The following is a 72089-nucleotide window of genomic DNA, read 5'->3' as shown; positions in this document are numbered from 1 at the left end:
GATCAATACTTTTAGTTATATGCTTTTCTTTTTAAAACTAAATATGTTTTTATGTGTTTGTTTTTTTCAGGTGTTATTATGTCAGCAACCCCTCATCTCTGAATGTCTACCTTGGCCCTTGATCAACTGTTCTCTGCACCATAGGAAACTCAGAGCCCTACACAGAACATGTGTCCTACATTGCATCTCTTGCATGTGGTTCATTTCAGAGAGTATAGTCCACCAAATAAATACTAAGCAGTGTTTCAATAGCATTGGACAGTAAAAGAGGGACATGCAGGGTTGGGTGTGGGCCTCCATTCAGTGCCTCAGTGCAAAGAAGAGACAGGTAAATGCATCACTCCAGGACTGGGAGAAAAACAGAGGTTATAAACACTAGGCCCCTCTGCAGACCTTTGGGCAGCAGCCTAGAATAAAGTTCCTGACAGTCTGGGTCATTATTGGCTTTAAAGGAAACTCATGTGTTAGATAATGAGTGCATTCTGAATGTCAGTCTACACTTTAACACACTCAGATAGATCTTAAAGTATCCCTGTGTGGTTGGTGTTAACCTCAGTGCACTGTACAGGGGAAGAAACCAAGTACAGCAGTTAAGAACCTTGCCCAAGGTCACAAAGCTGAAGTGTGGCAGAGCCCAAGCTCCCTGCTTTTATGTTAACTCTTCACTATGAGCCCTGATTAGGCTTCTACCCAGCACCTTTCTCTCAATAAGCCAATGGGGGGTGGGAAATATCAAATTCATAACACCCATGGGGTGAAAATGGGGTGAGGGAGACATTTCTGAATTGTAATAATGCCCTTCTATTTACTCTTCACTTATGGATCACATGTCAATATTCCTAATCAATCCATTGAGAAGAAGCTGGAAATTTATTATGCCAAAATGAAAAAAGAAGCAAGTAATAAAACAACTAAATTCCATAAAAACATTTTTACAAAAATAGGATTCTTAATTCAATACAGTAAATATAAAGTGCTCTCCTAGTTTCAGGCTCCATATAAACCTGACATTAATCTCATGTTACCTTCAAAATACTTCAAAAACAATACAAAATACTTTAGGATGACACAAGGACAAAGAGAAAAAACAGCCAAAAAGAAATATTTTTTAGAAAAATATTACATCTGAACACTGAATAATTTTTTAATTACCTAAAAGTTTGATTTATTAAAACGTGTATCTCTATTTTGCGTCTGTCAGTTATCTCTGAAGGCAAAGGAAAAAATGAAGAAAATTTCAAAGAAAGCAGTAAGGGAAGAGACAGGGGAAAGAGGTATGGTGACTGCCACCCTTGAAGCCAGTAGGCAGAAATTTCTTACGAGCTCTCAGCCCATGCAAAGTGTGCAGCTTCCCCCTGGGTGGTGGCCACATCTGGACCCCAAAGCAGTGGTTCTTGGATTTTATATACACTGTAGTAACTGGACAACCCAGTGTCCTGTTCCCCAGAACTCAGCAGCCTTGAAGATGGGGCATAAGAATTTTCAATTTAACAAACTTCACAGTGATTTAGCCTGAGTTATATGCAGATTATAATCTAAGAAATACTTGGAAGAGAAACCCAGGCGGTGCTGCATAGGTATTCGATGTTACTTTCAGAACATTCACTCTTCCCAGGGGCCTACCTGTATCCATATCCTTGGGCCTGTGTTCTTCATCAGGTGGTGGCCAAGCAGGTGGGACTCTCCTGGGAAATTTCCCTTCTGTATAATCCAATGAGTGTGTGGGTTGACTAACTGCAGCCCAGGTGTAAAGTTGATCTTGCTATATTTCCAAAAAAAAAAAATAATAAGTTATTTTAATTCAATCATGAAAAACCTGGAGTCTTCTTGATTGATAGTTGCAACATCATTTCTATCATAAAGATACGTGTGGTGTGCATATATATATATACAAGCAAATCTGCATAAAACATTAAACAGCATTTTATACTAGTCAATGTAGATTCATCACATAAACATTCCTTCACACGGTCTTCTCATTTTCATAACCATATGTGTTTCAACTTCTATTCTATGGTAAGATGTAAGTCTCTTTCTTTGGGGGTAGGTGGCCATGTGGGCCTGCAGGGAACTACAAGTTCAGAAAATCCACTCAGTCACAGAGCCCCCTGATGAGGCATCTTCAATGCACTGGAATATGCTGTCCCTTTGAAATCTGTTTAAACTCTTGTGGCAAAGTTAGAGGACAGGCAGCGCTTGGCACCCAGGACAAAAACAGCTTCCTCGCCTTCAACAGCAGAAAGCCCAGGAAACTGATTATCATGTGTCCAGGTTGAGGACTGTTTGGGAGTCAAACTATGAAAAAAAAAGTAAATGAACCTGCCAAGAAAAAAACATCTGTGCAAGGATCTGGCAAAGAAAGCTCTTCCCAGCTGCAAACCAACAGAATCCAGACAGAATGAGAAGCAGGTTTGTAACTACACCTCATGCCAGGAAGCCAAGAGGGAACTTCACAAAGGAGGCCACACTGAGGCCTGTGAACAACTTGGGAAGCTGCCCACTAGGACTGCAGGGTAACAGCTGCTTCAGGACGCAGGTGCTCAATGTACACAAGCCCTGGGTTCTCTTCATGACGTCTTCCCTCCTTACAGGTATATGTCCCTAAAACTTTTGATCAACATAAAAAGTAAAGAAGAGAGAATAACAAAAACACATGCTGTAACCACCATGCTGAGATTGTGAACTTGAATGAACCAATGGAGAGGCACTGATAGTTCTGTAATTTGTTTAGCAAGTTAATTTAAGAACTCCATAAAATATTCTTCAATATCAACAGTAAAATACAAAGTAGAGATCAGTTAGTTTAAGCTTCACCTTTAGGGACAGTCACTGGCCCTAAATGAGAACTCAGATTCCCAGGTCAGTGGTATTGAATTGGAAGGGTCCCAATGCAGACCTGGCCAGCATTTCAGTCAGTCACATCTTTCAAGTATTCATACCTTGATTGACACCAGAGGCTTTGCTATTTGGCCTACTGAATATTAAAAGTAGCTTTTCCAGCACTGTTGACAATAGCCAAAACATGGAAACAACCTAAATATCCATCAACAGATAAATGGATAAAGAAGATGTGGTACATATATACAATGGAATATTACTCAACCATAAAAAGGAATGAAATAATGCTATTTGCAGCAACATGGACGGACCTAGAGATTATCATACTAAGTGAAGTAAGTCAGAAAGAGAAAGACAAATATCATATGATATCATTTATATGTAAAATCTAAAATATGGCACAAATGAACTTATCTATGAAACAGAAACAGACTCATAGACATAGAACAGACTTGTGGTTGCCAAGGGGGAGGGGAGTGGGGGAGGGATGCATTGGGAGTTCGGGGTTGGTAGATGCGAACTATTACATTTAGAATGGATAAACAACAAGGTCTTACTGTATAGCACAGGGAACTGTATTGAATATTCTGTGATAAACTATAATGGAAAATAATATAAAAAACAATGCCTTTATGTGTATAACTGACACACTTTGCTGTACAGCAGAGTGGCACAACATTGTAAATCAACTCTACTTCACTAAAAAGAAAAAGTAGCTTTTCATTGGCAAAATGAGTGGCTTAATTAGCATGACATTAGAAATGAGCTCTCGTTGGTAAAAGTAAAGGAATTTAATGAATGTGGATCAGCAAAATCATCAGAGAATATCCTCATTCTTAAAAGAACAAGGTAAGACGTGAGCAAGGGGCAAGGTCAAGGCTCGATGCCCTGACGGTGCTGCATCCAGCGCTGGTCTAGGAAGCAACTCCCAGACTGTCGGCAACCACTCGGCACAGAATCCTGCCATCCTCATGTCCACATCACCTGAACCTTCCACGTAAGAAGCAGTCAAGCACTCGCTGCCAGGGGAGCGAGATGTTTGTTTCCTAAAAGGAGAACTCTGACTTAGCGTCATCATCCTAATAGTAAACCCACTCAGCCTCGGACTTCATCTGCTCCATATAGAAGAGACAGCACCAGCAGGTAGGGGGACAAATGGTTGCACTCAGGATTTCATTGCTCACTGAAAAACGAAGCTTGCTACAAGCACTCTGCAAAAGCCAGAACAGCCCAGCCAGTCCTGCAGTCTTTCAGCCCCACCCCAGGACTGGAATACATTACAGCTCTGTGATGACAAAACCTCTCCTTCACCACGTGGCTCCACAAGCAGAGAAGAAGCAACCACAAAGCTCTTGCATGGCTCTTTAACATCTACAGAATCAGATGTCAACTCTTTGACCTGTCGTTTAAGTTTTTCTATATTCCTCAAATTCATCCTCCCAGATTCATCTCCCCGCATTTCCTAAATCAAGCTCCACTCCACTAGAAGGTCCCACTTAGCCTCCCCACCCATGGAATCTAATAGATGATTAAGTCTAGCTGGGGTGTCCATTCCCCACTCCAAAGTCACAATGCTGACAGGATGCTGGCCACCCCTCATGTTGACAGCTACCAGCACTTGATCCAAATCAGTGGCCGAACATGGTGCTGAGTGTAACTTGTCACCCCTCAACTGCCTGAACTCCTTCAGGACATGAGGTGTGTACACAAGTCCTGTAAATCTCCCTGAGCACTTGACAATGTTCAGAAGACTCCATAAAGCAACCTAATATCTACTGAATTGACGCATTTGTCACATAAAAAGAAAAACAAAAGAGATGGTTTGTCAATATGAACAGCAGCTGGAGCTGGGGAATGTCATTTTCTACATTAGCTTTTTTTTTTAACATCTTTATTGGAGTATAATTGCTTTACAGTGGTGCATTAGTTTTTGCTTTATAACAAAGTGAATCAGCTATACATATACATATACATATACATATGTCCCCATATCTCTTCCCTCTTGTGTCTCCCTCCCACCACCCCTATTCCACCCCTCTAGGGGCTCACAAAGCACGGAGCTGATCTTCCTGTGCTATGCAGCTGCTTCCCACAACCTATATATTTTAATTTGGTAGTATATATAAGTCCATGCCACTCTCTCACTTCGTCCCAGCTTACCCTTCCTCCTCCCCATGACCTCAAGTCCATTCTTTTGTAGGTCGGAATCTTTATTCCCATCCTGCCCCAAGGTTCTTCATAACCACTTTTTAAAAACTTTTTAGATCCCATATATATGTGTTAGCATATATATTGGAATTTGTTTTTCTCCTCTTGACTTACTTCACTTGGTATGACAGACTCTAGGTCCATCCACCTCACTACAAATAACTCAATTTCATTTCTTTTTATGGCTAAGTAATATTCCATTGTATATATGTGCCACATCTTCTTTACCCATTTGTCTGCTGATGGACACTTAGGTTGCTTCCATGTCCTGGCTATTGTAAATAACGCTGCAATGAACATTGTGGTACATGACTCTTTGAATTATGGTTTTCTTGGGGTAAACGCCCAGTAGTGGGATTGCTGGGTCGGATGATATTTCTTCTTAGATTTTTAAGGAACCTCCATACCGTTCTCCATAGTGGCTGTATCAATTTACATTCCCACCAACAGTGCAAGAGGGTCCCCTTTTCTCCACACCCTCTCCAGCATTTATTGTTTGTAGACTTTTTGATGATGGCCATTCCGACTGGTGTGAGATGATACCCCATTGTAGTTCTGATTAGCATTTCTCTAATGATTAGTGATGTAGAGCATCCTTTCACGTGTTTGTTGGCGATCTGTATATCTTCTTTGGAGAAATGTCTATTTAGGTCTTCTGCCCATTTTTGGATGGGGTTGCTTGTTTTTTAATATTGAGCTGATGTGCTGCTTGTAAATTTTGGAGATTAAACGTTGGTCAGTTGCTTAATTTGCAAATATTTTCTCCCATTCCGAGGGCTGTCTTTTTGTCTTGTTTATGGTTTCTTTGCTCTGCAAAACTTTTAAGCTTCATTAGGTCTCATTTGTTATTTTTGTTTTTATTTCCATTTCTCTAGGAGGTGGGTCAAAAAGAATCTTGCTGTGATTTATGTCATAGAGTGGTCTGCCTATGGTTTTCTCTAGAGTTATATCCTGTCTGGCCTTATATTTAGGTCTTTAATCCATTTTAAGTGTATTTTTGTTTATGGTGTTAGGGAGTGCTCTAATTTCATACTTTCACGTGTAGCTGTCCAGTTTTCCCAGCACCACTTATTGCAGAGTCTGTCTTTTCTCCACTGTATATTCTTGCCTCCTTTATCAAAAGTAAGGCGACCAGATGTGTGTGGGTTTATCTCTGGGCTTTCTATCGTGTTCCATTTATCTATATTTCTGTTTCTGTGCCAGGACCATACTGTCTTGATTAGCTTTGTAGTATAGTCAGAAGTCAGGGAGCCTGATTCCTCCAGCTCCGTTTTTCTTTCTCAAGATTGCTTTGGCTATTCAGAGTCTTTTGTGTTTCCATACAAATGGTGAAGTTTTTTGTTCTAGTTCTGTGAAAAATGCCATTGGTAGTTTGATAGGGATTGAATTGAATCTGTAGATTACTTTGGGTAGTATAATCAGTTTCACAATGTTGATTCTTCCAATCCAAGAACATCTCTCCATCTGTTGGTATCATCTTTAATTTCTTTCATCAGTTTCTTATAGGTTTCTTCATACAGGTCTTTTGTCTCCCTTAGCTAGGTTTATTCCTAGGTATTTTATTCTTTTGGTTTCAATGGTAAATGGGAGTGTTTCCTTAATTTTCTCTCAGAATTTTCACTATTTGTGTATGGGAATGCAAGAGATTTCCTTGCATTAATTTTGTATCCTGCTGCTTTAACAAATTCATTGATTAGCTCTAGTAGTTTTCTGGTAGCATCTTTAGAACTCTCTGTGTATAATATGTCATCTGCAAAGAGTGGCAGCTTTACTTATTCTTTTCCAATTTTGTTTCCTTTTATTTCTTTTTCTTCTATGATTGCTGTGACTAAAACTTCAAAAACTATGTTGAATAATAGTGGTGAGAATAGGCAACCTTGTCTTGTTCCTGATCTTAGTGGAAATGCTTTCAGTTTTTCACCATTGAGAACAATGTTGGCTGTGGGTTTGTCATATATGGACTTTATTATGTTGAGATAAGTTCCTTCTATGCCTACTTTCTGGAGGGTTTTATCATAAATAGGTGTTGAATTTTGTCAAAAGCTTTTCCTGCATCTATTGAGATGATCATATGATTTTTCTTCTTCAGTTTGTTAATATGTATCACATTGATTGATTTGTGTATTTTGAAAAATCCTTGCTTTCCTGGGATAAACCCCACTTGAACATGGTTTCTGATACTTTTAACATGCCATTGGATTCTGTTTGCTAGTATTTTGTAGAGGAATTTTGCATCTATGTTCATCAGTGTTGTTGGCCTGTTGTTTTCTTTCTTTGTGACATCTTTGTCGGCTCTTGGTATCAGGGTGATGGTGACCTCATAGAATCAGTTTGGGAGTGTTTCTCCCTCTGCTATATTTTGGAAAAGTTTGAGAAGGATAGGCATTAGCTCTTTTCTAAATGTTTGATAGAATTCACCTGTGAAGCCCTCTGGTCCTGGGCTTTTTGTTGGAAGATTTTTAATCACAGTTTCAATCTCAGTGCTTGTGATTTGTCTGTTCATATTTTCTATTTCTTCCTGATTAAGTCTTGGCAGGTTGTGCATTTCTAAGAATTTGTCCATATCTTCCAGGTTGTCCATTTTATTGGCATATCGTTGCTTGTAGTAATCCCTCATGATCCTTTGTATTTCTGCAGTGTCAGTTGTTACTTCTCCTTTTTCATTTCTAATTCTATTGATTTGAGCCTTCTCCCTTTTATTCCTGATGAGTCTGGCTAATGGTTTATTGATTTTGTTTATCTTGTCAAAGAACCAGCTTTTAGTTTTATTGATCTTTGCTATTGTTTCCTTCATTTCTTTTTCATTTATTTCTGATCTCATCTTTATGATCTTTCCTTTGGCTAACTTTGGATTTTTTCTTCTTTCTCTAATTACTTTAGGTGTAAGATTAGGGTGTTTATTTGAGATGTTTCTTATTTCTTGAGGTAGGATTGTATTGCTATAAACTTCCCTCTTAGAACTGCTTTTGCTGCATCCCATAGGTTTTGGGTCATCATGTTTTCATTGTCATTTGTTTCTAGATATTTTTTGATTTCCTCTTTGATTTCTTCAGTGATCTCATGGTTATTAAGTAGTGTATTGTTTAGCCTCCAAGTATTTGTGCTTTTACTGATTTTTTCCTGTAATTGATATCTAGTCTCATAGCATTGTGTTAAGAAAAGATACTTGATACTATTTCAATTTTCTTAAATTTTTCAAAGCTTGATTTGTGACCCAGGATATGATATATACTGGAGAATGTTCCATGAGCACTTGAGAAGAAAGTGTATTCTGTTGTTTTTGGATGGAATGTCCTATAAATATCAATTAAGTCCATCTTGTTTAATGTATCATTTAAAGCTTGTGTTTCCTTATTTATTTTCATTTTGGATGATCTGTCCATTGTTGAAAGTGTGCTGTTAACCTCCCCCACTATTAATGTGCTCTTCATTTGCTTATTAACAAGGTACCAGATGGGTACTTTTTGTGCATCAAATGGAAAACAAATGTATCAAGTGATCCATGATATCTAAATCTTTTCACAACTATACCATATAAAGAAAACTATGGAGCAGACAAAACTCCTAGGATATAATCAGTGCTCTACCCCAGACAAATGTCATAACTTTATGAGGCCTCAGTGTTCTCACCAGTAATTCAGGAAAACTGGCTTCTCTTGTGTTTTTCACAGGACTGGAGTGAGGCAGGAGCAAAAACTATGTGGAAAGAGCTATGAAAACCACATACTGTGATTCAAGTATAACCACCATGACTACTACTTGTTCTGATTTATTTAATCTATGTTTGATTAGAATAATCACACATTTCCTTTATTTTGAAAAATCCTTTTTAGAGGAATTAAATATCGTCATCGTATGTACAGAACACCTCCACATAACCAACACTAAATATTTGCTTTTTTTTGAGAAGCTAGGTGAGCGAACTGTAGCCGGCATAGTTCCCTTGACATTTGTGCTGATTGTCACTAAGTTTTGAAGTCAATTAACAACTGCCCTGTCGCATTTCCTCAACTACCCATGTATGTCTTTTTCCCTGTTGTATTTCTATTTAACATTTCTGAAAAATATTTATTTTCCCAAGTAGGATATGCAAGCTTCCTGCCACCAGTCACCAACCACATCCTATACCACTTGTTTCCCCCCAGTTTTATTCTGTATACATAACAGACACACAATGAATATTAAGGAACTACAAGGGTCAAGACCAATAAAAGTTGTCTTTTAACAAATTACACCATAGCTTTATATGAGTTAAAACAGGAATACTTCTCCCTGGCACTACTCCATTGCCTTAAATTCTTAAAGTCTATTTTGATTTTTGTTGAAATGGATCATTTCTTCCTATTAAAGAAAACAGATACAAGCTTGCAACCTTAGGCATATCAGAAGATTTAAAATCACAATCTGAAAGTGGCATAAACAGGCCACAAGCTAGCAATCTCAAAAAAGAAAACAGTTTCTTTTAGCAGATATTTCCCCATCTTTTAACTGGACTATAAATAATGACCTCTCAAATAACTCAGAGCTGTAATTCACAAATAGTTTATTTTAGAGGGCCCACTAGAAAATTGTAACAACTGAAGTGAGGCATTCTAAGAGTGCTTTGTTGAAACCACTGTAGTCAAGATGACAGTTTGGTTGTCACCTTAAGATAATGCTTGGTAACTTTTCTGTAGACGGTGCTGTATACAGGAGATTTCATCCCCTTTGGTCTGTGCATGCAGGAGGATCTAGATTACTCCCTGAGAGGCATGGATGCCCTTCCCATCAACACTCTTAGGACGTGTCAGCGCATAGCCATGGACTGCCCTGCATGTGGGAACAATCCTAGCCTAGGCTACTCACTTCCTCAGCTCTCAGCACTGCCCCAGCTCCACTATCTGTCTTTCAAGGCCAAAGGGTCTCTATTTAAGTGGTAAATATAGTCTGTGCATCCCAGACATCCCAGTAAGTGCATTCTCCTAACAAACATCAACTGTTTGACTGAGGGTAAAAAAATTACCACAAAGTACAGCATGCAACCATTTCTTTACATGCACGCTATCCATCCCTGGAGTACAGAGAAAAATCTGAGTCAGGCCAGCAGATGGCTGTCACCCCACACCTGGCCACACTGACCTCAAGAACTGCTCTAGCCAAGCTGAGCCAGGGTGTGGCCACTAAGAACAAGACAGCCAGGCCCTTAGAGAGTACATGGAGGGTGTGTCCATCCCCTTCCACAGCACTCTCTGGAGAAGGGTTCTGAGGATCAAAGGTCTCATCTTGGAACTTTACATCTTCATTTGAAGAATTAAATACCTGGATGGTATTGAGTTTATTTGTGCTGTTAATCCCGTGGATGTGATGTGCTTTTTGTTCTGGCTATTGGAAAATCTGAAATAGGTATATATCCCTCATACCACATGTTTTCCAGTTCCAAAATGTATGCTTCTGATTAGCCTCATTCTTACCTCCATTTATGTTCCCCCTGCAGTTTAGTTTTGTCTTTTTTTTTTTTTTTTTTTGGTGCACTCATGGCTGAATTTTATTATTTTACAGTATTTTACTTTTCTTACTAATCATTGTAAGTACTATTTGGAATTAGGTGGTGATGAACACATTATTAATATTAGGGAAATGGTGGAAAATCAATTCATTTATCTACTTTCACTCCCTTGAACTTTTTATGACTGGAAGGATAAACAGTAGATGCACTGAGAGTAGACTGAATTGGACTCATGATATTTTGGTTTGCATTGATCATTTAATCATTAAAAACCAACAGCACAACTATATAGAGTTGCTTTGAAATAGGGAAAATAAAAAACAATAACTAATCACTACTATACACAACAGCATCCACTGGGTATAATATTTTCTAGTCCTTCCTTTAATATATTATACAGCTGTAATCATACTGCACATGATTTCATAAGAACATACTGTAGACTTTTTTAAACTATTGCATCATTTTCACACTGATAATTTATATTTTTGTCACAATCATGTCACAGTTAATATTATACTGTACCCATTTAGTCAGCTCTTGACAGAATACGTGAATGTAATTGCCCAAAGCACCCCTGGTTCATAATTAAATAAGAAATTACAACCCTGGAAGAGGACACTGACCCTTGAACAATGTGGGTTTGAGTTGAGAGGGTCCACTTACACGGGGTTATGAATACCGCCATGCTCCATGGTCTGTGGCTGATTGAATCTGCGGATGCACAGGAACCACAGATATGGGGCCGACTATAAAGTACTGCGAGATTATTTCCTACATTATTCGAGGGTCAACTGAGTACATAAAAATGAAAAACAAAAAGGAATAATTAGACTAACACCAAGAAGACTAAATCTAAAGACAATCTGAGGTCTCTGAAAATGTTTCAGGATAATATAAATGGGTGTTTTCTTAACTATGTTGAAAACAAGCACTGACATACTACCTTTGAGACTGCAAATTTGTGCAAATTTTCTGAAAGGGAATTGAGTAGCAAAAGAATTTAAATATTAATACAATCCAACTTGCATTCATGATAAAATTTCTTACAAAAGTGGTTATAGAGGGAACATACCTCAACATAATAAAAGCCATTTATGACAAACCCACAGCCAACATAATACTCAACAGTGAAAAAGCTGTAAGTCTTCCTGCTAAAATCTGGAACAAGGCAAGGATGCCCACTCTCACCACTTCTATTCAACATCGTAGTGGAAGTCTTAGCCACAGCAGTCATACAAGATAAAGAAATAAAACATATCCAAATTGGAAAGGAAGAGGTAAGCTGTCATTATATGCAGATGACATGATACTACATATAGAAAATTTTAAAGACTCCATACAAAAAAATACTAGAACTGATAAATGAATTCAGCAAGGTGACAGGATATACGATCAATATACAGAAAGCTGTAGCATTTCTTTACACAAACAGTGAAATATCAGAAAGAGAAAGTTAAAAAAAAATCCCTTTAAAAATCACATCAAAAAAACAAAACAGGGCTTCCCTGGTGGAGCAGTGGTTGAGAGTCTGCCTGCCAATGCAGGGGACATGGGTTTGTGCCCCAGTCTGGGAAGATCCCACATGCCGTGGAGTGGCTAGGCCCGTGAGCTATGGCCACTGAGCCTGCACGTCCAGAGCCTGTGCTCTGCAATGGGAGAGGCCACAACAGTGAGAGGCCCACGTACCGCAACAAAACAAAACAAAACAAAACCGGAGGAATAAACTTAACCAAGGAGGTGAAAGACATACGCTGAGAAATGTAAAATGTAGATAAAGGAAACTGAAGAATGGAAAGTTATCCTGTGCTCTTGGATTGGAAAACTAATATTGTTAAAATGGCCATACTACCCAAAGCAATCTGCAGATTTAATGCAATCCTTATCAAATTACCATGACATTTCCCAAAGAACTAGAACAAATAATCCTTAACTATATATGGAACCACAAAAAACCAAAATTGCCAAAGCAATCCTGAAAAATAAGAACAAAGCTAGAGACAGAACCCTCCCAGACTTCGGACAACATTATAAATCTACAGCAATCAAAACAGCATGGTGGGGCTTCCCTGGTGGTGCAGTGGTTAAGAGTCCGCCTGCCAATGCAGGGGATACGGGTTCGTGCCCCAGTCCAGGAAGATCCCACATGCCACGCAGCAGCTGGGCCCATGAGCCATGGCTGCTGAGCCTGTGCATCTGGAGCCTGTGCTCCGCAATGGGAGAGACCACAACAGTGAGAGACCAGTGTACCAAAAAAAAAAAAAAAAAAAAAAGCATGGTATCGGCCCCAAAACAGGCATATAGATCAATGGAACAGAAAAGGGAGATCAGAAATAAACCCACACCCCTATAATCAACTAATCCTCAACAAAGCTTTGCACCTTCCTCTTCAGTAACAAATGGCTCTCAAAACCAATTATTTAATAAATTGAATAGAAATGCTATTTGGTATCTAACATCAATAGCAATTGAAAATCTAACCAGCTAAATTAGTGGAGTAAGAAGACCCTGAATTCACCTTCTCCCATGGGTACACCAAAATTTAAACTATTTATGGAGCAACTATTTACAGCAAAGATAAAGAAAGAATATTAAAAGCAGCAAAGGAAAAGCAACAATTACATACAAGGGAACTCCCATTAGACCATGAGATGACTTTTCAGCAGAACCTTTGCAGAGAATAGGGAGTGGCATGATATATTTAAAATTATGAAAGGGAAAAACCTATAACCAGGAGTATTCTACCTGGCAAAATGACCAATCAGATTTGAAGAAGAGATCAAAAGTTTTACAGACAAGCAAAAAGTTAGAGTTCAGCATGACTAAACTGGCTTTACAAGAAATATTAAAGGGATTTCTCTGAGCAGAAAATAAATTACCACAACTAGAAATGTGAAAATTCCAAAAGGAAAAATCTCATCACTGAAGGAAAGTATATAGTAAACATAGTCATCAAATTACAAAGGAAGAGAACAAAAGAGGAGGAATGAAAGAAAGAAACAAACAAAAACTACAAAATCCCCCAAAACTTTAAAAAACTGGCAACAAGTACACATCAATAATTACTTTATTAATGAACTAAGTGCTCTGATCATAACACATAGAGTGGCTAAATTGATGCAAAAACAAGACCCATATATATGTTGCCTATAAAAGACTCACTTCAGTACTAAAGACACACACAGACTGAAAGTGGTGAGATTGAAAATGGTATTCAAAGAAATGGAAAGGAAAAGAAAGTTGAGGTAGAAATACTTAGACAAAATAGACTTCAAAACAAAGACTGTAAGAAGGACTAAAAGGGTATATAATGATAAAGGGATCAATTTAACAAGATATACAGTTCTAAATATATATGCACCCAATATAGGAACACCTAACTACATAAAGCAAATATTAACAGATATTAAGGGAGAAATTCACAGTAACACAATGATAGTAGGGGCTTTAACACCCTACTTACATCAGTAAATTGGTAACCCAGACAGAAAATCAATATAGAAGCACTGTCCTTAAATGACACATTAGATCAGACGAACATAATATGTATGTATAGCACATTCCATCCAAAAGCAGCAGAATACACATTCCTTTCAAATCGACCTGGAACATTCTACAGGATAGATCACATGCTGGGTCACAAAAAATCTCAGTAAATTTAAGAAAATTGAAATCATATCAAGTATCTATTCCAATCACAGCACTATGAGACTAGAAATCAATTACAAGAAAAAAACTGCAAAAAAACACAAATACATAGAGGTTAAATAATATGCCACTAAACAACCAATGGGTCACTGAAGATATTGAAAAGAAAATTTAAAATGCTTGGTGACAAATGAAAACAGAAACACAACGACCCAAAATCTATAAGATGCAGCAAAAGCAGTTCTAAGAGGGAAGTTTGTAACACTACAATCCTACCTCAGGGAACAAGAAAATGACAAATAAACAACCTAACCTTACACCTAAAGGAACTAGAAAAAGAAGAGCAAACAACACCCAAATGTAGCAGAAGGAAATAAATAATAAAGAGCAGAGCAGAAATAGAAACTTAAAAAAGCAATAGAAAAGATCAGTGAAACTAAGAAGTGTTTCTTTGAAAAGATAAGCAATATTGGTAACACTTTATGCAGACTCCCGAAGCAAAAGAAAAAGAAGGCCCAAATTTAAAATCAGAGATGAAACAGAAGTTACAAACAACACTATAGGAATACAAAGTATTATAATAGATTACTACAATTATATGCCCAAAGAAAAGTGCAGCCTAGAATAAATGGATAAATTCCCAGACACAAACAATTTCCCAAGACTGAATCAGGAAGAAATAGAAAATAGGAATAGACCAATTACTAGTAATGAACTTGAATCAGTAATCAAAAACCTCCCAAAAAACAAAAGAACAGATGGCTTCAAAGGAGGATTCTACAAAACATTTAAAAAAGAGTTAACACCTATCTTTTCAAACTACTCCAAAAAATTAAAGAGGAAGGAATGCTTCCAAACTCAGTCCTCAAGGCCAGCATCACCCTGATGCCAAAACAGGACAAAAATATCACACACATACACACACACACATACACACACACATGACAGTCCAATTTCAAACATAGATTTTAAAATTCTCAAGAAAGTATTAGCAGACCAAATTCAACAATTCATTAAAAGGATAATATACCATGATCAAGCAGGATTATTTCCAAAGAATGAAGTATGTTTCAGCGCTCACAAATCAATCAATGTGGTACACCTCATTAACAAATTGGATAATAAAAATCATATGATCATCTCAATAGATGTAGAAACAACTTTTGACAAAATTAAATATCCATTTATGCTAACAGCTCTCAACAAAGTGAGCAGAGAGGGAACATACCTCAACATAATAAACCTCAAAATAATAAAGGCCATATATGACCATCATACTCATCAAGCAGAAAATACTTTTCTCTAAGATCAGGAACAAGACAAGGATGACCACTCTCGCCACTTTTATTATGTAGTATTGGAAACCCTAGCAATCAGACAAAAAAAAGAAGTTTAAAAATTCAAATTGGAAAGGAAGTAGTAAAACTGTCACTTTTTACAGATGACATGATAATAAACCTAGAAAATACTAAAGATGTCACCAAAAAAACATTAGAACTAACAAGGGAATTCAGTAAAGTTGAAGGACACAAAATTAATATACATAAATCTGTCACATTTCTATATACAAATAATGAACTATCAGAAAAAGAAATTAAGAAAACTATCCCATTTACAGTCACATCAAAAAGAATAAAATACCTAAGAATAAATCTAACCAAGGAGTGAAAAGACGTATACTTGGAAAATTATAAGGCATTGGTGAAAGAAATTGAAGATGACGTGAACAAATGGAAAGATATGTTGTCCCATGGATTGGAAGAATTAACATTATTAGAATGAACAAACTCCCCAAGGCAATCTACAGATTCACTGCAATCCCTATCAAAATACCAATGGTATTCACAGAATTAGAAAAAATAATTCTAAAATTTGAATGGAAACACAAAGAGCCCAAATAACCAAAGCAATCTTGATAAGAAAAAGATCAAAGTTGCAGGTATCATGCTCCCTGATTTCAAACAATACTACAAAGCTACAATAACCAAAGCAGTATGGTACTGGCAAAAAAATAGACACAAAGATCAATGGAGCAGAACAGAGAACCCAGAAATAAACCCACACTTATATGTTAAACTAATTTATGGCAAAGGAGGCAAGACTATATGATGGGTTGGAAAAACTGGACAGCTACATGCAAAAGAATTAAACTGGACTACTTTCTCACATCATATACAAAAGTAAACTCAAAATAGATTAAAAACTTAAATGTAATACCTGACACCATAAATCTCCTAGAAGAAAACACATATTGCTAAGTCTTAGCAATATGTTTTTGGATATGTCTCCTTAGGCAAGGGCAACAAAAACAAACATAAACAAGTGGGACTATATCAAACTAAAATCCTTTTGTACATATCAATAAAATGAAAAGACAGTCTACTGATAAATGGGGAAAGACACTTGCAAGTGATACAGTGGTTAATGATAAGGGGTTAAAATTCAATATATACAAAGAACTCAACATCATACAAAAAACACCAAATAACTCTATTAAAAAATTAACTGAGGACCTGCATGCACATTTTTCCAAAGAAGACATACAGATGGCCAGCAGATACAAGAAAAGATACTCAACATCACTAATCACCAGGGAAATGCATATCAAAACACAACAAGGGGCTTCCCTGGTGGCTCAGTGGTTGAGAATCTGCCTGCCAATGCAGGGGACATGGGTTTGAGCCCTGGTCCAGGAAGATCCCGCATGCCGAGGAGCAACTAAGCCCATGTGGCACAACTACTGAGCCTACGCTCTAGAGCCTGTGGCCCACAACTACTGAAACCCGGGTGCCTAGATCCCGTGCTCCGCAACAAGGGAAGCCACCATAATGAGAAGCCCATGCACCACAACGAAGAGTAGCTCCTGCTCACCACAACTAGAGAAAGTCCGTGCACAGCAATGACCCAACACAGCCAAAAATAAATAAATAAAATAAATAAATTTTTAAAAAACACACAAAAATATATCACCTCACACCTGTCAAAATGGCTGCTATCCAAAAGACAACAAATAACAAACGTTGGTGAGAAGGTGGAGAAAGTGGAGCCCTCATACACTGTTGGTGGGAATGTAAATTGGTGCAGCCACTGTGAAAAACATTATGGAGTTTCCTCAAAAAAATTAAAAATAGGATTACCATGTGATCCAGCAATTCCACTTCTGGGTATTTTTCTAAAGAAAACAAAAACAATAATTTGAAAAGACATATACACCCCATTGTTCATTGCAGAATTATTTACAATAGTCAAGATATGGAAGCCACCTAAGCATATATCAATAAATGAAGGGATAAAGAAGATGTGGCATATATGTACACAATGGGATATTACTCAGCCATTTAAAAAGGATGAATTCTTTCCATTTGCAACAATATGGATGGACATAGAGGGTATTATGTTAACTGAAATGTCAAGCAGAGAAAGAAAAATTTCAGAATCATAGATAAAGAGAATAAACACGTGGTTGTCTCAGTGGGAGGGTTGGGGATGAGTAAACTGGGCGAGAAAGATTAAGAGGTACAAACGTTCAACTTCAAAATAAGTCACAGGAATGAAATATACAGCATGAGGAATAGAGTCAATAATATTATAACTTTTCATGATGACAACTGGTTACTAGACACATATGGTGATAATTTTGTGATGTATAGATATATCAAAGCACTGTGTTGTGAACCTGGAATAAACATAGTGCTGTAGGTCAATTTTACTTCCATTTTAAGAAAAGGATACTATGGAAAAACTAAGCAAATTTGTATAGAGTATGGGCTTTGCTTAATAATAATGTATCTATAGTGGTTCATTAATTATAACAAATAGACATACTAAGATATTAAGAATAAGTGATACTGGGTGTGAGATTTATGGTACTCTGTGTAGTATCTCTGCAATTTTTCTGTAAATATAAAGCTGTTCTAAAATAAAAGGTTCATTTAAAAAAAAAAAACAAATACAAATAAAAAGCATTTGTAAACTTTAAAATATCTAAACATCCTTTTTCACTGTGAACACTAAAGAATAATAATTTCTGATTACTTCATAAAAACTGATTTGGTGTATGTTTCCTAGTGATCTCAGAAATAAATCACAGCAAGATCCTTTTTGACCCACCTCCTACAGAAATGGAAATAAAAACAAAAATAAACAAATGGGACCTAATGAAACTTCAAAGCTTTTGCACAGCAAAGGAAACCATAAACAAGACTAAAAGACAACCCTCAGAATGGGAGAAAATATTTGCAAATGAAGCAACTGACAAAGGATTAATCTCCAAAATTTACAAGCAGCCCATGCAGCTCAATATCAAAAAAACAAATAACCCAATCCACAAAAGGGCAGAAGACCTAAATAGACATTTCTCCAAAGAAGATATACAGATTGCCAACAAACACATGAAAGAATGCTCAACATCATTAATCATTAGAGAAAAGCAAATCAAAACTACAATGAGATATCATCTCACACCAGTCAGAATGGCCATCATCAAAAAATCTAGAAACAATAAATGCTGGAGAAGGTGTGGAGAAAAGGGAACCCTCTTGCACTGTTGGTGGGAATGTAAATTGATACAGCCACTATGGAGAACAGTATGGAGGTTCCTTAAAAAACCAAAAATAGAACTAGCATACGACCCAGCAGTCCCACTACTGGGCATATACCCTGAGAAAACCATAATTCAAAAAGAGTCATGTACCAAAATGTTCATTGCAGCTCTATTTACAATAGCCAGGACATGGAAGCAACCTAAGTGTTCATTGACAAATGAATGGATAAAGAAGATGTGGCACATATATACAATGGAATATTACTCAGCCATAAAAGGAAACGAAATTGAGTTATTTGTAGTGAGGTGGATGGACCTAGAGTGTGTCATACAGAGTGAAGTAAGTCAGAAAGAGAAAAACAAATACCATATGCTAACACATATATATGGAATCTAAACAAAAAAAGAGAAAAAGGTCATGAAGAACCTAGGGGCAAGATGGGAATAAAGATGCAGACCTACTAGAGAATGGACTTGAGGATACAGGGAGGGGGAAGGGTAAGCTGGGACAAAGTGAGAGTGGCATGGACATATATACACTACCAAACGTAAAATAGATAGCTAGTGAGAAGCAACCACATAGCACAGGGAGATCAGCTCGGTGCTTTGTGACCACCTAGAGGGGTGGGATAGGGAGGGTGGGATAGGGAGGGAGACACAAGAGGGAAGAGATATGGGGACATATATATATGTATAACTGATTCACTTTGTTATAAAGCAGAAACTAACACACAATTGTAAAGCAATTATACTCCAATAAAGATGTTAAGAAAAAAAGAAAGGAATTTAGCACTTTGTAAAATTTATTTAATTTGTAGATGTTTTAGAGGTTTTTATAATCTGATTCATTTACATCAACCTCCAAATAAGTAACAAATTATAGCTAGATTTTTTTATCCTTTCATGGTTTGCTAAATAGTAAATATTTCTTTCTTAGTCCTTTTCAGACTATTTATTCCAAATGCATTGCAGAGTAATCCAGAATTTTTAAATCCTGGATTAATTTCAGGCATCCCATAATGCATGCAGTGTTTCCATAGTTTCATATTTCTAATGGCTCTTGAATATACCCATAGATGTCAGTAATATTAAATATTTTCAATGTTCCTCTCTCCTCTCCCCACTGATATTGAGCCTGTACTTAGTATCTGTTGACTTAAATACATTCACATGTAAGCCCTGTGATTGTAAATGCATATGTTATTAGTATTTTAATACATTGTTTATTTTTCAAGTATAATTGACCTATAGCATGACATTAGTTCCTGGTACACAACATAGTGATCTGATATTTCTGTACATTTCAAAATGATCATCATGATAACCCTAGTTATGATATGTCACCATACTAAGGTATTACATAGCTATTGACTATATCTCCTACACTGTATACTTCATACTCATGAATTATTTATTTTGCAACTGGAAATTTGTGCCTCTTAATCTCCCTCACCTATTTCTCTCAAGCCCCCACTTCTCCCTTTTGGCAACCATCTATTTGTTCACTGTATCTATACCTCTGATTCTGTTTAGTTTTGTTTGTTCATTTGTTTTGCATTTTTAAATTTCACATATAAGTTAAATCATACAGGATTTGTCTTTGTCCGATTTTTTTCACTTAGAATTATACCCTCTAGGTCCATCTATGTTGTCACAAATGGCAAGATTTCATTCTTCGTTATGGCTGAGTAACATCCCATTGTATATATATATACCACATCTTCTACATCTATTCATCTATTCATGAGCACTTAGGTTGCTTCCTTATCTTGGCTATTTACAAATAGCCAAGCTATTTACAAATAATGCTGCAATGAACATAGGGGTGCATATATCTTTCCAAATTCATGTTTTCATTTTCTTTGGAAAACTATCCAAGAGTGGAATTGCGGGATCATAAGGTAGTTCTATTCTTAATTTATTGAGGAATCTCCATATTGTTTTCCACAGTAGCTGCACCGATTTACATTCCCGCCAACAATGCATGAGGGTTTCCTTTTCTCCGTACACTTGCCAACATTTGTTGCCTTTTTGATAATAGCCATTCTGACAGGTGTGAAGTGATCCTGATGATTGGTGATGAATCAACTGATCATATTGACCTTAAAAGGAAAAACTCTAAAAAGGAAAGAAAAGAAAAAAACTCTCATTGTGTGCTAGGTTCTAGTCAATTCACTTTAATTTGTAACTTTTCCCTTCAGATAAGCTGCCTGTTTTTTAAAAAAACATCAATGTATGTTCTTATGTGTTATTCCTTAAGCAGACATAGAGAAGTATCAAATATTTTATGCTCTCAGTGAAGGCAGATTTCTTGTCAAGGAAGATTTCTGAAGGTGGAACAAAATAATTTCAGTTTAAATCCCAGGGACTTAGGGATTTCAACCAGGTATTTTTATATTCAAAAAATGATAAAAAATTTTATGGCTTAAATTACTATTCTTCTCTGAGAAAAGTTCTGAATGTAATATAAATGCTGTTATAGCATGATCTTCCTTTTTGATGAGATTTTCTGGCCTGTGTGGAGTAGCTGGCAGATAGCTATTACCTGAACAATCCCACACCTGGTTTGCTGAGATTTGTTTGTAGTCAAACACATTGAATAAAACTTAGTGAAACTACTTTAAATTGAAGTACATATTAACAAAGAAGAAAAGGTCCAATTATTTAGTTATCTAGCTAAAGAACCTACCTGTTGGTGCCCAGAAGCCTTAAAATTGAAACATAACGTTCTTTTTAGTGACTCTGCTGGAACTCTACAGTGAATGGTGTTTTGGTGTGTAGCACGGAGACCATGAGACTCAAAGTGTGGGGCCTGGATTCACCTGCCAATTGTCTCCACAATTAACTTCTCTGAGTCTTACATCTCTTCCTATTAAAATAATGAGCATACTATTCTCATGAAATTGTAGGGAGCATCAAATAAGGCAGCGAATGAGAAAGCACCAGTGTGATGTAGCTTAATAAACTGGTACAAATCTACATCTAATATAAACATTAACTTGTTCCTACTTTTCTGATTAAAGAGCACTCCCTGCTTTCCCCCTTCCCCCTTATCAAAGTGTCTTGCTCTTTCTGTGTCCTTTTATAGACTGTTTTCAGTCAGGATACTTTTTGCAAATTCTAGCTAGCTTAAGCAGACCAGGAATGTATTAAAAGATATTAGATAATTCACAGAATCTGGGAAGGTCAGAAAATCAGGTTTGGAAGATAAGTCTGACTGCTCTGAGAGGCCCTAAGCGACTACCACTGGCAGAGTAATCCAGCTCGGTGCTTTGTGACCACCTAGAGGGGTGGGATAGGGAGGGTGGGAGGGAGATGGAGATGCAAGAGGGAGGAGATATGGGGATATATGTATATGTATAGCTGATGCACTTTGTTATAAAGCAGAAACTAACACATGATTGTAAAGGAATTATACTCCAATAAAGATGTTAGAAAAACCCGGATTAATTTCACACATCACATAATGCAGTTAATGTTTCTGTAACATTATGGAAACATTATCCCTGGGTAAGCCTGAGGGAGGCCAGAGTGACAAGAGTCCAAGGATGCTGCCCCTGGGACTGTTGTCACTGTGGCCTCCCTCAGGCTTACCCAGAATGGAGTCCACAAAGGTTGAATGATTACATCTGATTGACAGTCTTTGTACCATAGCTGTGACAGAAACTGGAAAGGTGAGGTTCTGACTTCTACCTTGCAAGACAGGAGACAAAAGGAGGGAAATTCCACAAACATAAAAAGAAATGAAATTGAGTTATTTGTAGGGAGGTGGATGGACCTAGAGTCTGTCATACAGAGTGAAGTAAGTCAGAAAGAGAAAAACAAATACCATATGCTAACACATATATATGGAATCTAAACAAAAAAAGGTCATGAAGAACCTAGGGGTAAGACAGGAATAAAGACACAGACCTACTAGAGAATGGACTTGAGAATATGGGGAGGGGGAAGGGTAAACTGTGACAAAGTGAGAGAATGGCATAGACATATATACACTACCAAACGTAAAATAGATAGCTAGTGGGAAGCAGCCAGGTGGGATAGGGAGGGTGGGAGGGAGGGAGACTCAAGAGGGAAGAGATATAGGAACATATATATATGTATAGCTGATTCACTTTGTTATACATCCAAAACTAACACACCATTGTAAAGCAATTATACTCCAAGAAAGATGTTAAAAAAGAAAAAAAAAAGAAAGCCATTGAAGGGTTCTGCTCGGCAAATAAGCATGACTATTCCACCCTGATCTCTGTTTTTTATGATCCCCATCAAGCTGATCAAATAGTGTTTACACATGAGTTTCTGAAAACAGAGGAATCTAAAGAAGTTCACCTAATTGCAGAAATTTTAGGGCCAATAACAAGCCACAAATCACTGATTCTTTCAGTTTTCCCCATCTTTATTTCTCACTCTCTCTGGGTATGTGCATGTGTGTGAGAGTATTATACTATACTATAGAACTGTATTATGCCTATAGCATATAAGCTGTTTGATCAATCAATTGACTGGTTAAACAGTTATTGAATTTCAGAATATCTGCAAGGAATAAAAAATATAAATATGAACAAGATCTGGGCCATTCCTTCTTGGAACTCATATTCTAATTAGAAAATCTGTCATGTAAACTACTAAATTATAGGCAATATGAGAAGAGCTTTAACAGGGAAGATACAAGGCACAGTGCACATATGTAACGTTTAGAGATACAAGTTTTAACACCTGTAATAGGAAACCCAAGATTAAAGGTATTGCCCCATAATATCCATATTACAAATATATTGGTAACCTATTTTTTCAAACAGTTGACTGAAGATATGTCAGTAAACTGTTATGTGTCACTGATAAGTTCAGACTTTACTATGTGCTTTCAATTTTTATTCATATTAAAGTCTTTAAATCTCTCATTGCCTTCAACTAAGTATTTCAAGCTTCGTTGTTATTCAGACAATCACTGTAAAATGAAATTTTAGATCATAAAATGTCCTTGAAAACAGAAGCTTCCTACTATGATACTGATATTTCTTTCCTTGCCTTATTATAGTCTTTAGTTTATACTTCTTATGTGTACTCACTTAACAACCAGCCTTAAATTCAGTAATCACATTTCCCCTAATCTTTGATTAGAACAGTTATAATAGTTGAAAATAAAGGAGTAATTTCGTGAAGAGATTCATAAAGTATCCTTTTCCAGCTAAAGTGCAGGCTTCTAACTAGTTTTTTCAGTATTAGGGCTACCAAAAATTCTTGCTGTTCTGTTTAAAATACACAGATCCCAAACCCTTTCATTGTCTGCTCAAATTTGTCTTGGTCTCCCCTAGAACTGTGAGTCCCAGCAAAAGGCTTAGCACACAACAGATGTCCAATAAATGCTGTTGAATGACTGCTTGGCCCTCTTAACCTAGACTAAGACAGTAGAAGCATCAGAGAAAGTCCCTTCAAAAATAAAAAGCCTGTGAATGGATAAATAGGAAACATACAACAGAATTTGTATGTCTACTCCAATTTTTCTTTAGCTCTGAACTCTCTTAGCCGATGTTTATTTTTGGTTTGCCTTAAAAAGCAAGAATATATACATCAGAACACCCTAAAGGAAATCTCTGTGAAGATTGCCACACCAGTTTATATTATAAACTGATTGGTAACACATGGCTGAATATTTTCTGTCAACTCACTACTGTATACTGAACACTGATTGATAGCGTTCCCAGTTACATAATTCCCTCACATTGCCATCCTGGATATTGTGGGTTTTAAAAGTTATTTTGCTAATATCATATTCCAGGAGAAAAAAAAGGCTACAAACACCTTGATTAACAGAGTTTTTATGCCATCTTTTACACATTGTGGTAAAACTAAGCCAAAGCACTAGACATGTTTCATGAAGGCACATGAGCTGCATAAGGGGTCTGAAAGAAAAAGGCACAATGTAAGATCTGTGAGTTTAAGTTTTATTCAGGGTCTTACTATGGACTGTAGCCTGGGAGACAACCTCTCAGACAGCTCTGAGGAACTGCTCCAAAGAAGTAGGGAAGGAGCCAGGATATACATGACTTTGGGCTAAGGAATAAGGGCAGTCAACCAAGCATACATCTCAGTAAAAGATTATCTCTAGTCACAATGAACAGGTAGTTCAGTTAATGATTTTAGTGCTTTTCTATGCATGGGAAGATACAAGAATCTGGGTTCATTAAAATTCTTCCTCAGATATTCATCTCACTGTCTAAAGGCCTGTTTTTCCAAAGCACATTTCATCCTGTTTTTCATCCTGAATTCCTTCTGGGGTACACTGTTGGTCAGTGACTGCAGTGGCTAAAGACTCGATCGTTGTAAAACTGAAGGGTGGGAAACACTCTTTGCTGTACAGGTCTATACAGCTCTGTTAGGGTGGGTGACAATGTAACTTTTTTGCATGTGTGAATCCCTCTAATTCAGATTCTCCTAGAATAGAAAGGTTGAGGAACTGATCTTTCACTGGTTCCTTTACCTTTATTCTTTCATCCCCAAATCCCTCACATTTTCCCCACACATACTCAGATAGACACACACACACACACACACACACACATACAATCACACTCACACACAAGCAAGAAAGGTGATTTTAGTCCAAGTAACAAAGACCCAAACTCATGGTGCCTTAAAGGAGACAGAAGTAAAAATCTGAATGCGGGCAAAGCGTGCTCTGCCCACAGGACAAAGCTTCCACCCCGTTACTATCCTGTGCAGCTCCATTCCTCAGTGCCTCACTCTAGCCACATCACCTGCAGGTTAGTCGGCAGGAAGGTGAGGGCAGAAGGATGGGGAAAGGACAGGGAATGGAGAATCCGTCCTTGAAGGAAGTTTCCTAGAGTTTCCATGCTCAAAGGAAAGAGGGTGAGCAATTAGAAGAAGACAGTCTGACTTTCAGTATTAAAGCTACTGAGAACCATGGATTTGAATTAGGAGGATCTGAACCATATTCTAATCCTGTGCCTGCATGTTTGCTCTCTCAGCTGAGACCACAGTTGTTTTTAATTGAACATAAAATCTCCTATTTGATTCTAAGCAGTGGAATAGGGTTTTTATTTGCTAGTAAGTGGATTTTGAATATCCTCCCAAAAGAAGCTAAACTTTGGTGATAGTTACAATAGTATCTCATTCACACAAAGGTCTAGAACATTTAAGCTTCTCTGGGGAGATACCAACTTCTGTGGGCAGGAGACTCGGTAATTTAAAGACAATTTTAGCTGAAAGCATTGCCCTGGTTATCAAGGCAGTTGTTTTCATGCTCCACAAAACACCAGAGGTATCTTTGAAATCTCCAGTTTCAAAGAGTAGTACAAACCGGGCAGAGCCCACCCACCACAGCCCATCCCCATTCCATCTGTATTTTATGAATACGGCTTTTATATGAGATACTATTTAAAGCAACATTTTCACTACTTTTAAATATTTGACCTCATTGTTCCCAGCTCAAAATCTATTTCTTGTGGATTTGTTTCTTGTGGACATTACAGCCTTGAAGTTCCTTGGCCTTTCAGGAGCTGGTGACAAAGGGTAGGAAGAGAAGGGACATATGTGAAAACTTCCGCTAACTTGTCATCATGACATATTTTTGTAAAACTTAATTAAATCATTTAGAGGCATCACAATGATGCTTGAAAAATAGACCTTCAGAATACCTTGATGAGTGAGATTATATTAGCAAATATCATTGTTTTCCTGGCAGTCACAACCTATGTGTATATTTGAAATTATTTCATTTTTTAGAGTTATTTAAATTTTGCATTCTAATTCTTAAGTCTTTTTAATTGCGTGAATATATTTGTTGCTCCCACAAAACTGAATATTCGTATCTAGGTCAACATATGCAGAGGCAATGACCACCGAGTGACAAGGTTTGCTGGGTTTTCACATCACAGCTGCACCACAACTTTATTGTTTGTTTCTGAATCAGAATCCTCTCAGCAACCCCACTTCATCTGTCAAATACTCCATGGGGACAAAAAAGAGAGAAAGCATTTGTAGTCTTCTTGTTGTTGCAAAAATCCAATCTTTTCTTTCTGGCAGATCAATTACTTAAGTAAAGCTCACATCACTACAGGAACAGTCAAGGGTTTCCCACTAAATAAAATACTCTAAGAATTTATTTCTCTCAGCATCTGTTTCTTCACTTTCCAACTCATATTTCTTCATGGCAACAAAATATCGAATAAAAGTTTCCCCTAGAGCCTGTCTCAGACATTGATCTTCCTCCAGTGCCATGAGGGCATCTTCTAGTTTCAAAGGGATCTCAGAAAATTTGGGCTGATGAAGGTCTGTGCCATCCTCTGGAGCAGCCAAAACACCATCGTTTCTTTGAAGTCCATCCAAGCCTGCAGCCACGGTGGCAGCCAGCACCAGGTAAGGGTTTGCCGTGGCTGAGCCCAGTTTATTTTCTATTCTGGTGCCTTTCTCACCATGGCACTTGATATTAAAAGCACAGCTGTTATCGTTGTATGCCCACGTTGTCGGCACACTCTCCTTCAGGTCTTTACTCTCCTTGAAATAGCGCTTCCGGCAGCTAGCGGCAGGAGCCATCAAGCAGCTGAGGGCAGCAGAGTGCTTCAAGAGACCTGCCAACCATTTTTTCCCAGTGGTCGTGAGCTGCTCCGTTCCAGAACTGCTACAGAACATGTTTTTCTTGCCATCGACATCCCAGAGACTATGAGACAAAATTCCTGAATTGCAGAATCCAGTCTCAATGAAAAAGCTGGTGATGTAATTATATTTCCTTGCCACTTCTTTGACAGCTGTTCTAAAGGTAAATGCATTATCAGCTGAACTGAGGCCAAATTCAGGCAGAAAGCAGATTTCCATCTGGCCAGGCCTGGTAGAGGAGGAAAAGCTCTCAACATTGGCCCCAGTGTGATACAACCCATCCACGAGTTCCTGGATGAAAGGCTGGTCGTGATCATTTAGCAATGCTGAAGCAGGAAGAGATATGGTCTTTGAATTGATAATTTCAGGTACACCAAAAGTGCAAAAATCATAGATGAAGGCAGAGAATAGGGAGAAGCCAGAGTCCTGCAGCCGGCTCAGCTGCCTCTTTGCGATGTGCCTTGGGGAAGTCAACAGAGGCTCGCCAGTCACAGTGAACGTGTCACAGATCACCCTTGCTGTCCTCTCGGCCCACGGCAAAACTCTGAAGGTCGATAGCTCTGGCATCAGGACTATGTCACTATTAAAACATGTTGCTCTTATGTGATCCACTTCATTGTCCTTAGGATTTGGTATCAATTCAAGATAACCTCGGGGCATGTAAACGCCATGGATCACTTTTTCCTAAAGAAGTTAAAGGATAGAGCAATCAAGTTTTGAAACTTGAAAACAAACAAAAACGTGGGGGCTGGGAGGACGAGAAAAAAATGTTTAACATCTGTTGGTTAAAGCTAGCTTAGTATCAGATAAATTTTAAATAGTTTAAAATAGAACCCCCGAAGGTAATTTATAAACAAGTCTTAATAGCTTTAGCCTTGGAGACTTTATATGCTCATGTTCATGAAAACAGCACTCATAAAGAAAAGCTATAATGATAAAGAAAATGTCTATAGCAAATGACAAAGGTAAAACCTAACAGAATTATTTGAACTGCTCATAACCAAAAATATTTTTAAAGCACTTTTTATCGTGTGGTGTAGTGGCTAATACTTCAGATAAGGCTTATTCTATTGTAATCCCCACAGGTAATTGACTCTCCAAAGTCTACAGTAAAGAATCCTCAGTCTTTCTCAGAGAGCTGACTGTTGTCACACCCGGGACACACAGGACAGAAGAGCCGGGACTGCTGACAGCTGCACTCCTCTCTTCACTCACCTTTACAACACACTAACGAACAAACTACCTCACAGGCGCAGAGTTCCAGAAACCTTGCCCATGAATGTGGACCTATGTTATAGTTTCCAAAATGTTGCAGCCTTCAAGTCAGCAGTCCTAACTCTGTCATTAATTCCTTGTGTGAAGTTAAGCAGGTCACAGAACTATGTTATGTGCCTCAGCCTCCATATCTGTGAAACAGAAGTGTTAGAGTAGATGATTGCTAAGGCACTTTCTAGTCAAATACCTCTTGGGTTCAATGGATTTAACTTTTATTTAACTTTTCTATGTGCCATACAACATGGAAATAATGAAGTTATAAAGTTGAACAGACACATAAAAATGTAGAAATTGTGTAGTAGGAATATCAATAAGGTTTCATGTGTTGAAGTTTCCATTAATGGGTGGAGAAAAAGCTGACTGTAAAGTTTGGTTCCTATGATGTCAGTGAACATCGTGAGGTTAACAAAACCTACTCACATTCTGCAAGCCAAACTGGTTGTTATATTACTTCCAAATCTCAAACAGGGTGGCTAATGAGGAAGGGCTGATGCTCGCAGAAGCGACTCTTCTGCAGGTGTCGGTGAGCCACTTCCTCCTTCACTTTCCACCATCTCTGCACATTTCCAAGTGCCATTTGACCTGGATGATCCAAATCTGCTTTTGCCAGTAGTAAAGTTGAGTAAGTCAAGCACTGTTTACTCAGCGCCTGCTTAATTTTCAACCTACTCAGGGACCTATATACATAAACTTCGTGTGTGTGTGTGTGTGTGTGTGTGTGGTGTGTGCAGGCAGATCTAAAGAATTTTTGAAGAAACAGATTTGAATCTTTTGGAATTCTTTAAAAAATGTTTTGAAGATGCCCAATTTTTCCCAATATAAAGCAAATGAGAAAAATTACAATTTGATATTGAAGTAATAAGATATATTTAAACAATAATCTTAGAGGATGCTTAATTTTTCATACTTTTGTATATAATACTGATGTCCCTTCCTAAGAAATGATGTTTCAGTAACACAGTAAGTCAGTTATTAAAGTAAATACATGACATAAACTGAAAAATACTCAGAAAATCTCAAAACATATCTAAAAATATCATATTTCTTGATATCACTATTTTTCAGAACTTAATAATATTTATTGTTATCCAACAAAAATAGGATATATTCTTATCAGAATTAGAAGCTAAAAGGGATATACTTTTTATCTAGAAAATTCTATTTAATCTTATTTTTCTCTTTGTTTTTACTCCTAGGTCTTCTGTTGTAATTTTCTCATATCAAACAAATTATAATCTTCATAATTGCAATAAGAGAAAAAAGCAGTGAAATTATTCAAGGCAGAAGGATGAAAATTACCAGTCTTAATTAGTTTTATATTTATATTGGGTAAATGAATTGCTGTTTGGGAGCTGAAAGTATACATTCAGCTCTTAGGGGAACAATAATGTGTCTGGGGAGTGGCAAGGGAAGAAACAAAATGAATGATTGGTTTTCAAATAGAATTGCTGTATAGGTTACAATAAAATAAGAAAGAGCAATAAGGACCATTTGCTTGCAAATGAATTGAATGAAATTATATTCAATCATAACTCTACTTGCAAAACTCACTTGGAAAAAGTGTGCAGGGATACTCTTAGACCGGGACACACCATGGAGGTCTGTTGCTTCAAATCGCACAAACTGAAGGTGATTTTTGGCCATCTCTTGTTTAATGTGTTTCATTCTAGAGGAGAGTTGAGGTGCAGTAGGAATTTGAGTGCTGTTCCCGGTGTTATCTGTAAAATAAAAAATGGTCTAAATCATTAGATCACGATGAACTGCGAAGTAAAATGAGGCTAGAGAATAGTGAATTAGTCATTATGATCATTAACAAAAGCATCATATGTTTCCATGTCTTTGGCTTATTCCTGAGAACACTGTCTCTAAACAGTCTAAGAGATTATCACCTGGGGCAAGGTGAAGGTTAACTCTATTTGCTTAAGTAAACAGTAATATTATATGTAAGCACTTACTGAAAATGTCTTTGCTTATGGAAATTAGAATATATTTACATCACTGTTTTGGCACCATATAAGGCTGTATATAGATGAGTATCATCGAAAAGACTTTAAGCTTCTTGAACTAACTGGTTTTACCCAAATAAAAAGTTCCTGTATGATTAAAGGTAAAATTATTTGTTTGTTTTATTTTCTGTGGGTTTGCCTTTTTGTTTCATTTTCTTTGCCAAAGAGCTTTATATCTTTATAACAGCATCTGAATCTAAGACATCTACATCTCTGTCAAATTTAAAACTTGTATAAATGAGCATATAAAAGTGTTTTCCAAGAATGAGAGTGTAGGAGATGAAAAATCTAGACTGAGTACTCCATTTTGAAAAACTAGAAAACTTAAAAAGAAGTTTTTTTCAAGACTTTTAAGATAGTCTACAAATTCTAAAACTCTAGAGTTAGAAGAGACTGGAGATAACATTTAATTCAACCAACTCAGTAGCTTAAGTCCCAGAGAAGTACAACCAGGTTCCCTGAATCACGCTCTCAGTCCATCACCAAAATTGAAACTGGAACCCAGACCTTTTGATTCTCGGTGGGTGGCTCAATACCGTAAAGTGACTGAATGAATCTAAAGCATATAGAAGGATCAGGCACACAGTACACATCATAGATGTTGGCTGCTGTCTAACTTTTAGGAGACGCAGCAGATTGTAGTCATTCAGCACAAACACTGAAGCTCATCTGCCTCCCTGCAAATTCTGCCTTTGCCCTGGCAACTTTCCTTATCTCAGCTTTCTTATGTGCCTCAGCTTTCTCACTGACACAATATTACCTATTTCATAGGCTTGTTATGATGATTAAACAAGTTATTTAACAGTTCTTGGCAGACAGTAAGCACCATATCAATGTTTCTTAAATGCATCAAGTGAGCACAATTACTCTAACCCTGGTAAATGGTACCATGATCATGTCTGAATCTGAATACCCATCAATCTGTTGCATCACTGATGTTGAACAGCTGTAATTTTAAAGTGATGCTTGAGTATCATTTTTTGAGATATAATTAGGCTTTTAAAACATAAAGATTGACAGTTTAAAAACACAGATTAAGTAGATTTTAAGTACATGAAGCACATGTAGCCATTTGATTGGTTCTACCTATGCAATGACTGGTTCTACCTATGCAAATATATTAGGAATGCTGTCCCGTCACTGTTAAATTTGGCTGCTCTGATGCTCCATAGGCTTTATAACTACCTTCCATTTAACAGAAACAATTAAGCTGTAGCAGTTACAGTGCTTTATGCCAAATTATCAGTTGCTGTGTTCCCAAACTTATTCTGAAGTATTGGGTGTTCTGCCCAAGATGAATAAGTCTCCTTAAAGAAAATAAAATTTATAGGCATTTTAAAATATGGAAAATTTCAGATAATCAGTATTCTAAACCTAATAAGCAATTACATGTAAACCATAAATATATTAATAACATAAAAAAATCAGAAGACGTCTCCTATTAAAGGAATAGTCATTTTACTGGTTCACCAATAATACAATCACAGGAAATCATTAGTTCTTTGCCTTATCTGTATCTTCTACAGTTACTACAATAAATGAGTGTTATTTTAAAATAAGAAAAAGGTTTATCCACTCAATATAGATTTTTTTTTGTTACCACATACTATTTATACTGCACATATATTATAGGGGCAGCCAGAAAAAGGTTGGGCACCCTTAGAGAGCTTTATGTTATTGAGTGAGGAAGCTATAGACAATAAACATGCCACCAAATGCAAAGGTGGGATAATTTATCATGGTGAAAGTGCTGGGGAAAAATAACATAACCATCTGAAGTATTAATTCTGTGAGATTTGATCACAATGTGAACAGGTCCAACCACTGATTCTCTCTAACATCACCAAGTTGCACTATGGCTGGACAGTGAGTGCATATATTAGTTTGCTAGGGCTGCCATAACAAATACCATAGACCAGGAGGCTTAAACAGAAATTTATTTCCTTACAGTTCTGGAGAGTAGAAGTCCAAGACCAAGGTGTCAGCAATATTGGTTGTTTTCTTCTGAAGACATCTCTCCTTGGCTTGTAGATGGCCATGGTCTTCCCTCTGTGTGTGTGTTTCCTAATCTCTTCTTATAGGGACACCAGTCATATTGGATTAGGGCCCATTCTACAGAACTAATTCAACATTAATTACCTCTTCTAAAACTCTGTCTTCAAATACAGTCACATTGTGAGGTACTAGGGGTTAGAACTTCAACATATGAATTCTGGGGAGACACAATTCAACCCATAATAATATACTGACCAGTCTCCATTTTCTTCAGGGTCCTAATCACCACCTGCCATGTTGTTGTGTAATACATGTTTACTGTCTTCACCACTTGCATGTTAGCTCCAGGAGAGCTTACTTATTATGTATTTACTTACTTGCTATTGTATCCCCAGTATCTCCAAGCAGTACAGGCATATCATAGGCACTCACTGGCTATTCCTTTAATAATTTAATAATTAATGTGATTTAATTATTTAGTTAAGTAATTAATACATCGTGTGATTTGACCTTGTCTAATTAAAAAGTAAAAATTGGCATCACATATTTTGATATGTACCCTAAGTATCAAATTTTCATTTAAAAGTTTAATTCTTTCACCAAATATGAGAGCCCTATTCAATCAAATTTCATTTTCATGGCATCAACTAATCTGAATTGTCTGACTTTCTTTTCTTCAAATAAATCGCACTTCTTAGTTACAATTAAACCTTTTGGTCAGCGCTTCCTAGATGTGTATGATAGAGCATACATGTGTATGATAGAAGAGAAAACAGATATTTGCCAGTTCAGGGGCTCATTTGTTTTACTTATACTGTGGCTCCTGAGAGGTGCTCTCCTTTCCCATCTCCTCAGAGAGTTAATAAATTAAATCAATGTGCTTTTATAGAGGAAGTTTCATGGCTGTGAATTTTTAAGGGGAAAAATAAGAAAACATGAAAAACCAAGCAAACCTCAAAGCTCTATAGCAGCTAGAAAGCCTTGGAGAAATGTCCATGTTCTGTGACAATGAGGACATGTTTCAGTTATAGAGAACAAGCCATGGTCACTTATAAAAGACAAACTAAATAGGTGTTTGGGCTTTCAAAAAACTCATTTCAAAAGAGGAAAAGTGCATTTGAGAGTACACTCTGTAATACATTCAGCTTAGGGACGGCTGCCATATTCCTTTCCTTCATCAACCTGGCTGCTCTGAGAGCCACACTGTTAATGCAGATGTGACCCCACTTTTGGCCACATCACATTAGCCCAGCAGTATTCAAAAACAAGGATGGCAGAATAACCTAGTATAAAAGCTGGGACAAAAACAAAAACAATAAAAAGTGAGGGTAGGGAGAGCTATTCTTTGAAAAAATATATTTTTAATAAATTCAAAGTAGTTATTACAGAGAAGAAAATACCACATTGAAAATCCTTACACTTATTTTGGAGATTTATTTTTATATTTATTTTGAAGTTATTTATTGGTGGTTTTTTTTGGAGTTGTAAACTTCCTGGTACTTGGGGCCTGTAAAAAATCTAGCCCTGGGCCAAAGAAGAAGACTGTGAATTAATCAAGTTGAATCAATCAATAATTATACCCACACCCCTAGTCATAGTTGATTGGTGAGAAGAGAGCTCATGACACAGTTCTTTTCTCAGATATTTTGACTTGAGACTAAATAATGGTAAATTCCATTTTTTATGCCTGAACTATATAAAACAAAGGTCACAAACTGTGAAAGAGCCAGTGTAATCAGCAGATATTTTCTCATTAGCTTTCCCAGTGTTTGGAAATGTTTTAAAATTAGTTGACAGTTAAATATCAGAAAATTTCATACAAAAATCTTGAGTTCAACCTTCTCTTGAGAAAAGAGAAAGATTGGGCAACACTGGGTGAACATTTCTCTGCAGCAACCATTGGCTGGAACTCTGAGGTGGCCTTCAAATGGGGTATGTATGCATCCTCTAATTCATGGGTAGGCAAATGTTTTCTGTAAATGGCCAGATAGTAAATATTCACAACTTTGCAAGCCATGTGGTCTCTGAGTGAATAACACTCACTACTTTCTCATCAGCATGCCTCACTCATTATCTGCCTGGCCCCTGTGGCATTTGCATTGATAGTCCCTGATGCTTGGAGGCTGTCAGTGCTCATGTTCTTCACTTCATGGAGAAATTCATGAAGCCAAGCACAGAAAGAGACATTCATGAAGCCACAGAGAAATGCAGGCATGAGAGATGGTATGAATTGCCCCCGAGGATGTTGACACCCTAAACCCTGGAACATGTAGAATATGTTAAACTGCAGGGCAAACAGGACTTTGCAGATGTAATTAAGGTTATGGACCTTAAAACGGACATTGTCTTGTATTATTCAGGTGAGCCCTTAAAAGCAGAGAACTTTCTCCAGCTGTAGGCATAAAAGAGATGTGGAAGATGAGGAATTCAGAGAAATTCCAAACATGAGAAATATCTGAGGCACTACTGGCTCAGAGATATAGAACCAAAGGCTTCCAGGAGCTAAGGGGCACTCCAGCTGGCAGCCAGCAAGGAAACAGGAACCTCAGTCCTATGACTGCAAGGAACTGGATTCTCCCAACAATGTGAATGATCTTGGAAGTGTATTGTTTCCTAGAATCTCTGGCTAAGAACTAAGAGGGCCAACACCTTGATTTTGGCCTTGACATACTTGAAGCACAGAAATCAGCTGTGCAAACCTAGACTTCTGATGTACAGAACTGTGAGATAATGAATTGTGTTCTTTTAAAATGCTAAATTTGTTATGGTGGCAACAGAAAATTAATATATATGGAGTCCTGACAGTGTTCACTCCCAGACTCTATGTCCTTCTTAGGCCCTGTGTGTGGTAAAGAATTTAACCTTGCCCAAAGAGAGCTCTGGCCTTTACCCTTGGCCCTGACTGGTAATCTCTAAGCCCTTAGAATGTCCTGCCTGACAAGAGTGCCTTTGTTTTCCTTGTGTCTCTGGCCACACTAGAAAGTCCAGCAATGTCATTTATTATTGAGTCATGTGGCATCAGCTTGACCCCAGTGGAGCTGGAGACTGAGGTCAGCCGTGTGACCAGTTGACTGTGGAGCTCCAATAAAGACCTGCACACCAAGACTAAGGTGAGCTTCCCTACTTGGCAATACTCCATTTACATTGTCACACACCATTGCCAAGAAAATAGTGTTGTTCATGACTTCAGTGGCAGAGGACAAGTGGGAGTTCCATGCTTAGAACCTCCTTGGACTCTTCATCATGAATCCTTTCCTTAATTGAATTTAATCTGTATTTTTTTCATTGTAATAAACCATAACCTTGAGGATAATAGCCTTCAGTGAGTTCTGTGAGTTCTTATAGCTAATTATCAAAACTAAGGTTAGTCTTAGGGAACTCCCAATCTTGAAATTGGTTTCAGAAGTGAGAGTAGCCTGGTAGACACTGTATCTCTAACCTTACACCCTGCTATATTTCTACCTTTCCAAACCTTGTTTGTTCAATCTTTTCATCATGGATTTCTATGTGGAATAAATAAGTTTAAAATTATTTTCTATCACTTGGATCCCACAGATTTTTGACCAATACACTCATAGGTCAAAATAGCTATATCACTATTGATAACCCATAAATTTAGAATAACAGAAGTTTTAGTATCTGGTCTTACATTTAGGTCTTTAATTCATTTTGAATTTATTTTTGTGTATGGTGTTGGAGAATGTGCTAATTTCAGTCTTTTCCATGTAGCTATCCAGTTTTCCCAGCAACACGTATTGAAGAGACTGTCTTTTCTCCATTGTATATTCTTACCTCCTTTGTCATAGATTAGGTGACCATAGGTGTGTGGCTTTATCTCTGGGGTTTCTATCCTCTTCCATTGATCTATACTTCTGTTTTTGTGCAAGTATCATACTGTTTGATTACTGTAGCTTTGTAGTGTAGTCTGAAGTCAGGGAGCCTGATTCTTCCAGCTCCATTTTTCTTTCTCATAATAGCCTTGGTTATTCAGAGTCTTTTGTGTCTCTGTACAATTTTAAAATATTTTGTCTAATTCTGTGAGAAATGTTACTGGTAATCTGATAGGGATTACTTTGAATATATAGATTACTTTGGGTACTATAATCATTTTGCCAATATTCGTTCTTCCAATACAAGAAAATGGTATATCTCTTCATCTGTTTGTGTCATCTTCAATTTCTTTCATCAGTATCTTATAGTTTTCTGACTACAGACCTTTTTTCTCCTTAGGTAGGTTTACTCCTAAGTATTTTATTATTTTTGATGTAAGTGGGATTGTTTCCTTAATTTCTCCTGATCTTTCATTGTTAGTGTATAGGAATGAAAGAGATTTGGGGATGTTAATTTTGTATCCTGCAACTTTACTGAATTAATTGATGAGCGTTAGTGGTTTTCTGGTAGCATCTTTAGGATTTTCTATATATAGTATCATGTCAACTGCAAACAGTGAAAATTTTACTTCTTCATTTCCAGTTTGGATTTCTTTTACTTCTTTTTCTTCTCTGATTGCCATGGCTACGACTTCCAAAACTATGTTGAAAAACTCTTAGAGGAAAACATAGGCAGAACACTCTCTGACATAAATTGCAGCAAGATCTTTTTTGATCCACCTCTGAGAGTGAAGAAAATAAAAACAGAAATAAACAAATAGGACCTAATTAAACTTAAAATCTTTTGCATAACAAAGGAAACCATAAGCAAAATGAAAAGACAAAACACAGATTGGGAGAAAGTATTTGCAAACGAAGCAACCAGCAAGGGACTAATCTCCAAAATATACAAACAGTTCATGCAGTTCAATATCAAAAAACCAAATATTCCAATTAAAAATAAGTGGACAATCTAAATAGACATTTCTCCAAAGAAGAAATACAGATGGCCAAGAGGCAAATGAAAGATGCTTAACATCACTAATTATTAGAGAAATACAACTCAAAACTACAATGAGGTATCACCTCACACCAGTTAAAATGACTATCATCAAAAAAGTCTACAACAATAAATGCTGGAGAGGGTGTGGAGAAAAGGGAACCCTCCTGCACTGTTGGTGGGAATGTAAATTGATACAGCCACTATTGAGAACAGTATGGAGATTCCTTTAAATACTAAAAGTAAAACCACCATAAGACCCAGCAATCCCACTACTGGGCATATACTCTGAGAAAACCATAATTCAAAAAGAGATATGTGCCAGAATGTTCATTGCAGCACTATTTACAATTGCTAGGACATGGAAACAACCTAAATGTCCATCAACGGATGAATGGATAAAGAAAATGTGGCACATATATACAATGGAATACTACTCAGCCATAAAAAGGAAAGAAATTGAGTTATTTCTAATGAGGTGGATGGACCTAGTCTGTCATACAGAGTGAAGTAAGTCTGAAAGAGAAAGACAAATACCATATGCTAATGCACATATATGGAATATAAAAAAAAACTGGTACTGGTGTACCTAGTGGCAGGGCAGAAATAAAGACACAGACATAAAGAATGGACTTGAGAACATGGGGGGTGGGAAGGGGGAAGCTGGGATGAAGTGAAAGAGTAGCACTGACATATATACACTACCAAATGTAAAATCGATGGCTAGTGGGAAACTGCTGCATAGACTAGGGAAATCAGCTTGATGCTTTGTGATGACCTAGAGGGGTGGGCTAGGGAGGGTGGGATGGAGGCTCAAGATAGAGGGGATATGGGGATATATGTATACTTGTAGCTGATTCACTTTGTTGTACAACAGAAACCAACACAACATTGTAAAGCAACTATACTTCAATAAAGATATAAAAAATAAAATAAAAATAGAGCTACCATATGATCCAGAAATCCCACTCCTGAGCGTATATCCAGAGAAGATCATAATTCAAAAGGATACATGCACCCCAACGTTCATTGCAGCACTATTTACAATAGCCAGGACAAGGAAGCAACCTAAATGTCCATCAACAGAGGAATGGTTAAAGAAGATGTGGTACATATGTGCAATGGAATGTTACTCAGCCAGTAAAAAGAACAAAATAATGCCATTTGCAGCAACATGGATGGACCTAGAGATTGTCATACTGAGGGAAGTACAAAGGGCAGAGAAAGACAAATATCATCCTATATGTGGAATCTTAAAAAAAAAGGTACAAGTGAACCAATTAACAAAACAGAAATTGAGTTATAGATGAAGAAAACAAACTTACATTTACCAAGGGGGAAAGGGGAGAGAGATAAATTAGTATTAACATATACACACTATATATATAAAATAGGTAACTAATATGAATCTTCCGTATAACACAGTGAATAGTCAACACTCTGTAATGACCTATATGGGAATAGAATCTAAAAAAAAATAATAATAATAACAATTTTACTTTTAGAAAAGACTTGAGAGACCATGCATGGCAACCCCTCCATTTTCCATATGAGCATCCTAGTGGGGAAAGAAAACTGTAAAGCATTTTATAAATGATAGGTGTATAAATTATTTTAAGTGTTCTGACTTTCAGGCTAGCATCTTCAACCAACAACACAATATCACTAATTCAAATACAAATTTGGGATTAGCAACTATACCCATATGCCAGTTTGTCCCAGAGTCCTTACCAGTATAGTTGGAGTTTGGGTGAAATTCATCACCAGGAGCGTTAACTGATGTTTTGATGGGCAATGGCTTTATCACTATTGTCTGATCTTTGGAATCCTTGTCATCTTCTGGCAAATGAGATTCAGCAGGGCCAGGTCCCATGACTGGTTTATTGGTATCCCCCAATTTGTGACACACCATTTGGTTTCTAATCCTTTCTGTAGAAATAAAGAAAAATGTTAAGGTTTTCTGCCCATTTTTGATCAGGTTGTTTGTTTTCTTGATATGGAGTTTTATGAACTGTTTGTGTATTTTTTATATTAACCTCTTGTTGGTCTCACTGTTTGCAAATATTTTCTCCCATTCCATATGTTGTCTTTTCGTTTTGTTGATGGTTTCCTTTGTTGTGCAAAAGCTTTTAAATTTGATTAGGTATCATTTATTTATTTTTGCTTTTATTTCTTTTGCCTTGGCCTAAAGAAAATATTGACTGATGTTAGAAAATATGGCTACAATTCATGTCTTCTAGGAGTTTCATGGTGTCATGTCTTATATTTAGGTCTTTAAACCATTTTGAGTTTATTTTTGTATATGGTGTGAGAGAATGTTTTAAGTTCATTGATTTACATGCAGCTGTCCAACTTTCCCAACACCACTTGCTGAAGAGACTGTTTCTTTTCTATTGTATATTCTTGCCTTCTTTGTCAAATATTAATTGAACTTAAGTATGTGGATTTATTTCTGGGCTCTCTATTCTGTTCCATTGATCTATATGATGCTTTTGTGCCAATACTATGCTGTTTTGATTACTGTAGCTTTGTAATCTTGTCTGAAATCTGAGATGGTTATACAACCAGATTTGTTCTTTTTCCTCAGTATTGCTTTGGCAATTCTAGGTCTTTCATGGTTCCATATAGATATTAGAGTTATTTGTTCTAGTTTTGTGAAAAACGTCATAGATAATTTGATAGAGATCACATTAAATCTGCAGATTGCTTTGGGTAGTATGGTCATTTTATCAAAATGAAATAGACATTTCTCCAAAGAAGACATACAGATGGCCAACAGGCACATGAAAGGATGCTCAATATCACTAATTATTAGAGTAATGCAAATCAAAACCACAATGAGGTATCACCTCACACCAGTCAGAATGGCTATCACCATAAAGTCTGCAAATAAATGCTAGATTAAAAAAGGGAACTCTCCTAAACCTTTGGTGGAAATGTAAATGGGTGTAGCCACTATGGAAAGCAGTACGTAGGTTCCTTAAAAAACTAAAAATAGAGCTACCATATGTTCCAGCAATCCCACTCCTGGGCATATATCCAGAAGAGATGAAAACTCTAATTCAAAAAGATACATGTACCCCAATGTTCATGGCAGCATTATTTACAATAGCCAAGACATGGGAACAACCCAATTGTCCATAAACTGATGATTGGTTTAAGAAGGTGTGGTATGTGTGGTGTATGTATGTATGTATGTATGTATATATATATATATATATATATATATATATATATATATATATATATATATATAATGGAATATTACTCAGCCCCAAAAATGAAATATTGCTATTTGCAGCAACATGGATGGACCTAGAGATTATCATACTGGGTGAAGTAAGTCAGAAAGAGAAATATATGATAATCACTTATATGTGGAATCTAAAAAAGTAAGACAAATTTACATACAAAACAGAAACGGACTTACCGGTTCTGTAGTAGATTTAATGGTTTTCATAGAAACAAATTTATGGTTACCAAAGGGGAAAGGGAGAGTGGGGAGGGAAAAAAATTAGGAGTATGAGATTGACAGATACACATCACTATACATAAAATACATAAACAACAGGGATTTACTGTATAACACAGGGAACAATATTCAATATCTTGTAATAACCTATAATGGAAAATAATCTGAAAAAATGTATATAACTGAATCACTTTGCTGTACACCTGAAACTAACACAATATTATAAATCAACTATACATCGATTTAAATAAAGAAAGAAAAATGTTTAAAAATGTTGGCACTGTTTTCAACTGTCTTTCAATATGATGTAAAGAGGAATACTTGATAAAATAATTTATTCCTAGGCAATGACATACCAAATAAGGGGCAGTGGGAGTAGTTCACCCTGGTTTTAAGGTATATGGGGTTGCATTTTCTGTAGAGAATTTTAAAACAATAATAAAGTTTACAAAAGTCTAACTGCATTTTATTGTTGCCATGCACTGGCCATTTGTACTGCCCCTGCCTTGGAACACCACTCTTCCCAGAATTGAGACTGTTGTCCACATCAACTCCTAGTTTCAGCACTGTTTCAAATCCACTGGAGTCTAGTTGGAATTCCAACATGTGTTATGAAAACTTGATCCACATTTTCATTGTGGCCTCTTTCAGTAATGATCTTTGTACTCATTCTCAGAGCAGAAAGATGCTTCTCTTCTTACTCATATGTTCCTTCTGTTCTGTACTCTCTTTTGTTCACACTACTATTTTCCTAGTTCTACTCCCTTAAAATTCTAAATATTTTTATTATTTTTATATATTTATACTGCAAGCCTATATTTTCCATCTTTTATGTTGCCTATGTAGGAATAAATTTTCTTTCTTTCTTTGCTTCTCCCATAGAAGAGAAGAAAAATGTTTTATGAAGAAGAGACCAAATAGAGATTATCTTTGACTACATATTCCTGAGGGATCATAGTAGCAAGATACCTTTTGAGTTGGCTATATCCACTTCTATTTCAGTTGAAAAACTATGTAGTTTAGTGACTTCCTTTCTTGTATTTCTTAATTTACTCATCCTGCTGGCTTTAGTCTCATCACCTTCATCTCTGATGTCCTGTAAAAATTAATAAACAAAAAGTCAAATAACAGATCATGCACACAATGAAATTTGGAGGTCAAGAAAGAATGATGATATAAAAATGACTCTAGAAGACTTTAAAAACAAGGTAAATTTTGTTTCCACATCCACTTGAATAATTCAAAATTAAGAGGCTTAACATTCTGCTGACAGGATGGATTTTCTGTATCTCCTTTTATATGTGGTACAAAAAATATCACCAAATAAATTAAAATCTTGCCCAACTAGTCAGAATTTTCTATATTTTTTACTCTGGGATATTTTGCATTATTTATTCTTAAGTAATTTTACCAAACCCATTTTAGCTTTAAAAAGCCCTCTTTTATAATTTCTCTCTCTCTTTTTTAGGATCTCTAATGTTTCTGACCAGAGACATAAGTATTATACCTAAGGAATTAGATTCTCCTCTTCTTACCCTCATCCTAATTGCGTCAATATTTACTTCAAAAAAGCACATGTTTTCATAAAATTCTATTTTGTGACTGTATTTTATGTATGTGAAACAATGTCATGCTCGAAGTGTTTTATAGCTTAGGAAAACCTAAAGAAAAACATATTAAAACAAAATAACCTAACTTCAACACTCTAGTTATAATCTTTGACAGGATCCCTTGACAGAGCTGTCAAGGGCAATTCCCCACGGGGAGCTGGACAGTGAGGCAGGGGCTGGGGATGGAGAGCTATGGTGTCTCTGCCCCATCGGTGGACAGAATAATCCCTGCAGTCCTGAGTCACAACTGAAATAAATAAGAATTTTTTAAAGTAAAAAGCTGACATTGATTTTCTTCATTTATACACTTTTATTTTTACTTCACTGAAATAATTTTTAAAAGAATCAATTATTTTCTACTCAAATAGCTTGATACTTTATGCACATGATAATGTACTGACTACAGATTCTATTTTAAGTTTTGTGTAGGTGTCATTACTTCTACCAAGTCAACTTTTCTGATTTTTTTTAATGAAGTGTAATTGCCTTACAATATTATATTAGTTTCAGGTGTACAATATTAAATATTTTTATAGAGTATACTCCATACAAAGTTATTATAAAATATTGACTATATTCCTTGTGCTGCACATTACATCTTTGGAACTTATTTATTATCTACCTAGTAGTTTGTATCTCTCAATCATTTACTCCTATTTTGCCCATCCCTCCCCACACCTCTCTCCTTTGGTAGTTTGTTCTCTGTATCTGTAAGTCTGTTTCTGTTTTGTTATATTTGTTCATTTTTTTAATTCCACATATAAGTGAAAATATACAGTACTTGTCTTTCTCTGTCTGACTTACTTCACTAAGGATAATATGGCATATATATATATATATATATATATATATATATATATATATATATAATGGAATATTATTCAGCCATAAAAAATGAAGTTTCACCATTTGCAACAAGTTGGATGAACCTGGAGGGAATTATGCTGTCACTGGTATTTTTAATGTTTTTTTACAAACTCCTCATTGTGGTTTGAGGTGAGAGGGTCAAGGTCAAAAACTATATTCTAAAATGTTTCGAGCTATTTTCTTTTTGAAGAGCTATTTCTGAAGTTTCCATCCCTGGAGGCAAGTTATAAATACATGTCCAGAGTGGTTGCTGGGGAACAGCTGTACCGTTTGTCAATTAAATCAATTCAATCTCTGAAGACTAAAAGAAGAAACATGAATTTAACTGTTTTGTGTCTACATGTAGTTATGATACATTGTTCTTATTGTTACCATGTTTTTTAAAAATATATATTTCATAGGATAAAGTTTTTGTGTGATTTTATTTCAAGGAACTAATATTTATTAAGCACTTAAATGTATACTAAATACCAACATTATACTTTAAATTTTTTAAATTTTATTATGGTAAGAACACTTAACATGAGATCTAGCCTTTTAAATTTTGAAGCAATTTTTAAGTTGGCCATACTGTTTTTTTTCTTAACATCTTGTGTGATTTTGAGTTTCACTTTTTAGAAAATTGTGGTCTTTCACTACAGATAATCTTATATTTGGATCATGTGATATTTATAGTAATTTATTTTTTCTAGTAGTTTATAATTTTATTCAAATATTTGTGTAAATTATCCCTATGCACTTTGGATAGGATTCTGACAGTGACATACTAGCCTTATTGTATATATTCACAATTTCTAAGATTGCATTGCCAGAAATATACATTATATAGTTGTAATTTTGGTAAATGTTTTTACATATTCATGTCTCTGGTTATTTTTAAGAAGTCTTCTTTAGAAAATGACTTATTAGGCCAGTTACACAAATTTCAAAGGAAACTGAGCAGACTAATATTTGTGTTAGTTTGATTCATAGGGATCCTCTCATATACAGATTGATGGAATCAAATGAAACAAATTTTAAGATTTCTTCCAGCTTCAAACTCTAACTGCAACCAAATAACAATGTGCTACAATTGAGCACTCTGTCAGGCACATTTCTTCAGCATGACCCTCAAGATGGTAGAATCTCCATCCTACAAATGAGAAAAGTGAAACCCTGAATAACTTGCCCAAGGCCACAAAAGTGAATGGAAAGTACAGAGTATTGATGCAAACAGGTCCTCTGGTTTCCAAAATGCCATTCTGCTTCCTAAATTTCAGAAACTCAAACCCAGAGAAAGTTTATTTTAGTAATTTTCACCTGCCTTCATATAAACCAGACCAAAAGGGAAAGTTTATTAAGAGAAAAACAAGGACAATTTATCAAGTTCCTAAACTGAGAATTTCACCAATAAAAACCCTAGAACTAAGTCATAGTATGTGCCTCTGACTCCAAAATAGATGCTCAATTTTTTTTCAAATGAAGAATACATTTAGTTCAGTCCTGTGATTTTCCTTTATATACTAAAATGATCATTTCTATAATAGCTCAAACAAATTTAGTAGATCCCTGATTTACCTCACCTCCAATAAGTATTTTTATTCTCCTTAATCTCTTAACTACATTTAGTTACAATGTGAATGATGTTTCAGTAAAAAAAAAAAAATCTACTAGTCAAGATTCATGTGATTTGAGTCCTAATTCTGACTTTTCCACTAAGTAGCAAGTCCTCTGGATCCTTGGTATTTTCATCTGTAAACACTGCTATAAGTACAATTCCCAAAAGTATATTAACATTTTACAAGTATTTTTATAACCAAACAATATGTTATATCTTATTTAATACTCACAACTTTCAGGGAACATTTATTATCACCTACGTTTTGCCAAGGCAGAAACAGGTTCACCAGGAAATGATTTGTTCAAGGTCATATGACTGCCAAGGAAGAATAGGAATTATCTGGGGAGCTTCCCACATCACCATAGCAGACAGCTGAACTAGATGAAATTCCACTTCTATTTTATAAGATTATCTGTATGACTTGTAAAAATTTGTTCACTCAACTCTCTCAGTTACATATTCTTCTACAGTTATATTGTGTTTTAATAACTCTTTCCTGAATAAGGGTTAAAACCATCTTAAGTCACTATTAGCTTAAACTTCATCAGTCCAAACAATGAGGACTATGGGTAAGGTAAAATCAAAGACATAAAAATAAATAAAACATGGTCCATTTCATAAAGAATCTTATAATCTAGTATAGGAGATAAAGTGTTGTTATTGAAGTTGAAGGCTCCCATGTTACAAAGAAAGAGATATAGTTATGATACCCTAGTTCAGAGGCAGCAAACTCAATGCTGAGCCAGTAACAGAGATGCAGTGGGCTGTATGGTGAACACCAGAGCTGACATCCATCCAAGGAAGGAACCAATGTGTGGCTGTAGCCAACAGTTGCCATGACAAAATGTGGCCCTAGTGATGTCAGTTTTCCAAATTTCCAAGGAATGCCAGAAATCTGGATTTTCATTTGAAATTCTATGATTTTTAAAATGTTGACAATCAATTTAAAGTATAAAGTAGGTAGTAAAGAAGAGAAGAAAGATACTCAATTCCCATATAGCCAGATCTCAAAAAGACTGGAATGTTGTTCAGAATATTCAGCAGTGCTAGAGGCCCTGGGCACAATGATAGCAGCAGAGACCACCTATCTTTTCCCCATCAGTGGTGGTCAGTAGAGATGGTCAAGATATTTAACCATTAGTACAGATAATAAAAATAACAAATACTTTTATTTTACCTACTATGTGTCAGCTCTCTTCTAAATGCTCTGCGTTTCGTCTCAGAACAACCACTTGAGAGAGATACATTGTCATCTCCATTTTAGAGATGAGTAAAACTGAGTCAAAGAGAGACTAATTAGCCCACACATCTTGTAAGTGGTAGAGCTAGGACTCGAGCCCAGGAAATTGGCTCCAGAGCACAAGTGCTTAATGCATTATTAATAAATACAGTCAATCAGAATGCCCCAGAATCATTGCTGGGGTGCTTGGAAGCCAGGACAGGATTCTAGAGGGTCCCTACAGGACCAGATGTTAACTCTTTAGTAGATGGATTATGGAGAAGTCTAAGGGCCCCAGGGAAACAGTAGGAGAGCTAGAGAAGTTCAGAGGGTTGGGGTACCTTCAAGGGACTCGTCAGCAGCTGTTTACCAACCAGTTTAGAAATGTTGATCAAGTAATTGACATTACAGGTGCAGCGACAAATTTCCTGGTTGCACCGTTAAGTCGGACAAGCAGTGCCTGATGCGTGGTAAGTACTAAATAGATGTTAGTCATGATTATCTTTACCCAGGCACCATGCATTACTGAGGATCTCTGCTTCAAAGATACCTCTTTCTAGGCTACCTCATGGGCCCTTAACTCATGAGAGATGACTCCTGTTCAGTCAGGCTCTAATCCCTCTCTTTTCTAAGCATCTCTAGACTCTGAACACAGTAAACTAGTGGAACCTCTCAGAGAGGTGAGGGTATGTCAAGTAGTCTGAGGGTTCTCAGTTGGGAGCCAACATACTCATGCTTGTAATCTACAGCACTGCTATTAAACAAGCATATTGTTTCATAAATAGGGTCTTCAGAGAGTCTTCAGGGAAACTAGGCCAAGCTTAAACAGAAGAGGGGACACTTGAACTAAAGATAGAAAGAAGTCAATAAACGAAGCTGGAAAAACCATGAGCATAAACACGGATATGTGTGAACATACAAATCTAATTTATGCTTTATTTGGACAGTCTCAAAATTCTACTACAATGGGTTGACTCTGATTTCTTTTGACATTTCCACCAGAGAAGCTTTTCACACTTCAGATACTTTTCTACTTTCATTCTATCAGATGACTTCAGTTCATACATAGGAACGGTCTTTAAAGAATATTTCATATTACAAGATATTTTCATAATTCATGTTTTTTCATCACAGCATTTCCTTTGAAAATTGTTTATATGGCTTAATATGTTTGTCATTTTGCATTTCCACTCAGTGGCTGATCAAGTTAACTAAAAGATTTAACCTAAAGGGATACTGCCAAGCATTAAATTTAGGCATAATTTGACCTAATAAGTTTCTTTCCAATAAAGTAACCAGTGTTACTTAGATTCTAGATGTCACTGATTCTGTTCATTTACTTTTAATTTTCTCTAACAGTTACCTTTTCAATGTCAATACTTTAAAGATCCTTGTTTTAGCCCCTGTATACTGGCTATAGTCTGTGGTATAATTATTAATGCATTTACCATACACTCTGATTTTGTTGATGAGGGGAGATGCATGAAACAGCCAGCAAGAAAAAAAAAATTCCACATCCCTACATCAAGTTTCTTTTTAATCTTTGTTTTTGTATTTGCTTGCTTGCTTTTTCATGTACCTCCCCTCATTAATAAAATCAGAGTTTGGGGTTGACATGTACACACTGTTATATTTAAAATGTATAACAAACAAGGAACTACTGTGTAGCACAGGGGGAAAAAAGCCACATCAACTTTTAACCTGTATTAGAAATAATGTCAAAAAGGATCAGTGATTATCCAATTTAAAAGAATATATCAAAGAGAAAAGAATTTCAGTTTCCTTAAAATGTATTCTTCAAAGAAAAGGGGAAGAAATGTGTTCAAAATATTTGTAGAAAGATACTTCAAAGAACACATTCTAAATTCACATCAGCTTATCTAAAAATATCCATACCTATTAAACACTTTTCCTACTTCCGGCAACTTGGTCTAAGAAAATAATTCAAAATATGTAAAGTTATATGCATGTCCAGTGCCATCTTTGTTATAATAGTGAAAACTTGAAAGCGGCATAAAGTAGGAAGAGTTGAATACAGTGTGGTAATTCTGTTCAATAATTCCCCATTTAAAAGTACGTGCTTCCATTTCCCACATTTTTCTTAGATTACCACAGTCATTACTGACTTTCTCCTTACCTTCAGTGTTACCATTCTCCTACCCATGCTCCAGACTTCTGCCCATATCACTTCTCTAAATCACAATTTTGGTCTTGTTATTTCTCAGCTTAGGATACTTCCACAGTTTCCCATCTCCTTCAGGAAAAATTCAAATTAGTATTCTCTGAGGCCCTGCATTACCCAGCCTTACCAATCTCTCCAAACCTTAAGGCAATGATTAGTTTAGCCCAAGTATCATGATTCCTTAAGTGCCAAGTATGTATTTAGGTGCCCCTTCTAGAATTAAGAACTTCTGCAGCCATAAACCAAGGAACTACTTAGACCTCCCAATGTCCACTTGGGCAATCTAGGGTATAGATTACAGTGATCTGAACTAGGATAATGGCTGTAGAGATGAGGCAATAAATGAGCATACTACAGATATATTGAGGAGGTAGATTTGGCAGGTTGGTGTTTGACTGGATATAGGAAATAAAGTAGACAGAGGATTAAAGATAGCAGTAAGGTTTCTGACCAGGAAACCCAAATGAGGAGGAGACCTGAGAGGAGAGTTTCTGGGTTCTATTTCAGGTATATAGAATCTAAGATAAGTGTGTCATCTGGAGGTACCCAGCAAATATTAGCCATATGGGTCAGAACCCAAAAGATGAAACAAAAGGAAAAAAGCAAAGGCCTGACAGTGGTTGGAATTATTAAGGAAAAAAAGAGCAGAGACTGAAAAAAATAAGGACTAAGATAAAAATGAGAACAACAATATTTAATGATTAAACATAGAAATTGAATCTCAGACAGTAGTCAGAGAACAAAGGATGAGAATGTGAAAGAAAAAACTGGGACAGGATGGCTTCATTGACATAAAAAGATAAAAGCTGTATTTCAAAGAAGGGAGCACAAATAGGCCATGCTACTGAAATAATAAATAAAGTTAGCATTAAAACTTGCCCATTGTTTTTTGCAACAAGGTCACTGGAGGCCTTGGTAAGAGCAGTTTCAGTGGAAGAATGTAAGCAGCAGCCAGAATGCAGTAAACTGAGGAGGACTGAGAAGTGTTCAGTCCTGGGTCCACACACAATAAGTGCACCAGAGATGTCCACCACCATCGAGTGGAGACAGGCAGGAAATAAAACTCAAAAATACAAGAGAAGACGACAGAGAGGATGGCCAATGTGAGAGTAGTGCCTAGGGGTCCAAGAAAAGCTTATGTTGCTTTTAGGAAGAAAAGACTTACATGTATTGTATTTAAATACTTAATGAAAGGAGTCTATAAAGAAGGAGATGTTGAAGAAAGGAGAAAAAGGATAAAGCGAGATCCCTGAAAGGGCAAAGAGTATGGAAACTAGAGTTGAAATGAAGGAATAACTTTAATATATCTCCTTCCATAAGAGGAGGTAAAGAAGATAGAAGATAGAAGGTTAGAGGAGGGGACAAGAGGAAAAATCTGGAGGAAGAGGAGAAATAAGAGTAGGAGAGAAAGAAGGGAATCCTCAACCTTTATTGAGTGCTTTTCAGATGACATAACTGTACCTCAGTAAGATTAATTGCACCTAATGAGTGGCAGAATCTGAATTTAAAACTAATTTTAAACTTTGATCTTTCTTATCCATTCTGGGTGTGCTCAGACAGTAAGTGTATGGAAAACTAAAGGTTTAAGAAGAATGGAAGTGGTTTGACATAGACATAGCAGAGAACAAGAAAAATCCAACTCAGGAAACAAAAATGTCTAGTGTCTAAAACAACTGAAGACTTTAAAGTTTTAGTGGCACCAATCTTCACAGATAAATTATTTTTCTCCAGCAAAGCTCTGTTGGTGTTGTGAAAAACACATGGTTGAGGTTTTGTGATGATACAAACTCAGGAAGACAATGACAAAAATAAGTTGAAGATATTGGCAAGTAAGAGGCTAAAATAATGAGACATGAAATCCAAGACAGATGGCATAGGAAGTGAAATCAGGAAAGACTGACAAAGAGAACCTAGTCAAGGGATTGGAGAGTCCTAGAAGGGGCCATTTTAGATATACCCTTGAGCTTAATACATTGACTAGAATAAAATGGAAATTGATTAAGTATTTTCTAATAAATGAATGAACGAATGGCAACCAAGGTCTACCATGTTGAAACACAAGGCCAGAAGGGACATTTGATTCAGATCTCTCCTTCATAAATAATACCAAATGAGATTTCTTTAAATGTCCAATAGGACTTGATAGTAATCCAATAGGTTGACATAATCAAAACAGCTTTCTTAGATAAAATATTATGTGGAATCCTTCAAAGTTTTCTCGAGAAGGGCTTAGAGAAAGAGAAGCTTCTGCTGGTGACAAGCTGCTCCACAACTCTGTCCCCTCTCCCCATTAATTTCACCATTTCATAATTTCCGTCAGGGTTTTACTCACCATATTTATCCTCAAAACACCTTATCTCCAGGGTTATGATTACTCTCTTTAAAATATAGAATCTTATTTCCAATGCTTCCTTATAGCATAGCTGAAACATGCTAATATTTCAAAAGAATGTTCTAAACATTAAAGAATTATATGAAAGAAAATAAAGAAAACTCAGAAACATTAAAGAGAACCAAAATATTCACTTTCAGTGAAAATATTCACTGGCAGTTAACTATGTTTGTATACTCTGATCTGTTCCATGTCTTATTTAAAATGTTAGTCAAATTATTCTCCTTTTAAGTTGTCTGGCTTCCCAGATAAATGAACATCATTTGGAGTTTATTTAAAAATTTCAGGGATTTCCCTGGATGTCCAGTAGTTAAGAATCTGAGCTTCCACTGCAGGGGACACAGGTTCGATCCCTGGTAGGGGAATTAAGATCCCACATGGCAATAAATAATTAAATAGGAAAAGAAAAACTTCCACACCGCTTTATGGCTTAGTGAGTAATTCACTCCTTCCACCAAGCTGTTTCTGCAAAGTCACTTTAGTCTTTCACTAAATTAGAGAGTCCCTGAGATCATTATGCACAAGGACCCAACTTATAGAAAATAAGATATTCTTACAAAGACACTATCTACATATCTACTTATTATAAAAACTAGACCTTCATCTTTATATTTTAAAGAATTTTCATCCTTAAACTGTGTTGCATTTTAGGAGCCTTCATCTGAATACATGAAAAACACTAAGAAATCTGAGTCTTTTTTTTTTTAAACTTCACATTCCAACCGAAGAGTGCCATCTCCATCCTTTGAAGTGAAACTATGCATCGACGAAAAATACAAATAAATTTTTTGGAAGTTACAGAGAATCCAAATTTTACTTAATATAATGGGCTAACATGGGATGGGCTATTTGGAAAAGTGTCAAGCTTCTTATCCTCAAGTTCATTTGTGGAGAGGTTAGAGAGTCAAATGTCAGAGATGACCCAGATCATTTCCAGTTCTACCACCATAGATGCTCACCACCTTTGCAATAAGATAATCTATATACTAGTTGGCAGATTAGGTGGAACATAATATATATCCACATCCGCCCAAGAATTATAGAGAAACTATCATTATAAAAAGCCTCTGTGTGAAGCAATTGTCACAGTGTAAATGATATGGCTGTTCCTCAAGTGGAGAGCTCTGGATCTTGTTTCCATTCCCAGCAAGATGGCAAATAAGCAACATCAGCACCAAGCCCAGAGAAAATCGCAACTTCGGGGGCAAAGCAAAATATGCAACAGTACATTCTATACAAGAAAAAAAAATGCCTAATCAATAGTTTCAGATAAGGGAAAAATGCTCTTATAAAGGTCTAACACCATGTTATTTTCATAACATGAAACTAAATAACAAAGGAAGCTGAAATAATAAAGGCAGCAAAACGTTTGGTCAATTCCCTGGGCTTGGTGCTAGTATACCAGTCTTACTTTGTTTTTTCATAAGTGAACCAAAAAAGAAATCTCCACATTTTCCAGAGAAATTAAGATTTTCACCTAAAAATATATTTATCTGTGTAGATAGGATCAAAGTAATTTTTGAAGGCTTTGTGCATGGGCAGAAAAGCAACAAATATACTTCAATACTAAGAAAAGACTTGTAGAAAATTTTTAATGTACATTTAGCATATAATATAATACATATAATATTTATGATAATGGGTTCTTGTAATATAGTTGAAATAAGATCCAAGAACATTATAGAACCGTTGGTGAAAATATCAACTGATAGTCTGCAGTAGATAAAAATACTGGGTCTCATCAAAAATATTTTAGATATGACAGGAGAAGGCATTCTATCTTTTTAAAAATATGGTGTGCCTATAACTAGAATACTAAATATAGTCCTCATCACTATACCTTAGGAAAGACTTAATGGGCTAGAAGTGAATAGATGTGTGTTTATATAAATGTATACCACATATAATTATTTCATTATGACATAGAAAAGCAAATGAAGTTCTACCATGTAAATAAAAAGTGTAAAACTCTTTAAGGCTGTAAAAATGAAAACTTAGGGAAGATATTACTAGTCAGTCTAAAATATACTAGAGTATGCATGATAACCAATTCCTGTTTCATGAGTGCTCACTGTGTTGTAAGCACTATTCTAAGCACTTTGCATGTATTAAGACATTTAATCCCTCCACAATACCTCTTCCATTTGGTAATATTAATGTCCAAATGAAGCCCAGAGAAGTCCAATAATTTGCCCTATGTGACACCGATAATAAGTAATAGAGCTGAGATTAAAACACAGACATTTTGGCTTCAGGGAATGTACTCTTAGTCACTGCATGTGAAACACAAACCTAATTTTTAACATTGAGAGAGGCACTTAATGAACTGGAAGAAGGTACATTTGAGGCAAATAAAAATAAGTATAAAATGAGCTAAAAACCTTGAAATCTGAAAACAAGACTTTGAATCCTAAAAGACAAAACACATTTAAAATATAAAAGTAGAATCAAGAAGTCTTTATAAACTTGCACACACAGTAGCATAGAGCAGGAAAAGTAGGGTAAGTTGGGGTAGGTAAATCTGTAGCCTTGAGTGCAGCCTCAGTCAGTTACAGCCTCCCCCAGTGCCATGCTTGCTGCCAACACATACAGAGGCTGCAGAGGATGAAAAGCCTCTGGTCTCACCCCAGCTGGCACCCATTTCGCTTCCACATTTCAATGTGGAAGGCTCAGCCTTTTGTGTCCACCTGGGTGGATGTTTTCTGTATTGAGCCATAAGCATCTACAGGGCAGAGAGTAGATCTTACCCAGGTCTCTTGGCATATCACGCAACTCAGTGCCGCACTCAAGGTTTTTGATTGACAGATTTTAATTTTGATAACTTGATGTGCTGCTATTTTCCTCAGTTTCACAATGTCATACACCCATAGGGTGTATTTTGAGGAATAAGAATGTGTTTTTGATCTATTTTCTTTTCACCGTTGATAAGAATTTGGCTGAACACATGACTTCATGACATTGGAATAGGGAATGTCAATAAAATATTCTTTAGGGACATACCGTATCTAAGGTTCATAACAGTTCGTTTTTACTGAAGATTCTGACAAAGAATTTGTTCAGATTGGGTACATGATCACCCTGGGGATTTTCTTCCTACATCTAATCCACCCTCCTGAATCCATCGGGCCTTTGTTCACCTCGTGCTGCCGCTGCTTACTTTACCAGAGTGCCTGGTACAGCACACAATCACTGTCCTTTTCTAGGCATCAGTTAACAGGAAAAGGATATCATATACCATCTCCCTCGCTCCTCTCATATTCATCCTCTCTCTGGAATATGACCCTGGGCAGGAAAACACAGAGGAGGTTATTCAATGAAGAGTTGGGTAAAGTGGACACCAAGACTCACCTTTACTACATCTATTAAATATAATGTCCATCCCAGTTAGCAGGGAACATTTTCCCAAAAGGCATAATATGTCTTTTGTTGTAAAACTTGTGTACTTTAAAATCATATTGTTGGTTTTTGTATTCTCCTAAGAGTGAACTATCAACATTTGGTCTAGGCTGGTCTTGGGGAGAGTGTGACTCATATATTTTCACAAAATCTGGGTCACCTGGAATCCTTAAAATTGTGGAAGGTGGGGGAGAAAACACAGTTCTGCCATAGGCTCAGGAGTAGTAAAACCTAATCCAAGAAGAAATTAAATAGTTAGAAATCAAAATTTCAAAAAGCTATTATGTGTATACTAACTACTTTCTCTAAGCCATCATTTGCAGCTACAAGTTTACTTTCAGACTAATTTGTTCTCTTACACATGTCTATCATTTGATGCCTCTGACAATGACAGGACACTACTTGATAAGCCACAGCCACTCCGCAGTGGGTCCCTTCTTCACACAGTGTAACCCGGTTTCCTTGTGGAAAGCACTTGTCTCCATCCCAAAGCACACTGCTTATGCTCATTATACACAGCAGTTACCCCATTTTTCCTCGGGTGTTTGTTTTCTTTTTTTAATAAATTTATTTATTTATTTTGGCTGCGTTGTGTCTTCATTGCTGCGTGCAGGCTTTCTCTAGTGGTGGCAAGCGGGGTCTACTCTTCACTGTGGTGTGCAGGCTTCTCACTGCAGTGGTCTCTCTCGCTGTGGAGCATGGGCTCCAGGCACACGGGCCTCAGTAGCTGTGGCACGCAGGCTCAGTAGTTGTGGCACACAGGTCTAGTTGCTCCACGGCATGTGGGATCCTCCCAGACCAGGGCTTGAAACGATGTCCCCTGCATTGGCAGGCGGAGTCTCAACCACTGCACCGCCAGGCAAGTCCCGCTTCCTTAGGTTTTTAGCTGTCTTCCCCACTAGATGGAGGAGTCTATTCTCTATTTGCCACTATTTCAAACACAGTGCATTGGTCTAACACTGTGCCTCACACAGAGTAGGCATGCTTCTTACACTGTATTTTCTTAACTTCAACTAATGAAAACCCACATACTCCCAGACTTGACCACAACATACCTCCCAGTCTACATTCTAGACTTTCAGAATGGTCTGTGAGAATAACAGGAGTCAAAGTTGGGTATATACACATTAAGAAGTAATGAGAAATGCTACATGTTGACAACTGAGTTGTTTAAATATATTCTAAAAGAGATGAGTGGCTGTCACTATTTAAAATGACGTGCATTTCAAATATAATTTGAAAATGGCTTCTTACCTTTAGTCATTTAACCTCAAAGCATTTTTGTTTGAATGAAACAAAAACTTTGGGAAAACAAAGATTGTTCTCTCAATAACAACCAAAATAGGCATAAAATTTTTTACATCATACTTATGCTTCAAACTCAGTGCCTAATGAAGTTATTTTAAATGATTCATCAAACTAAATATGCTTTCCTAATGCAAATTCTGAATTTAGTTTTTATTACATTTATAAACTCAATTGTAGTAGAGAGTTTCTCCATAAACTTCCCCAGTGCAGACATAAAACAAGTGTAATCACGTTGTCCTTATTCATTCTGACACTCAAACTGTTGACATAGAATAATAAAAAGCTTTGCTGTCAGTATTTTGATAAATAACATGTTAGTTATTAACTTCATACCTCCTTCAGATGGTCCCCTTCATCATTCATCTCACACAGTTTTACTTAAGTTGGCTTAGGAAACCACGGTCTCCCCAACAAATGCATTCAACATGTATTTATATGTATACCCAAAACAAACACTGCAGATGATGAATTGCATAGAGGCTCTTTCCAGAGGGGTCTGACAGGTAACAAAAGATAAGCACCAGACTCTGATGTGTCATGCCCAAGGCACAATACACTAGAAATGCACTAGAAAAGTCTAATGACAAATGTTCATTTATGCCTGACTCCCTACAAACAAAGGATATACAAAGCTTAAAACTGTGTTGATCAACATTTTCTGCAACATACTGGTTTTGTTATATAACAATTGCATTCTGGAATGAAATCTATTGTTAGACTGAGATAATGAAATATTTATTAGACAACTATGCTATCGAAGTCCACAGACAAAAACACATTTGGAAAAATACACCTGTAAGTGACCCAGATTTTTACCGATGGCAAAGATCTACTTATTTGTAATTTCTATTTTTATCTTCCTTTCTAGCATCACTTCTAGTCTCTAAATTAATTCTGGTCCTGTGTTGTATAACTACTGTCATCTTTCTTTAGCCTTTTCAATTCTCCAAATGTCAGTCTCTGAAGAACCCCAGCCATTACAGCTGTCCACAATGAGCCCAGAAATCATCTACAAGCTGCTCTACATGGTCCCAGAAACAATCCTAACTCAGTCAGAGGAAATAGGAAATGCTTTCTCAAAGGGAGTTTGCTGCCTTCAACCACAACTTCAAGTCTAGTTGATGGGGGATGGTAGGAGGCTTTTTCTGAATCCAGTCAAACCCTCTGTACCCTCCTCCTTGTGTGTTGTATAGTCTCCACAGCTGATCACTCCTTTCCAGGGCGTCTAGGCCCAAGAAAGTCCAGGCCCAGCTCCAGCTGGTCAGCTGGGCCTGACTCTCTTGTTCTATCTCTGCAATTGCATAGTCATTATTTTATGTTTGTTGTAATCAACTCTACCTTTTCCTTTATTTCTTTGATCATCGTTCCAGTTGTCTCTCTTTCCTACCTTATAAATGTCAATATCTTCTCCGTTTACCCTCTTTGTTTCTTTCTGCTCAAACTGCAATATAAAATTCAAACATACTGTGTACAACGGTTGCTATATTGCTGAGAAATTTTTATCTCTGTTCTTAATTACAAAAATGAGTATTTGAAAGGGTTTTCACTTCTCTTTTAAAACTTAAAAAGCTTAAAATTAACCTATTTACCTATTCACTTGGTTGTTTTTCATCCAAATCTAACTGCTGATTCTCTTTATAAAATTTAATAATGCATCTATCTATTTTGTAGAATCAAGATGAAGTAAAAACTTATACCTGAAGTTGCCAGATAATCAATATTATTTACATAAAACACAACAATCTAAATACAGTTTGCATCCACAGCCACAACTTTTTCCTAACCCTCCAAATTAATAACTCATCCTAATTCTAATATTTGAAGTAAAATGGAAAAATTGTTGTGTCATAAAACACGGAGTTGGTACATTTCTGACAAATAAATCAGATAAACTATTAGATCTTACTAAGTTGTTAGAACTTAGTTATTCTTCATTTAAAAGATTTCCCATGTCATGAAGAGCTGTCTTATATGCCCAATAGAGGCATAAACTGAACATTATTAAGTCAAAGAGATCTTAATTCAGAGATTCTCATTTCTAGTGCCAACCTACTCACTGAGCATCCTTCCAACTCTGTTGTACTCATTGGGCCTGTACGTCATCATCTAACCTACTAATCAAATTATCTTTAGCCCCTCCTCATTATAATTGGACTCTTCCTGCACTAAACCTCAAGATTAACTGTTTTAACAGTTCCCCCCCCAACCCCGCCCAGCTTCTTCTCCCACCAGTCTAGTTGTATACTGACTGTGGTCATTTTCACAATTATCATAGTTGTGCTGGTTATTGCATACATGCAATTTAATTAAATATTATTTAAACTAATACGAAGAAAGGTATTTAACATTTCTTCAAATCTAAGCTGAATGTTTTAGAAAGACTTGAAAATATAATACATGCCATAGTTTGGGCTTCTATAACAAAATACCATAGAATGGGTAGCGTATAAACAATAGAAATTTATTTCTCACAGTTCTGGAGCCTGGAAAGTTCAAGATTAAGAACAGATTCAACATCTGGGGAGGGCAGCTTCCTGATTCATAGACGGCTGTCTTCTCACTGTGTCCTAACTTTGCAGAAAGGGTGAGGGAGCTCTCTGGAGTCTCTTTCATAAGGGCACTAATCCAATTTATGAGAGATCAGTTCATAGCAGTATATGTCAAATACAAATTGTTGAATTCCGTTTGGGTAATATAAATGTAAAACAAAGTTAAAACAATTTGTTAAATTTAGAATTCTCTTTCAGATTGTCTTACAATGGTTTTTAAGACCTAGCATCCAAGAAACAAAAAATCTTATATTATTCTTATATGATGCACTATGTTAATGGTTTTTTGTAAGAAAGACAATATGAGATTCAAACCAATGGATGTATACTCAAAGAAAGACATTGTTCTAAATTCAATACGTTGGTTAAAAAATGTATAATTATACAACTCAATTTAAAATAATATGTTTAAAATATTCACTCTTTTTTATGATTCCTTATTTCTGCTGACTTTCTTGATTAACCAACCAATTTTCTTACCTGATTGTTTAGGATAAAATACATCTTTTACCTTTATAAGCTTTTCTTAAAAATGTTGATGAGGCCTTTTGGGGAGAAATGCCACATTTAATACATGCACTTACTTTTGCCTCTTTCAAAAAAAAAAGTTAACAAAATACCATAAGCAAAAAGTGAGAAAAGAAAATGGAAATGGGGACAAAAGAAAAAAGATCTGGGTGGAATAAAGCAGTAAGAAAAATTGTACCAAACATTTAACAAAACTCAGAGAGCTATTCCCACATAATTAGTGAGGAAAACCAGGAAACAATGCAGTGTACCACATAGAACTTTCCAAAAATAAGAGAAATAAAACAAAGAAATGGAAAATAAGATAGAAGGGATTAAAAAAGAAAAAGATGACCAATCCAGGAGGTTCGACATATGAATAATAAAAGATTCTGAAAAAGATGAGAGAAAGTAGAGGGAAATAAACCTTCAAAAATATTTATTTCCCAGAATTGAAGGGCATGAGTTTCCAGAATGAAATGGTGTTCTGTATACCTAGCTAAGTAGATTACAATTGATACAAGACTCACCGTCATAAAATTTCAGAATGCTAGCACATACCATGGATGAGGAATCAGAATGAACTCAGACTTCTTAATAACATCACTGGAACTTAGAAAACAATGGAGAAAGAATTTCAGAATCATCTGGGAAATTGTCTAACCCATAATTCTATACTGAGTCAAAACTAACAATCAAGTGAAGAGCAAAATGAAGACATGTTTCACATACCACTCATATACTTTTCTCAAAAAACTGATGAAAGATGTGTTTTTCCGAAATAGGAAATACAGAGGAAAACCATAAAACCGAGTAACAGGAGATCCAAATGGTGGAGAGTAAAGGGAATCCCCAGGAAACTGATAAGGTGAAATCTCAGAATGACAGCTGAATGACATATATGATAGTACTTTACTTTTATAAGCAGTAAAGTACTATCAGATATGTTCAGGACAAAAGCCCAAGAAATAATTTACAAGAAGAATAAGTTAATAAAGTACCTCTTGTACATGAATGTTGGGAAATAATTGAGGTTGAATTTCTAATATATATATGGGATATTAAGCAACTAGGAAAAAAAGACAATTATTAACTCTGAAACCACACACCTTGGATAGGACTTGAAGCCAGCTGCACTTCAGATTGGGACTTGAACCCACAGTCTCTGACGTAGAAGGGAACTCAAACCCACAGTCTTTTGATTGACACTGTACACCTGGCCACAGGACTTACTGAAGGTCAGGTTCTTTTGTCTCGGCACAGAGAGAATTCAGCAAGAGGTAAAGTGACAGGCAAAAAATGAGTTTATTAGCGAGGGATGCTTGTGAGAGATACAAGCAGGTAGGCAAGGGAGCGTAGCCCTAAGAACAAAGAGCGTTACATATTTAAAATCAAAGAAAATTGGGAGGAGATAAGACTCCCTTTTTCCTCATTTTTGGGTAGACATCAAGGCTTATGTCATTAGTTCCTCCTTTGACCCTATATCGTATAACAGGGACTGTCATGGTGCTATTTAAATCATAGGTATATTAACAAAATGGTGATAACGTATACTAAAATATGGTGATTCATCCCAGGTTTTTGTATAATGTCCCCTTTCACCTAGTTTCTTTCCCCTTTCACCTGTATTCCTGTCTTGGTTACATGCAGAGATTCTACTCTTCGAGGACCATTAACTCCCTGACTTCATGTACAAGATTCAGACCCCATATCTATTGTCATGTGTTTTAATTATCAGGGTTTGTGGCTTGAGTGTGCCTGGTGCTTAAATGCACCTGGTCTTCCTTCAAGGTAAAATAAATTGTTGCTAGGCTACTGGATTATTTTCTTAAGTGGTCACTGGCTTACGACAGTCTTCCAAACTCCCTTAAAATTCCCTTTCTTCCTTTAATCTTCTAGTAGGATTTCTAAACTAACTGTTTAATTATACTACTCTATGCCTATCAACTCCATGGAAAAGAAAAAATTATATGAGCAAGGAAAAATTATCATACAATAATACTACATGGCTCAATTGTGGATAGCTTTACAATTGTGAATTACATTAACAATGTAAAGACTAAATATTTGTTCTACTAAAATTGCAATACTTTATTAAGATGATTAGGAAAATTGAAAGTGTGCATGTGCATTCAGGGAGGAGGGAGGAAAAAAGAGCTAAATCCTCATTTATCCAATGTGAGAAGTCAGTAGTTAATGCCAAACAATTACAGAGGAATAAATAGTAATTTAAGTACAATTTTTAGACATATTGAGTACAAACAAAAGATATAGCTAAAGAAATTGAGAATGGATGTCTTTGGAGGAGGAAAAGAGGTAGAACAAAGAACTGTTTAACTCTTTAAACCATGGGCATTTATAACTTTAATGATTGGAGACAAGTTGTCAGAGTAGAACAACTTGAGCTCGCCTCCTCTCATGAAAGCAAAATCGCAACGAACGGCTGAACAGCCATCAACAAAAAATGACTGGAACCTACCAAAAAAGATATTCTACATCCATAGAAAAAGAAGAAGCCACAATGAGACAGAAGGCAGGGGCACTTTTTCAATATAATCAAATTCCATGCCTGCCAGGTGGGTGACCCACAAACTGGAAAATAATTATATTGCAAAGGTTCTCCCACAGAAGTGAGAGTTCTGAGCCCAACATCAGGCTCCCAAGCCTGGGGTCTGGTATCAGGAGGAGGATTCCTCAGAGCATTTGACATTGAAGGCCAGCAGGGCTTCAGTTCAGGAGCTCCACAGGACAGGGGGAAACAGAGACTCAACTATTGGAGGGTTCACACAATTTTCACATGGACTGGGACCCAGGGCAAAGCAGGGACACCATAGGACCCTGGGCCAGACCTAACTGTAGGTTTTGGAGTGTCTCCAGGGGAGGAGGGAGTCAGCTATGGCCCACTGTGGGAGGCAAGGACACTGGAGGTTGAAGCCCCTAGTGAATATTCCTAGGCATGATCACTTCTGTAGGTCACCATTTTGGCACCAAGACCTGGTCCCACTCAACAGCCTGCAAGGTCCAGGGCTGGGGCACCTCAGGCCAAACAAGCAACATGGTGGGAACACAGCACCACCCATCAGGCAGGCTGCATAAAGTCCTCCTGAGCCCACAGCCACCTCTAGACACACCCCTTGACACAGCCCTGTTCACCAGAGAGACAAGACCCAGCTCCACTCACCAGTGAGCACCTGTCCCTCCTACCAGGAAGCCTGCACAAGCCCCTGGACCAACTTCACCCATGAAGGGGAAGACACCAGAAGCAAGAAGAACTACAATTCAGCATCCTGCAGAATAGAGACCACGACACAGAAAACTAGACAAAATGAGACAGCAGAGAAATATGTTCCAGGTGAAGGAACAAGATAAAACCCTAGAAGAACACCGATGTGAAGTGGAGGTAAGCAATCTGCCTGAAAAAGAATTCAGAATAATGATAGTAAAGATGATCCAAGATCTCAGAAAAAGAATGGAGGCACAGATGGAGAAGATATAAGAAACGTTTAACAAAGAGCTAGTAGATTTAAAGAACAAACAAAGATGAACAATACAATAACTGAAATGAAAAAATATGCTAGAAGGAATCAATAGCAGAATAACTGAGGCAGAACAACGAATAAGTGAGCTAGAAGACAGATTGGTGGAAATCACTGCTGTAGAACAGAATAAATAAAAAAGAAATGAGGACAGTCTAAGAGACTTCTAGGACAACATTAAACACACCAACATTCACATTATAGGGGTCCCACAAGGAAAAGAGAGAGTTAAAGGGCCTGAGAAAATATCTGAAGAGATAATAAATGAAAATTTCCCTAACTTGGGAAAGGAAACACTCACTCAAGTCCAGGAAGCATAGAGAGTCCCATACAGGACAAACCCAAGGAGGAACACACCAAGACATATATCAATCAAATTGACAAAAAACAGAAAATATTAAAAGCAGCAAGAGAAAAGCAACAAATAACATACAAGGGATTCCCCATAAGGCTATCAGCTGATTTCTCAACAGAAACTCTGCAGGCCAAAGGGAGTGGCACAATATATTTAAAGTGATGAAAGGGAAAAACCTACAACAAAGGGTACTCCATAGCAAGGCTCTCATTCAGATTTGACAGAGAAATCAAAATTTTACAGACAAGCAAAAGCTAAGCAAATTCAGCACCACCAAAGCAGCTTTACAGCAAATGCTAAAGGAACGTCTCTAGGCAGAAAAGAAAAGCCCACGACCAGAAACAAGAAAATTATAAATGGTAAAGCTCACCAGTAAAGGCAAACATACAGTAAAGGTAAGAAATCATCCACACATAAATATGATATCAAAACCAGTAATTGTGAGAAGAGGAGAGTGCAAATGCAGGATGTTGGAAATGCACATGAAATTAAGAGACCAGCAACTTAAAACAATGTTGTATGTATATAGACTGCTCTATCAAAACTTCATGGTAACCTTAAACCAAAAATCTATAATAGATACACACACAAAAAAGAAAAAGCAACCCAAACGCAACACTAGAGACAGACATCAAATCACAAGACAATAGACTAAAAGAGAAAGGGGAAAAGCCTACAAAAACATATCCAAAACAATTCGCAAAATGGTAATAAGAACATACATATTGATAATTACCTTAAATGTAAATGGATTAAATGCTCCAACCAAAAGACATAGACTGGCTGAATGGATACAAAAATAAGACCCATCTATACACTATCTAGAAGAGAACAACTTCATCTCTAGGGACACATACAGACTGAAAGTGAGGGGATGGAAAAAGGTATTTTAGGAAAATGGAAATCAAAAGAAAGCTGGAGTAGCAGCACTCATATCAGAAAAAAATAAGCTTTAAAATAAAGACTGTTATAAGAGGCAAAGAAGGACACCACATAAAGATCAAGGGATCAATCCAAGAAGAAGATATAACAATTGTAAATATATATGCATGCAACATAAGAGCACCTCAAAATATGAGGCAAATGCTAACAGCCATAAAAGGGGAAACTGACAGTAACACAAAAATAGTGGGAGAGTTTACCACCCCACTTTCATCAATAGACAGACAATCCAGACAGAAAATCAATAAGGAAACACAGGCCTTAAATGACACATTAGGGCTTCCCTGGTGGCAGAGTGGTTGAGAGCCCACCTGCCGATGCAGAAGACACGGGTTCGTGCCCCAGTCCAGGGAGATCCCACATGCCGCGGAGCGACTGGGCCCATGAGCCATGGCCGCTGAGCCTGCGCATCTGGAGCCTGTGCTCCACAACAGGAGAGGCCACAACAGTGAGAGGCCCGCGTACCGCAAAAAAAAATAATAAAAAAAAATAACACATTAGATCAGTTGGAATTAATTGATATTTATAGAGCATTCCATCTGAAAGCAGCAGAATATACATATTTTCAAGTGAATATGGAACGTTCTCCAGGATAGACCACATCCTAAGCCACAAAGCTAGCATAAGTAAATTTAAGAAAATTGAAGTCATATCAACCATCTTTCCTGACCAAAAATGCTCTGAGATTAGAAATCTCATACAAGAAAAAAAAACTGTAAAAAACACAAACATGTGTAGGCTAAACAACATGTTACTAAGCAACCAATAGATCACTGAAGCAATCGAAGAGGAAATAAAAAATACCTAGAAACAAATGAAAAAAAACAAATGATGATCCAAAACTTTTAGGACAAAGCAAAAGCAGTTCTAAGAGGAAAGTTTATAGCAATACAATATTACCTCAGGAAATAAGAAAAATCTCAAATAAACAACCTAGCCATACACCTAAAGCAACTAGAGAAAGAAGAACAAACAAAACCCAGAGTTAGTAGAAGGAAATAAATCATAATGATGAGAACAGAAATAAATGAAATAGAGACGAAGAAAACAATAGAAAAGATCAATGAAACTAAAACCTGGTTCTTTGAAAAGATACACAAAATTGATAAACCTTTAGCCAGCCTCATCAAGAAAAAAGGAATAGTGCTCAAATCAATAAAATTAGAAATGAAAAAGGAGAAGTTACAAGACACCCCAGAAATATAAAGGGTCATAAAAGGCTACTACAAGCAACTATATGCCAATAAAATGGACAACCTATAAGAAATGGACAAATTCTTACAAAGGTACAATCTTCCAAGACTGAATCAGGAAGAAATAGAAAATATGAACAAACCAATCACAAGTACTGAGATTGAAACTGTGATTTTAAAACACCCAACAAACAAAAGTCCAGGAACAAATGGCTTCACAGGCAAACTCTATCAAACATTTAGATAAGAGTTAACACCTATACTTCTGAAACTATTTCAAAAAATTGCAGAAAAAGGAACATTTTCAAACTCTTTCTATGAGTCCACCATCACCCTGATACCAAAACCAGACAAAAATGCCAGAAAAAAAAAAGGAAATTTACAGGGCAATATCACTGATGAACGTAGATGCAAAAATCCTCAACAAAATACTAGCAAACCAATCCAACAATATAGTAAAAGGATCATACACCATGATCAAGTAGGATTTATCCCAGGGATGCAAGGATTTTTCAATATCCACAAATCAATCAGTGTAATACATCACATTAACAAATTGAAGAATAAAAACCATATGACCATCTCAATAGATTCAGAAAAAGCTTTTGCCAAAATTCAACATGCATTTATGATAAAAACTCTCCATAAAGTGGGCATAGGTAAGTTCCCTACCTCAACATAATAAAGGCAATATATGACAAACCCACAGTTAACATCATACTCAATGGTGAAAAGCTGAACTCTTTCCTCTAAGATCAGGAAAAAGACAAGGATGTCCACACTTACCATTTTATTCAACATAGTTTGGGAAGTCCTAACCATGTCAATCAGAGAAGAGAAAGAAATAAAAAGATTCCAAATTGGAAAAGAAGTAAAACTGTCACTGTTTACAGATGACATGATACATAGAGAATTCTAAAGATGCTACCAGAAAACTACTAGAGCTCATCAATGAATTCAGTAAAGTTGCAGGATACAAAATTAACACAGAGAAATCTCTTGCATTTCTATACATTAACAACGAAAGATCAGAAAGAGAAATTAAGGAAACAAATACCATTTACCATTACATCAAAAAGAATAAAATACCTATGAATAAACCTACCTAAGGAGGCAAAAGACCCATACTCTGAAAACTATAAGACACTGATGAAAAAAATCAAAGATGACACAAACAGATGGAAAAATATACCATGTTCTTGGATTGGAAGAATCAATATCATCAAAATGACTATACTACCCAAGGCAATCTACAGATTCAATGCAATCCCTATCAAATTACCAACAGAATTTTTCACAGAACTAGAACAAAAAATTTTACAATTTGTATGGAAACAAAAAAGACCCTGAATAGACAAAGCAATCCTGAGAAAGAAAAATGGAGCTGGAAGAATCAGGCTCCCTGACTTCAGACTCTACTATAAAGCTACAGTAATCAAAACAGTATGGTACTGGCACAGGGACAGAAATATCGATTAATGGAAGGGTGTAGAAAGCCCAGAAATAAACCCACTCACCTATGGTCAATTAATCTACAACAAAGGAGAAAAGAATATACAATGGAGAAAAGACAGTCTCTTCAACAAGTGGTGCTGGAAAAACTGGACAGCTACATGTAAAAGAATGAAATTAGAACATTCTCTAACTCCATACATAAAAATAAATTCAAAATGGATTAAAGACCTAAATGTAAGACCAGATACTATAAAACTCTTAGAGGAAAATATAGGCAGAACATTTTGACATAAATTGCAGTGAGATCATTTTTTTTAAATTTATATTACATGTTTATTAAGACAAGGAACTATATATTAAAAAAATTCTGCTTAAGGCATATTTGGAGATAAACCATTGTACAAATTATTGCCCAACTGAAACCACAGTGCATAAAAGACTCTCCGCCTAAAAAGGTTAAAGTAAACCAGGTGCATTTACCTGACTTAGGTTATAAATGTAGACTCGAAGACAAAAATAGATTTTCTCATCAAAGTATGCAGCAGTTTGAAAATTTTGGCCTCATTTGGCACCTTTAGAACCAAGACTCACCAAGCACCATTGTTTAGGCTATTAAAACACATTTTCTGTACCTGATTTTCTTCTTCTTCTTCTAAGATCGTAATAACGGCTTTTAGAAGAGAATACCAGGTGATCTTTATGCTTATATTGCATTGAAACAATTCAAGGCTTTCTGGTCTTCCCTCCCCCACACTCACTGATCTAATTTATACCCTGATATCCACCACTTCCAGTCGCCCCCTTGGTGTTTTCGAAGTCCAGGAATATATATTCAAGTTGGATTTAGAATTGGAATGATAGAAGATCCAGTCACAGACCCCATCTGTTCTTTGTTGTTTGGTTTCCTCAGGTCTCCTGATTATCCATTCACAAGTTCACTCGTTGGGAACTTGACCATGATTGTAGTGCTTTCCAGCTAGGTTCCTTCCCTCACCAGAAAGACAGTGTGAAAGGTAAAAAATACTGAATTATCTTCTGGCAAGGTGGGTCATACCCACTGTTTTGGGATTTTAAAGTGCCTCTTCACGTGTAAGGCGAAGTGGTCCAAACTCACAAATGCTGGGTCGCACTTCTGGCACTGGAAGGGGCGGTGCCTGGTGTGTTGGCGGTAGTGCCTGGTCAGTTCATCTCAGAGGGCAGATTTCTACTTACGGCCGTCCCAGTCACTGTGGTAAGGTTTCTCACCTGGGTAGGCTCACAGGTGTGTGCCTTGAGATGAGAACTCTTCCTGTAGGTTTTGCCACAGCCTGCATGATCCCAGGTGTGAGTGGCCATCCTTTTCTGGGGCCACGACGTTCTTCCCTCTTTGGCTCAGGTTCCTCCCACATGCAGGAACTGGGTGGCATGGGCTCTTGGTAATGGAGCGGTGGGACCTGTGGCTGTATCTGGTAGGGCAGGAAGGGAGGGTAGTTGGGTGGGGATGGAAGCCTGGGGTAGCGGCAGGGCAGGATGACTGCTGCTCAGCAGTTCCTCGGCACCCAGGGTTGGGGTACTCCTGCTGGGGAGCTGCGACCCCAGGGGAAAGTCATGCGCCAGCAGCCGGTGGCCATTGCTGAGAGGGGGTCCAGTGACCAAGTGGGCCTCTAGGGTCAGACCGACAGGATGCATGAGGAGACAGCCTCACGCTTGATCTTGGGGCACAAGCGGGGCGGCCCACCACTGTAGGGTGCCGCCACCACCAAGTGGCTGCCATCCAGGCTGCCTTTGCTAACACAGATGATCAGGGGCACTCAGCAACACCTTCAACACAAACTTGCCCATCAAGGTGCTCATCAAGCCACCTGGCGGCTACGGTTGCTACCATGGAGTGTACACTGGGTACAATTCGGGCCACAGGAGCTCAGCCACGCAGCAGCCAGAGGGGTTCACGTGGTTGATGTCTGCTAGGTTGAAGGGAGCTGTTGCAGGGGGTGCAGATTCCCAGCCATGGAGCAGGCCACCGCCCTTGCTGCCTGGCTCCAAGCCTGGGTTGCCCCCAGCCTGGTCTGGACAGCTGAAGCTGCAGGTGGAGGGTGCACAGGCAGGACTGCTGCTCGAAGGGGAGGATGAGGATGAGGCTGATGCCGACGACACGGTGGAAACCACTGGCTCATGATGGGACAGCGAGTTGGAGAGATTAAAGTCCAGGTCCAGGAGATCACTGAACTCCTCCGTCTCCCTCCAGGGCAGGAGAGCTGGGTTGCTCTGTCGCAAGCCGCGCTGACTCTGCCACTCTGCAAGTCGGTGGCCACGGTCGCCGCCGCCAGGTCGTAGGGGCAGACGGGAAGCCCCGGGGGGAAGTCACTTCACGTGGGAGAGCTCCCCCACCCACGGTTATTTAGGACACCTGCTGGACGCAGAGTCTTCCCCCTTCCCTGGGGGCCGGACGCGACAGTGGAGAAGGATGGGAACAGTGCGTCGCTGACAGCCAAATCAGACTCGCCAGGTGGCTGCCTCATTAATGTGGGTGCCCAGAAGGTCCTCAGGAGTCCGAAGCAGTGGGGGTGCCCGAACACCAAAGTCAACAAAGAGGAAAAAAGGCTTAGAAACGAGGCCAAAACCAAAAACCCCAAATTGCCCGAGATCCTTCTTTGGATTAAATATAAAGGGAAAATTACTTTAAAAAAAAAGTTCCTTTGTATACAAAAGTTCTTAGAAAAGTTGTAAACCCATAAAAATAGATAATCAGCAAGATGAGGAAGTAGGTCTGATGGCCGGGCTGTGCTCTCTTCCACTCAGCAGCATCCACACCACACCCTGTCTCCCATGTGGAGGAGGGATATATTAGGAGTTGGGGATTGACATCTACACACTACTATCTATAAAATGGATAATCAACAAAGACCTACTATAAAGCACAGGGAATGCTACTCAATATTCTGTGATAATCTACATGGGGAAAGAATCTGAAAAAGAATGAATATATGTATATGTATAACTGAATCACTTTGCTGTGCACCGGAAACTAGCACAACATTTGTAAATCAACTATACTCCAACATAAAATTAAAAATATGAAAATGGAGGCATAGAGAAATGAATAAATTGTTGGCATTCTTTCTTTAAAAAGCAGTTCTTTCAATTGTATTTATTTGATCTTTCTTTATTTGATGATATCTTATTTAATTTATGTACAGTTAGTCACTCCGTCCTCTGGCTTTCATATAACTATATAGTGCTCATCAAGTTTTACTGTATTTTATCTGTTTTTATATCTTCCACCTAAGCTGTGAATTCCTAGAGTTTCACATAGCAGAGTGTTCACATCCTAGAAGTTGGATTCTATTTTGTAACTTGAGCACCTGGAACACTGCCTATTTCATTACAAGAGATCAGTATACATTTGTTGAATGAATGAATGATATATGAGAAATATGGAACTTATTATCTAGGAAAAAATGTTACATTTCTATTATGAGAATTAAGTATGTATTGCCAAAGAACAAATTCTCTCTTATGCTGTACCAAATCAAATTTTTATGATGACCTAGTTTCTGGTGATATCCTCTATACTTCTGTCAATCACCATAGCCACAGTGCCTTCTTTCTATTAGACAAAGGACTGAAAACATCTACTGTCAGACATCTTCACCCATAAGTAATTATTTATATTCATAATTTTTTTCAGATAAAGCTAGAGCCCTTCACACAATTTACACACCAAACACTTTAGTGTTCTCTAACCACATTCCTGATTTAGAATGTAATCTGTATTATCTACTCTTGTTTCAGGTTTGTTAAGAATCATTCTAGGGGAGTCATTTAAGATTCACAAAATTAACTTGATATTCGTACCACATTGCCTCCTAGATAGTAGACAGAATTAAAGATAAGTTGTACCTTCTACTTGAGTCTAGATGACTTATGAATAATTTTGTCTGCAAAACAGATATACTTGTAATCTATATACAAATATATTTTTAAAAACCATAATGACGTTAGATTCTCAAATAATAGGGCCCAAGATCATTTGAAGACTTTAGTTTCCATTGTATACTGGCTATTATAAAGGATGATAGACAATAATCTAAATGGTATATATCGCCTGTCCATTGGTGTGTTTTATGTTACAACACAATAAATAAATTTCTGATGGTATCATAAATTTTAAAGTAATATGTCTTTAATTAAGCAAACATGTTTTAGAAAAAGAAATAAAAATTTTTAAAAACTTCTTTCCTCTGCTCAATAACCGAGCTTCTTCAATGAGAGCCCATATGCCTACACAGCACAGTGTATATCAGTCTCTTTACTTTGGAACTGTGACCTAGATGAAGCTGGAGTATCCACACTGCTTCCTCCACTCCAGTTGTAAAAGTTTGTAATTACAACAAAAGCTTTAAGGATTTAAAAAATATTTAGCACTGCTACATTATTGTAATGAATAAAATAAGATAGACTTAAATAGTTCTTAGAGTGAACTTCTAAGTGCTTTACAGATAGTAACTCATTTAATTACCAAAACCAATGAGGTAACACCATTACTACCACCGTTTTACAGAGGGGGCAACTGAGGCACCGAAATCTTAAGTGTCTTGTGGAAGCCTCACAGAGCTAGTAAGTGGCACAACCAGGATATGAACTCCAATAGCCTGTGCCCAGAGTCCATACCCTCAACCACAAAGGCAAGATGGAAAGGAATCCAGACTTTTAAAAAATTCAGCACCTAAGAAACCATAAATAGATACATAAATATAAGGTGAGGAAGCTTCAATAACCCTTTTCTCTTTTCATTAGTGAGACTGTCAGGAGCCATTCAGATTAAAGAAGCACTATTCGTATAATTTCTTTGTCTCTAAAATTGTCCCATCTGAGTGGGAAATTTATTTGACCACTTACAGCAAAAATCAAATTGTCAATCGATTTTATGAGGGCACAGGTGTTTTAGAGTTTTTAGGAGTGATGTTTGATATCATATATTTAGCATTTCTAAATAGTAAAATCTTCAGTTGGAAGTCTACATAGGATGAAATATAATTCTTTCATTTGTAGAAAGTGAGTGATAGCTGAAAGTTTAAGGAAAGGAAAAATTTCAGAATGGCATTTATAGAGAATCTGAAACCAAAATGTATTTCACATACTTTTGTCTCTTCTTTTTCAGAAATTGCCAATTTGATTTTTTTCTCAATTTTTCAGAGAGAAAGAAAATACCTTGAAAGGAAAAGAATGCTTAAAAGGAAATATTTAAAAGATACTTAGCAAGCACGTGTGAATCTGAAGAATAAATGTTTTTTTGTTGTTATTGCTCCTGTAAATTTTATAAAAATTTGATCATATAAGCAACATAATACTCCATAATGGAAAAATTCAAATTCATTTAACTATCTTTCTATGCATGGTAATCTGGTTGCTTTTTTTTTTCTTAAGATGGATTATATTCTTTTTTTTATTGAGGTATAGTTGATGTAAAAAATATATGTTACAGGTGTACAACATAGTGATTCACAATATTTAAAGGTTATACTCCATTTATAGTATTATAAAGTATTGGCTATGTTCCCTGTGTTGTACAATATATCCTTGTAGCTTATTTATTTTATATATAATAGTTTGTATCTCTTATCCACTACCTCTATCTTGCCCCATCCCCTTTCCCTCTCCCCACTGGTAACCACTAGTTTGTTGTCTGTATCTGTGAGTCTGTTTCTGTTTTGTTATATTCACTAGTTTACTTAACTTTTTAGTTTCCACATTTAAGTTATATCATACAGTATTTGTCTGTCTTTGACAAACTTATTTCACTAAACCTAATACGCTCCAAGCCCATTCATGTAGACTCAAATGGCAAACTTTCATTCTTTTTTGGCTGAGTAATATTCCATTGTATATATATACCACATCTTCCTTATCCATTCATCTGTTGATGGACACTTAGGTTGCTTCTTATCCGGGAAATTATAAAGAATGCTGCTGTGAACATTGAAGTGTATGTATCTTTTCAAGTTAGTGTTTCCATTTTTTTTCAAATACATGCCCAGGAT

General features: G+C 36.8%; 1 protein-coding gene and 1 pseudogene across 1 annotated transcript; both read right to left on the bottom strand.

Annotated features, from left to right (window-relative positions):
* Positions 1 to 26600: 26600 nt before the first annotated feature.
* On the bottom strand, positions 26601 to 55922 carry LGSN (lengsin, lens protein with glutamine synthetase domain). Its single transcript, XM_065889147.1, has 5 exons — positions 55866 to 55922; positions 41928 to 42054; positions 39218 to 39415; positions 30168 to 30334; positions 26601 to 28025 (listed from the first exon to the last, which is right to left on the bottom strand). Exons 1-5 carry the CDS (start codon positions 55893 to 55895, stop codon positions 26826 to 26828), a joined length of 1722 nt encoding a protein of 573 aa, XP_065745219.1. The 5' UTR covers positions 55896 to 55922; the 3' UTR covers positions 26601 to 26825.
* An 11195-nt stretch (positions 55923 to 67117) lies between these two features.
* On the bottom strand, positions 67118 to 68567 carry LOC136131929 (Krueppel-like factor 4 pseudogene; annotated as a pseudogene).
* Between the last annotated feature and the right edge of the window lie 3522 nt (positions 68568 to 72089).

This window comes from Phocoena phocoena, chromosome 12, assembly GCF_963924675.1.
Source record: "Phocoena phocoena chromosome 12, mPhoPho1.1, whole genome shotgun sequence".
Classification (NCBI taxonomy): domain Eukaryota; kingdom Metazoa; phylum Chordata; class Mammalia; order Artiodactyla; family Phocoenidae; genus Phocoena; species Phocoena phocoena.
The sequence above is the reverse complement of the archived record's forward strand: the minus strand, read 5'-3'. Positions and strand labels throughout refer to the sequence as shown.

Bases quoted from the DNA above. Each gene is read 5' to 3' on its own strand.
- LGSN (XM_065889147.1), bottom strand. From the start codon at position 55,895: ATGAATGATGAAGGGGACCATCTGAAGGAG. The intron at 42,055-55,865 runs GTATGAAGTTAA...TAATTTTTACAG, and splicing joins AAGGGGACCATCTGAAGGAG to GACATCAGAGATGAAGGTGA. The intron at 30,335-39,217 runs GTAAGGACTCTG...TTTATTTTACAG, and splicing joins CCCAAACTCCAACTATACTG to ATAACACCGGGAACAGCACT.